A 72,089-nucleotide genomic window follows, 5' to 3' on the forward strand; every position below is an offset into this window, starting at 1 on the left:
GACACTAAAGGGACTAGGCAGGAATCTGCACTCTAAAACCCCTTAAATTACTCTAGATGCTGGGGAATGCAATGAGAAATTAACTGCAGACACAACCAGAACAGGCAGGATGTCTCTTCCTACCCATCTTCTCCTTTTACCATTGCCAGAAGCATTGAGAATGCAGGGCTCCCTGATGGTCCAGCCTGGTGGAGCACTTAACTTCTTCCAGACATAAAACCTGAGTCACAGAAACTGCTCTGATAATTTTACTCCTGGTGGGCAGATACTTAGAAGGGATGAATAAAATTTCCTCTAAGTCCCAGAAAGAAGCATAACTCAATATAGAGACCAGTCCATTTATGAGTAGCTCTAAGATGGACAGCAGGAGCAGCTTGAGATAACTGAGCCTCAGGACACAAAGCACCAGAAGAAATTAATTTAGTTCTGCTTGACAACAGTGCTGATTAAATTTCCAGGGAGACTCTCAGCACCTCAAAGAATCATGTTAATCACTTTAGTAACTAGCCTGGATAAAGCATTCCACAATTTTCTGTGATGCAATGCTGGTTTTATTAAATTTTATGATGCCACTCTGGAAAGGAGGATGTGAGAAATCTGGACTTACAAAGACATGGCCTTCAACCCTGTGGGACTTTTCTGTGTGTTTTGAAGAGGCTTGTGCTCCACAGCTGGCAAATAAGACCTTACACCCTCATTTGAAACTCTTCTCCATTATACTACACAGCTCTTAGTGTCTGCTCATTAACACAACCCTTTTCAGTTAATGGCATTTCAGCCTGAGTTGTATATTAAAAGTTATTTCTGTTTAAGACTGGTGCTGGCTAGGGTTCTCGTGTTTATATAGCAGCTGAGGTAGCTGCTTTCTGTGTTATAATGGCACAATTAGTGCCCAGCATGGCAATGACACCACTCATCACATATATTCTTCTGAAGTACTAAATATCTTTCCAGAGAATTCTTCTAAATAAGCCTTAGTAATTTGCAAAGTTATCTGAGGGAATGAATCAAAAACAGAATGACCCTGAACTTATATGTGTGTCCCTCAGGAGCATCACTGAAATGACAGCTGCAGTCATACACTAAGAAAAGTAGATGTCAAATTTTTGAAAGAGTTGTTTTGGGGGTTGGCTTCCCCCTTCCCCCAACCATCTCTTTGTAAAAATGTTGATCTCTTACAGATGAAGTACATTTTTCATCTTAACCATATTAAATCTTGAAATATATTCAGTAAAGCTAAAAGGCCAATTAATTTTATGGTAGGGTAAAAATTGATTCTGAGAAGAGTTTTAGATATATACCCTTTGAAGGTAACATTTTGAAAACAGATATACCTGCTACTCTGATAAATGATGATTAAGATTTCCAGCTGTGAACGTGCATTCTTTGCCAGACTGAATAAAAAGCTATGTTGTATTATGTTATTAGGCATACCTACTAACACTTAAGACATAAGCATCAGTCTGTAATCATTGAATATCTTTGGTTTTCTCTTAAAAAATTACATCTTTTGTACTGACCACTGCTAATGTTAAAAAGCCTTTAACATTAGGTACATGTTATTGTATATGTGTTTTAGATTAAGTCGTTAGATTTTTTAATGAAACAGGATAAGAGAGGAAGTGTAACAGTGGAAAAAGAAAAATATAAGAATTGTTCATAATTAAGTGGTGAATTCAAGTTGGCATATCTGGATTATTTCTGTGTTACCTTGCCCTTCAACTCATCTGTTGGCTCTGCATTAGCATTCAGATAGCAGCATTGCCATTTCTGGTGACTCACTGAGATATTACGAATATGCAAAATATCAGAAGTTTTTTACGTCTATGGTTTGTCTTTCTTAGATGTTTGAAGGAATAATTGAAGCCAATTAGTTCCTGATAACTTGCATATGGATAAATTCCGTTACAGAAGAAAAAAAGGGATTTAATAATTCTTCTCATAACACACTGAGACATTGATTTCTATCTGTTTTCTTAAAACAGTACCTCTGGTTTATTTTTCCCCATAATAACACTGACTGATTTACAGGTTAGTATGTCATAATAATTTTGTTTCTCAACTTATTATTAGGCATCATATTAAAGGACAATGTATTCAGTGAAGTATTTGATAAGTTGATAGTTTCTCCTTCTTCTTTTTAATGATTTCCGACCTTCTGAATAAAACACAAATACAAATTTATAAGCAATTCTCAGCAAGTCTTGTTTTATTTATGCATTCAAATAAACCCACCAGAATCAGGTGAGAATTACATATCTGACCTAAGATCAATCTCTTTTCTTTTTTCTTTTCTTTTCTTTTCTTTTCTTTTCTTTTCTTTTCTTTTCTTTTCTTTTCTTTTCTTTTCTTTTCTTTTCTTTTCTTTTCTTTCTTTTCTTTTCTTTTCTTTTCTTTTCTCTTCTTTTCTCTTCTTTTCTTTTCTTTTCTTTTCTTTTCTTTTCTTTTCTTTTCTTTTCTTTTCTTTTCTTTTCTTTTCTTTTCTTTTCTTTTCTTTTCTTTTCTCTTTTCTTTTCTCTTTTCTTTTCTTTTCTTTTCTTTTCTTTTCTTTTCTTTTCTTTTCTTTTCTTTTCTTTTCTTTTCTTTTCTTTTCTTTTCTTTTCTTTTCTTTTCTTTTCTTTTCTTTTCTTTTCTTTTCTTTTCTTTTCTTTTCTTTTCTTTTCTTTTCTTTTCTTTTCTTTTCTTTTCTTTTCTTTTCTTTTCTTTTCTTTCTTTTCTTTTCTTTTCTTTTCTTTTCTTTTCTTTTCTTTTCTTTTCTTTTCTTTTCTTTTCTTTTCTTTTCTTTTCTTTTCTTTTCTTTTCTTTTCTTTCTTTTCTTTTCCTTTCTTTTCCTTTCTTTTCCTTTCTTTTCCTTTCTTTTCCTTTCTTTTCCTTTCTTTTCCTTTCTTTTCCTTTCTTTTCTTGCAATACTATGATCCTTTAATATTTAACAAAGTGGAATTATATAGCTTAAAAACTTAGAGGTTTTCAGAGTAATATTTTAGGTTTTATTGTTAATTCATAAAAAATATTTATTAACAAGGAAGAAACTGATGATAGATAAAAAAATCTTTGAAAGGAAGATTCTAGACTTTCCAACAGCAGGATCAGGTAATTATAATTAATGATATAGCTATTTTAATTGTATATATGTATAACACGGTCAAGACTGTTAAAACTTGATACCTAATAATTTTAGCATATTATGTCTTGCTTTTTGATTTACAGATTTAAGTTAAAAATTTTAATTTGCTTCTCAAACTGTGTTAAAAACTCTGATAGCTGCAAGAAAAGAGGACATGAAGTATATCATCTTGTTTGACAGAAATCTGACTCATCAATATCAGTTCCCCTAATGATGGCTTAATGCTCATTCACTTGCAGAAGAAAAGGCAAATTTGTACAAAACCTCTGCACAGTGTTCAGTGAATGAAAACAATGTTAGCTTACATGACTGGCTACTGTAGGTCTAACAAAAAGATTGTGAACCAAAGTTTCTTTGAAAACAAGCCAGCAAATAATAAAAAGTTTTGTTCATCTGCAAACACTGAGTTTCCTTCTAAGATTAATTAAATATTGCAAGCAGTTATCAGTGTTTGAAGAGTGATGTCTTTGGTATGTGAGACGTCTCTTGGTTTTCATTGTGTAGTTGGTGTGAAGGCTACACAAAACAGCCACCCTTTTTAATACCCCTGGGAAGTAACAGCAACTCAGAACTAAGGTGTGCAAGCAAGGGACAACAGCCACTCATTCACTGAAGCAGAAATGATTTACGATGGACAAGGTACGGAATATTGCCTAAAGAACAAAACAAGGACACTACTTTTTTTTTTCCTGTACCTCTTTCCTGTCTTCAAGGATCCTCTTTGCAGCTTCAATTTTTGACTTTTTGCTTTGTTTCTATTCTAAGGTAATGTTTTGTTATGTATCTTGCACTGATGTTCAGGTATGTACCTACTCGTGAGGACATGACAATGATGCTCTTTATCTCTGGCCAGGAGCAGTACTGGGCTGTAGGACTACTTGGACCAGGGATGGAATGAGACTGGAAACAGATTGAAAGTGTGACCCATAAGTATGGTTTCTATGACTGTAGCAAAACTTTAATATCAAAATGCTCTGGGAGAAAATTAATTTTGCATGCTCACCCTTGTTGCCTAAGACAGAAGTAATATCCACCCCCCTCAACTGGCTGTAGAGGGGCAATATGTGCAACTGTTTAGTCAATGTGCATGTTGAGCTGCTGGCCTGAGACTGTACACCAGGATAATGCCTGAAGATTGCTCACTTCCAGCATTATGTTATCACCTGGGGTCTTAATCCTGTATGACTTTCTTTTAAGCTGTTTGAGTTCCACGTAATGAGGTCAGCTCTCCTCACACAGGGTTTTGTAAACTGCTACAGCTCTGTGTGAAGTTGTTGAGACAAGTTTGTATTTTCATATGAGAAATCTACCTGACTGCATCAAAATATCTGGGAAGAGACCGGTTAATTAACTGATAAAAATGGAAGTAAGGAAGGGAGAGGAGGAGAGAAACGGAGAGAGAGAGAAAGAGAGAGAAAGAAAGAAGGAAAGAAAGAAGGGAAGAAAGAAAGAAAGAGGAAAAGAAAGAAAGAAAGAAAGAAAGAAAGAAAGAAAAGAAGAACAAGAAAAGAAAGAAAGAAAGAAAAGAAAGAAAGAAAGAAAGAAAGACAGAAAGAAAGAGAAAGAAAGAAAGAAAGAAAGAAAGAAAGAAAGAAAGAAAGAAAGAAAGAAAGAAAGAAAGAAAGACATCTCCTGTACTTTTTTCTTTGTAGCTTTTGGAAATAGGAATAAAGTGGAGGAGTTAATAATAGCAGTTATAAATGAAAGACAGACAGAGGAGAGTGTTGCATCCCCCTGAATACAGATGAATCCAAAAATATCTTAATACCCATTAGTTTAGATGCACTAGAAATAATGTCATTTCAGGTTCTCTGATGTACTTCAGCAGGAGGAAATAATTTCTAGATGTGTGAAGGATTCTTAATTAGTATTAAATACCATTATTAATTACAAAAAACTCTACGCAACAAGCTAGTCATAATCAGGTCCAACTATACCATATATCCATGACTTTTTGCAAATTTTTACTCATATTTTCATTTCTTTGCATTGTGAGCAGACCCTTCACAAGGGAACTTTTTACCCAACAAACAACTAAACCTAGCTGTCTGCTACATTTAGGTGATGAATGTTTCTCTGCAAGCAAATTGTATCCAACACATCAAAGTTATCAGAGTTGAGTATATAAGTATTGAAACTTAGTTTCTGGGAGTGGTGCTATAGTGCTTAGGAAGGAATACGGTAATATCATATTTTAAAGATGCTCAGTTTCTACCCAACTTTCTCTATGGAGGCATGGACATAACATGAGGAGGAGTTATATAGCTCAAACACTGAAATAGAGTCATAGGATCTTAGAATGGCTTGGGTTGGAAGGGATCTTAAGTATCATCTAGTTCCAACCATGGGCAGGGACACCTTCCACTAGATCAGGTTGCTCAGAGCTCCATCTAACAAGGCTTTGAATATTTCCAGGGATGAGGCATCCACAATTTTTTTGGATAACCTATTCCAGTGCCTCACCACCCTCACAGTATTGAATTTCTTAAAAATATCTAATCTAAACCTACTTTCTTTCACTATGAAACCATTACCCCTTGCCCTGTCACTTCAGGCTCTGGTAAGTCTTGCCCCATCTTTCTTGTAGGCTCCCTTCAGGCACTGGAAGACCACTATTAGGTCACTTCTAAGCCTTTTCTTCTCCAGATTCAACAGTCACAACCCTTTTACTCTTTCCTCATTGGAGTCGTGCTCTGTCCCTCTAATCATCCTGGTGGCCCTCCTCTGAACTTGCTCCAACAGGTGCTGCTTACACTACTTTGTATGCAGCCCAGGACACATTTGGCTTTCTGGGCTGTGAGTGCATGTGGCCAGCTCGTGGCCAGCCTCTCACCCACCAGCATCCCCCTAGTCCTTCTCAGCAGGGCTGCTCCTGATCTGTTCATGCCCCAGTCTCTGTTGATGCCAGGGGTTGCCCTGACACAAGTGCAGCACCTTACTGTTGGTCTTGTTAAACCTCATGAGATTCCCATAGGCCCACTTCTCGGGCTTGTCCAGGTCCCTCTGGATGGCACCTCATTCTTCAGGAGTGGCAACCAGAGCACTCAGGTTGGTGTCATCTGCAAACTTACTGAGAGTGCACTTGATTGTTTTATCTATGTCATTAATGAAGATATTAAATGACAATGGTCCCTGTATGGACCCCATGAGGAACACCACTTGTCACTGATGTCCATCAGGAGTCTGAGCCATTCATCACAACCAATTTTTCATCCATCTAACATCCATTTATTGAATCCATCTCTCTCCTATTTAGAGAGAAGGATATTGTGAGAGGCCGTGTCAAAGGCTTTAAAGAAATCCAGATAAATGACATCTGTCCCCCTTCCCTTGTCCACTAACATAGGCACTACAGAAGGCCCTTATTTTTGCTTTATTTTTCCTGTCTCCTCAGGAAACAGTATGTGTCTAACAAGAGTGTTTTGTTACTACTGGTCAAATGCCTGTTCATCTGAAATGCTAGAAAAAATTTATATAAAATTATATTTTAAAAAAACAAACAGAACAAACAATCCAAGACAAAACCCTCCAAAGACATTCACTTCCAGCAAGAGAAGACAGATTGATTGGCATGCCACTATACTGAATACCAAACTATTTCCATAATAATCTCATGTGTTTTATGCTCCCTCATTAAAATCCATTTATCTCATCAGAATAAAGAAAACTATTTCTGGTGGTTAGAGTTTCCTTACCATTAATCCTGACAGACAAGTACTGATGTTGATTGCAACATCAAGATTGGACATCAGCATCTTGATTGGACATCAAGAAATGAGGCATTGGAATAGCCCAGGCCCACCATTTGACCTCCAGGCAATATTAAAGATAAGATCACAGCCTCTCCACATTGTGGGAAGTATTAGGTGCCTCAAAAAAATGACAGGAAAAAAAATAATCACCAAATCCAGCCAGTAGGAAGCCTTTAATACTTAACTTATCTTTATACAAATTTCTCCTTCCTCTGTAGCATAGACCCCCACAATAGAATTGCTAAACAATTGTGTTAGAGACCAGAATAAGAAGCAGCAAGCAACAGTGACATCTACATCCACCTGCTTAGTAAGACCTAGCAGGTGGTAAATCTGAAACTCCTCCGAAATGGATGTATATAGAAAGTCTACTATAAAAAAATAGCATCTGCCTATGGTGTAATTTGTCCCAGAAAAGTCTATCCTTGTCTCTCTAGACTGCAAAGGAGCCTAGAGCTACTAACCTCTTAATTAAGATGCTTTGGTTAGGGCACTAGAATTAGGGGTGCAGAATGAAGTCTGTTGCCCAGTGTGCTGGAAGCATTTAGATGTCATTTGCATTAGCTTTAGTTTTGAATAATAATGTCACATTGAGACAACTGAAATCTGTTTAAGTCTTGTTTAAGGCAAGCTGCAAGCTTGCAACATTATTAGTGAAAATTGATATTTTTTTGATTTTATTTTTATGTGCTTCTATTTTTTTCTGTAATGGAACACTCTTAACAGTTTCTCTGCATGCCTAATGTAAAGGCTGGATTTAGATTCATCTTACTTTGTTGTTTTCATCTTTTCTAAATTTTTCTCCAGTAAAAAATTTTTAATAATTTTTTTTTAAGGAAAATGTGTATAAAATTACTTTTACTGAAAATAGTTAAAATTATAATCTGATTTTTAAAATTAAAAGAAGTTCTCTTTGTCTGACAAATTGCCTAAGCTGTAATGGAAGAAAAGCTGAAAACAAAGAAACCAAGCAGCTAACTGAGAACCACTTTTCTCCTGATTTCTCTCAAACAGAAAAAGTGAAGTTCTTCTACCAGGAACTTGTCTGTGTAATTTAACAATAACTTTGTCCATGGTAGGGCTTTTCATCCCTTCCCCTTCAAAAAAAAAAAAAAAAGACAATTACATTTAAAGGGACAATGAAATATTACCGGATCAGTTCAAGAACTAGTATTTTTCACTGATGCAGAAATAGTATCTTTAGATATATTTGCCTAAAACCATGCTGGGTGTGTGCACTAGCTGACCTGTAGATGCATTGTGAATAACATGCTCTAAAAACCCAACAAACAGCAAGACTACTGCTCTGATGTCTTGTTAACAGCACAGGTATTTTTGAGGATCTGTGTTCTTAGCAACATTATCTTTGCTGTCCCTATTCAAATCAACCTGTTTTCTTATTTGGTATTTATGTGTATACTTTCCCTGCAAATATAAGTTTCAAATTCAGATACAGGAACCTAAGTAACCTCAAGAATACTTAAAGGGAAATAAAATGCTTAAGTTGGATAAATCCAGTCCCTATAGAAAACTCAGAGGAACAGCTATGCAGCAAGAGTGACAGATGTCAGTTCAAAAGACTACTATTAGTTATTATTACCATTCTGTTAGAATTTTATGGTTACACTAGGAAGACGAGAAAAAGAATCAATCCTCTAAGAGCTAAAAGTGACATGAGTGTGTTTTTGGTGGGAAAATGCAACATGCTCTATGCTTAATGGTAGTTCCACCTTCAACCACCTGATTGCAGTAATATAATTCATATTTTCTCAATCAAAAGTGTACAAGAAAGAGAAAAATGGATTCATATGCTTCTAAGAAGCTCATGTTTTATACTGATTAAGTATATATGAGTAGTGTTCTCATCTTTCAATGTTTTGTTTGTAAAAATATCTTTTCATTTTATGACAGGTGACGAAATACATATCACCATTTTGTGGGTTTGGTTAGTTTGGGGATTTATTTAACCTGCTTCCTTCTTTTCTCAAAATGTTCTTAATGTGCCTCATAACATCTGCTGTAAGTGCTGAAGCAAAATATTTTAACTTGATTTTTCTTAAGAACAGACTTAAAGAAATGATACTGATTGATGTTTCTGATATTTTCTAAATCCTTGCAGTGTTTTTCAGTCCTGTGATTAATGTACACTGCTTCTTGCATTGCATATGTCAGTGAAATGATCTAGCCCTGCGAAATGTTGCCTACAATTTTTTTTATTTGAAGAATATAAATGTATTAACATTTTCACATTTATAAGCACATGATGTATAAATCCCACTTTTCCGTAAATACTTAGATTGCAAGTTGACAAAAAATGCAATATGAAAATCCTTTTCCCTGTAACTATATTCCTGAAATACTGCAACGTCAAAGATAACACTTTCAAGCAAAAGATTTTTTTTTTCTTTTATGGTAGAATGAATTTATTCATCATTTGCAGAGTAGTTCTCTGGGAGCCAACCTGTGCTGTCATAATTCAGTGACAAAATTCCTTGATTTTCTGTATTAGATAGCAAAAAATTAATGTAGACACGTGTCACATAGAAAGTAATAAAACAAGGCCTTAGTGACAATCAAATTCTTCCTCTAAGTTTGGACCTATAGAGCTTGTCCTTAAGAAGACACTGTTTCAGCACATAGAAGTATCACGTCTTTATGTTTGACTGGGAAGATCCTTTGCCCCCTGTCACTGTTCATCATGTCTTGTGAGCTCTGCTGTTGTCAGGGAACAGAGTACTTGTGACAGATTAGGCAAAGTTTGGCCCTCGGATTGCAAAACACTCTTTGAAGTCAGGATCAATGTCTTATTTGGGATTTCACATCTAAAGCAGACGGAGAAAGTATTACAGGTTTGACCTCTGAAGTTATTAAAGTTCCCTGTTGCAGTGAGGGACATTGCTGTGGTATGGAGCCATTCTTACCAGCCTGGGAAAGTTCTGCAGGAAGGGGCTCAGCAAAGCTATAACAGGCAGGTCTGAAGGCACAATTTGGTTCTGTCACAGAATCATCTGAAAAGTTATTTTACAAGAGACAGTGTAATTATTAAAACACAGACAGATTGTGCTTTGATATACGAAACATACTGTCTGAACTTTCTCTGAGGCACTAGACAAGTAAATGAGAAATAAAAATAGATTCCTTGAAGGGGAAGAAAAAAAGACTCAAACTCTGCAGCCTTCATTCATGGCCTGATTGCTCCCACCAACTTCCCTGCCCTATTTGTGCCCCAGACTCCACAGAAAACCAGCTCCACAGCAAACCAGCAAACAGCAGGAAGAGAAGCATTATTTAGCACAGCAGCACTGTCAGCCAAATCTTTGCATTTTAAGTAAGCAACAGTGTCATTTTCTATTATATACCTTATATTCTAAAGTGCTTTATTTAGCCTGCACAAATATGAATTACTTCAATTGACTTACGTTATCTTAGGTTCTAATTTATTCTAAGGTTCCTCCCATTCCTGATTTCTTGGAGGGTTTATATTCTTCATGCAATGACTTAATACTGGTACTCAATAGGAATAGAAACAAACAATTGCATTTCCCTTCAGGTAGCAGTTTCTTCTCAATGCTAGATATATTGCTGGAGAACTCAGAGAGTAGCCCATGTTACTAAATATCATCTTACACATCATTAATAAAGAGTGTGATCAATCCTTGTCCCTTGCATTTTGTGCCATGTAGCTCTACTATCTTAATACATTTTTTTCTTTTTATTATTTAAGAGTAGTAGGTTTTCCTTCACCTTTCAATCTTTGCAGGATTACTTGTGCGTATGTGAATCTCGATTAGTTTTAAACCAGTGTTCAAAGGAATATTGTATGAAAAAATTCAAAAGTACAGATACATAAAATATAATCGAATTTAAAAAGAACTGTGAAGGAACTGGGAACTGGTCTTACCAAAGCTCTTCAAAGAGAACAACATTGTTCCCTTCAAATAAGGAAGTCACAATTAGTCCCATAATAATTACTAAGACATCCTAAACATGGTAATCATCTTCCAAAATTTATGAATAAAGGAAATTAGCATAACCTTTTGGTTATTCACATGTATCTATAGGAAAGCCTAAAACATTTTATGTTTCAGATAGTTTTCAGACATTTTTATCTTATTTGTTTTCAACTGTTGTTCTTTTTTCCCGAACATCTACAGTCCCAAATCAAGCATTTTCTTTCTCCTGCTAATACTGCCCTTCCTAATACAAGCAGTCATTCTTAAACCTAACATAGGAATGAATTTCTGAATGTGCTGTTCACATACTCACAAAGTTGGCAAATGTGCTTGTCTTCAAACTGACATCTTCTGTGTAGAAATCACAGAATCACAGATTATGTTGAGTTGAAAGGGACCCAAAAGACTCATTGAGTCCAACCTCCTGCCCCTGACCATTTCCAAGAGTCATACCATGTGCATGAGAGCGTCGTCCAAATGCTTCTTAAACTCTGGCAGGTTTGGTGCTGTGACCACTTCCCTGGGGAGCATGTTCCAGTGCCCAACCACCCTCTGGGTGAAGAACCTTCTTCTAATATCCAACCTAAACCTCCCCTGACACAACTTCAGGCCATTCCCTCAGGCCCTGTAACTGGTCACCACAGAGAAGGGATCAGTTCCTGCCCCTATGCTTCTTCTCTTGAGGAAGTTGTAGGCTGTGATGGAGTCTCCCCTCAGCCTCCTCTTCTCCAGGCTGAACAGACCAAGTGCCCTCAACCGTTCCTCATACGGCTTCCCCTCCAGGCCCTTCACCATCTTCATTGCCCTCCTTTGGACACTCTCCAATGGCTCAATGTCTTTCCTATATTGCAGTGCCCAAAACTGCCACAATGTTCAAGGTGAGGCCCCACCAGCGCAGAGCAGAGCAGGACAATCCCCTCCCTTGACTGGCCAGTGATGCTTTGCCTGATGCCCCCCAGGACATGGTTGGCCCTCCTGGCTACCAGGGCACTGCTGACTCATATTCAACTTGCCATCGACCAGGGCCCTCAGTTCCCTTTCCATGGCACTGCTTTCCAGAATCTCATTCCCCAGTCTGTCTGTACATCCAGAGTTGCCCCATCCCAGGCGCAGACTCTGGCAGTTTCCCCTGTCGAACTTCATATTGTTGGTGATTGCCCAGTCCTCTAATCTGTCGAGGTCTCTCTAGAGGGTCTCCCTTTCTCCAAGAAAGTCAACAGCTCCTCTGAGTTTTTGTTCATCCGCAAACTTGCTTAGTATCCCTTCTAGTCCTGCATCCAAGTCATTTATGAAGATGTTGAAGAGCATGGGACCTAAAAACCCCACTAATGACAGATCACCAGTCTGATGTTACCCCACTCACTGTTACTCTCTGTGCTTGATTCGAGAGCCAATTGCTCTTGATGAGAAAATTACTGAGAGAGTTTATTAGATTCGTGCAGTAAGTTTATCTGAAACTTCCAAAGTTGCCCAAATGATTTTAATGCAATGCAATGTGTTAAAAAATAATCTCCTAAATTCCTCAAATGTACTCTACTTTAAAAAATGAGAATCTATACCCTATTTGCTTATATCCTAAAAACAAAATAAAGCAAACATTATTTATTATTGAAAACAATATCTTTCAAAATAGATGTGTAATTTAGGGTTTAATTTAGCTTATAGAAACTCTTTCTTAATAGCAATAAAATTAGAGAGTGAAGGACTGGTGAAAAAGAAAATAGTCTGTATATTAGACTTTGTAGACTTCATAAGACTGATAATTTGGGGGGAAAAATAAAAAAAAAAAAAGAAAAAAATCTTAATTTTATATTCATAAACTATATTTTTTTATTATGATTATCTCTAATGGTGAGAAAGTTGTTCTTTTTATTATATCTTCAATGAGAATGTTATAGTAGTTCAAGCATTCAAAACAAAGAGGAAAAAGAAAAAGAATAATTCATTTGGAATTCCTGAAACTTTCTTGACAAGTCTTATCACGAGAAATCATGAGAAAGAGCACCAAGACAAGGAATATCTAAATTGCAGCAGTGAAGTAGGGAAATATTTAATTTTGAAATATAGAAATTTTAGTTATTATGTTGGTATTTGGGTTTTATTTTGCTAGTCCAACTTAATAAGCACCACAGTAAACTTTATAACAAATTAAGAGAAAAAAGTCAATATTTCTAGAATGTTATATAGTTAAATTGGCTGTTGAGATTTACTACGGAAAAATAAAAAATATTTTCCCCTAATTTGTTGATATGGAAATTAAAAGCCTTCTGGATAAGTCTAACTTTGGGCCAGCAAAAGTGTTGAGAAAGTGTTGCTACTGGCTTACATGACTTCCTTCTGGCATAAGACTTTGTGAGGAATCTAAGCTGGATTTTACAAAGAAGTTTAAAGACTTTGAGAAATATCTGTGCATATTCCTTTGCAATTTTAAAGACTACCTTAAAACAGTATCATTCTGCCTATATCAGAAAATATATTAGTATAAAAATATTACTTGAAGGATGTTATTTGGCAATGCTACTTCATATTTTAAAGGCTGAAGTTCATATTTTATTCCCGCTACTCAGCCTATGCAAGGTGACTTTCATAGATCTGACTTGTCTAAAATGTTGTTTATGTTCCATAAGGCACCACAAAATTATAAGAGTTGCTTCCTTTTTGATTTAATGTCCTCTTCTGATGCTTGTGTCAGTTGCTCAGAGTTAATTAACAACAGATTGGATTGGGGCAATTTATGTAAGTTTTTGTGCTAAAGGGTTAGCAAACGCAGTGGAGACCTCCTAAATTGCACAGTATTAGTGTACAGTAAATATATTTTTCCATCAGGTTTTCATAGTAAAAACATTCATTATGTAGAGCATTGATTATCTCTATGTTCAGCTGATAAAGAGAAAAATTATTTTGGTGTATTACTTAGATGTGATCTATAGTGGTTTTGTAATATATATTTAAGACTCTTAAACTGTAATCTGTGGTGTCAGTTTCAGGCAAATTTTGTGGAAGGCTTCTTCTGTTCACAGTGGCTGAAAACGTAAAAGGAAAACTTCCCTGGTGCAGGAATTGTCTTAGGTAGAGTGTTACTACTCTGAGTGTGACTCATTTTCTGAGTGAGCCCTCTCAGCTAGTGTCCTGTCCTGTAAAACTGAATAACCATTTATAGGGGTTGAATTTGGTTCTGTTATCAGACACTAAAGAATTTCTAAAGGTTTCATTCTATTAATTTAAAAGTATTACTTATGAATCTTTGGCTAATTCTAATATTCATAAGATAAATGTCAGATTTAAAACTCCTATAAAATCTTCTCATATTGCTCTAGGAATTACAGAGAAGGATTGAAATTCCAAGATGACTAATTTCTCAGGTTGACTATTGTAACACTAATCTTCCCTTCTTGTTTTGTCTTCTTTTTCTGTGATCATCTTTCTATTACAGTAAGGCTATTTTATAAATTCCTATAATTGTGCATTATATAATTTGGTTTTATTGGATTCCTAGGTCACCTACTCTGTATAAATATTTTCAATCTAAGAAATATATTTTGAAATCACTATGATAAAAAGAGAAGGACAGGGAAAAGATGAAAATATCATCCAGAAGACAAAGTAGGAGGAAAGGATCTGGACTACAGTTCACAAATTCTATATTCCATAGGTAATTTATCATCCAGTAATGAGTCCTTGTTCCTTTTGAAAGCTTTGAATAAGATGGAAGCTCTTAAATAACCAGTAATTAGAACTGTGAGAAAATTACACTGCTAGTTTATGGTATCCTTGCTTTCACCTTTTTTCCCCCCTACAAAATAAGTATTTAGAAATACAACTGAAATGCACTGATTTGGGAGAGTATCACTTAAAAACTACATGTGCAATGCCTGGTGTTGCAGTACAAAGGCTATTTAATTCATTCTGGGCTTAATCTTGCTCCCAGACTTTTATTCAAGAAAACACTCCCTGGCGAATCTGAATAGTAATATGCTTTCCTCCTTCTGTGTAAGACCTAAACAATCTGGGGCTGGGCCAGACCAGATTGACCTTGATCTGTGCTGTCCCTGTCAGTGGTCCAATGTAGATGTTTAGGGAATAGCATAGGTACAGGGGAAGAACAGGCATTGTAACAAACCATTTCAATTGTATTTCTAAATGCTTATATTCCTCTTTCTTTTATTTTCTTTTTCTTTCTTTCTTTCTTTCTTTTCTTTCTTTCTTTTTTCTTTCTTTCTTTCTCTTCTTTCTTTTTTCTTTCTTTCTTTCTTTCTCTTTCTCTCTTTCTTTCTCTCTTTCTTTCTCTCTCTTTCTTTATTTCTCTCTTTATTTCTCTCTTTCTCTCTTTCTGTCTTTCTTTCTTTCTCATCCTGATCTGTCGATTCTATTCAGTTTCTGTCACAATTCATACTGTAAAAAAGCATTGCATAAATGCTTAGAAGTCATGGTTGACAGAAATATATTATGAAGGCTTATATAACTAATATAATTGTACATATGAATTCATATTCTGACTTACATGGGATGCAGACTTGGAAATTACACCTATGTCTAAAGTTCTGTAACACTTTCAATATTAAACTTTATGTTTGCCACAAACTCACCAAAATTTAACCACATTAACCTGAGCTGTTCCATATTCAGTTATTTGAAATGCATCCATCAAAATCTGTGCATTTTGTCTCAGAAAAAGGCTGAAGGATTGATATATTGTTTACAAAGTATTGCTGCTTAGCTGAGAAATTCTAATTTTTCTGCTTTGTGGCAGTGACTTTGAATTTCATTGGATGTCTGGAAGCAGTCTGAGCCTGAAAGAAGTGGAGCTGTGTAAGGTGGCTGGCTGCAACTGTGTCTTGATACATGAGACTACTCAGCGTGTGTGTTTGCACTAATGCTAATTTGGGAACACCTTCCATCATCCGGCAGATTATGTCTTTTGCTATCTTCTTTTTTTTTTTTCCGATTTTCTCACTTCCTAAAATTGCTTTATGTGTATTTCAAAAAAATCTAGAGGTCTGTTAAAGTTTGCCAATGAAATGCGCTGAAAATGGTATCTGCTTTACATTGAGGAATTTGGCCAAGGACTTTACTTCCAAATATGAATCTGGCTTTCAGATGCCATGACAGAAGATAACATTTGTCAAGACAAGCAGCAGAGCTACTGTGCTGTCAGTTGTGAGTGTGTCTGTGCAACAGGGAAGAAGAGAGAGGTAAACAAAGAAGAGGTGTGCACCCTGGAAAGGAAGAAAAGACCAGGTTGTCACTCGAGGAGTAATGAATGGAGAAGGAGTAGCACAAGAGTGTCCCATGGTTAAGGAGGGAGATAAGAAAATCTGAGCAGAAGGGAGTAAGTATGGGAAAGAATCAGAGCAAAAAGGTTGGGAAGAGACAAACAGCGGGGCAGAGATGGCTGGGGAGGACAAGAGGTTAAGGGGCAAAATGAGAAGGATGCATCCTGAAAAGTTTATAAAAGTATTGTTGTGAAGACAAATTGATTAATGTTTGATAAGTACTAGCTATTCTGGTAATGAAATCCATAAAAACACCAAGAAAGATGTCAGTAATCATTTTTCAGTGCAGAGTTCATGTAGAATGCAGTAAATAAACTCCCAGGCCACATATTGAGTGATGATAAGAGAAAAGAGAAATATTGAAAAATTGTCTAAGATATAGGCATGTGCCCCGAGTGAAGCAGGTGTCCTGTGGAAGACCTAAAGATTGTAAAAAAAAAAATTTAAAGATTGTATCATACTGTATGCTCACAGGAGGTAGAAAATAACATTTGCATGGACAATCTTATTTCTGACATTCTCTAAATCTGAGTGTTTGATTTTGCAATCTTAATGTTCTTACTGGCAGTAAAATTAGAAAACAGTTGAGATGGGTTAACATAAAATCAATGAAATCTTAGCTGCAAGTGCTTCTGCTTCCCAGATGGTTTAAAGTTATTGGTATACCTAGCTCAAGCAAACAAACAAACAAACATTACTTTATTCCTTAGATGTAAAGCACTGATTCTTTAAAAATAAGCATAGTATCAGATGTTCTACTGAAGATCTAGTTAGTCTCTGAAGTTTTAAATGTCTTGCAGTGCTTCACATTTCTGTGCAGTACCTCAAGAAATAACAGCATTGCAGTCAGTTTGCTTCACTGCCTTTAGAAATCTGTATTTCACACTGCAGAGTTAAACTGTCATTAATTTGATTCACATCATGTAACTATACTTCAGGAAGAAAAATACTAACTTGATCTGACATTCTTATTTGTTTTTCCAGCACCTTCCTTTTTTAATAGTTTTTATAGTCCTCTGGGCTCCTGTTCCACAGGATGCTCCTGGTTATACCAGTTTATCTCTTCTAGCTTTCAACCCTCTTCCTTAAGTCATTTAAATAATGGGTCTACAGGGGAAGTTAGATAACTCTTCATCTCTTTCTCAGGTTCTGATTTTACCTCATTTTCATTCTTTCTTGAAGAATGAATAGTGATGAAAAATGGAGTTTCAAAGGCAATTACAATAACCTCCTTGACATTATGTAAGTTTATCGAATCACAGAATCTTATAGTGAGTTTGAATGGGTCCACAAGGAACATGGAGTCCAATGCTTAAGTGAATGGCAGTGGCCCACAAGGGGAGTGAACCTACAACCTTTGCATTATTTGCATCAGGCTCTACACACCTTTCTGTTGCAACTACAGAGGAAACTCAGAATTTTTGACTGCTACAGAAGGATAGTGCAAAAGACAGAAAAAGTTCCATGAATAATATGATTCTGGTGCTTTGAAACCTTAAACTAAGGAAAGCAACTAGATGGATTTAGAGATGGAGAACTTGTCACATTATTTCTTAAATCTCAGAGAAGTTTCCAAGTTACTCCCTAAATAAGCCCATAAAATAACTTGTAAACAACATATTCCTGAAACATATTTTCTTGTCTATCTTTTACAGTAGTACATTTTCCAGTATACATTATTTAATGTAGTATGAATATTTTACCATATTTTCAAACACATCACTAGAAAATGACTGCTATCTCTCAATAAGTAACAGAACTTGTAATTTCAATTCTTAAATGCCAAAAGGCCCTTTTATCTTAGTTTAAGTGAATTATGTATTTGAAAATACAACTCTTCAGTCCAACTGTTCATTTGTATTGCCTCCAAGAAATCTGTTTCTCTAACTCCAGCAGTCTACTTAATTTTAATTCTCTGTCTGCAGAAGGAGACATGACTAAAAGAGATAGGAATTGGAAATATTTTTTTCATAATCAACTAGTCATTACATTTCTATGGCCTAGGAAACATTTTGAGTGAAATGTTTAAAAGGAAATCCCCCTAGGTTTTGGAAAGAAAAAAAGCCCTGGAGTGTGAGGCAAATGATGCTACTTTTAGTGATAAACTGTTATATATCATAGCACTAAATAAAGAGCTAAATGAAGAGGCTTATTAAGGCTGTTTTAAAGTAAAATGTATAAGCAATAAGCACAGGAAAATAATATGATAAAACAACAACTAATACAAACTTTGGGAAAAGTAAGAATGGGTTCAAAAACACTACTGAGGTAGTGAAGCAGTTTTCATTGAAATATTGATGTCTGATATGACAGATGATAACTTGATAACTGCAATAATTTCATGTTTCACACTCTTCTGTACTATATATTGGTGAACATCTCATCAGTGAAAATTGCTGTGTTAGTAGGGACCAACAAAATGAAATTAAGATAGAAAAGAAACGAAAATTAAAATCAGTATTTGTATAATGAAAGTCAACAACACTAAGTGGGATACAATACACTTAAATTAGCATTAGGCAAAACCTAATAGATGTGACATCTTGTAGAAATGAAAATTTCAACTGGATATATCCATTAAACAGGCAGAAAAAAATATTGAAAAGTCGAAACACACTCAAAAGCAGGTGTTGATTTTGTGTGGGCTTTTTATAGCCAATAAATACATCCTGAAATCCCATAGACTTTTGTACTTTTTACTGTGAAAAAAAAAAGGTAAAAATAAAGAATAGGTTGTCCCTTTTTCGAACAGGAGATAATGAAACTGAATATCCAAAAACTGAAAATGGTTACATAAGAAAGACAGAAAGCAAGTTTATTACAAGGATTATCTGGCTACATGGCTACCTGGTTATCTGTGCTGAGAGGCTCCGGGTTCTAAGAGATCTCTTTCAGTGGAATTGTGTTACACTGTCAAATAAGTATTTGGCAGAGTTAGTAAAGTTCTACTATAAAAGCAATAATAACAGTATTGAACTGTATAATCAAAAAAGAAATGCTTCTATCACATCCTTGATATAGGTCAAGCTCCTACAGTCAAATAGAATTAGCCTTGTTGCATAAATGGCTGTGGTAGTTCAAGTGAAACTGCAGATATGAGAAACCAAGAGATATGAAGGAAAAGTGGAGAGGAATGGGCAAGGTGGTGCTAAAAGGGGAAAGAAACAGAAAGAAGACCACAATAAATAATAAAATAGCAAGGAAAAAAAAACAGGAAAATCAAAACAGCAAAGTAGAGTAAATTTTTGTCTTGTATAAAAGAAGAAAATCTTTATAGAGAGTAGCATAGCAAAAACAAAGTCTGTTAGCAAACCTAGTAACCAATCAGAATTCAAGATGTTTTGTTTGGGACTTCTGGGGAGGAGGGGAGAGAGGTGTGTATGATACAATCCCATATGCAAGAGATGTACAGGTTTTATTTATTGGCAGTTACTCAATTCAAAATTCAGAAGCAATATTCAGACTGCCTTGCAAAGTCAGCTACATAAAGTACTAATGGTTACATGCATTGGAAGAGATTAAGATGTCTAAATATTATCTACTGAATTCTTTAGGTACAGCATGTAATCAGCATTATTAATCTAATTGTAGTGCTCTTGAACTGATTTTACTCTCCAGATTGAATACTGCATATTGTGTCAGCCCCTTAGGGCTATCATAGTATTATTTGTTCGTGTCACTGAACAAGAACAAAACAAGAGCAAGAGAAACAAAGACAGGCATCCTTTTTAAAATCCTATGGTCCCTGGTAGAGTAAAGAAAGGTGAAAGGAAATAAACTGCATTTTCAAAGATATACACATTACTGACAAAAAGATGCACATGATTATTCAATTCAAAAGTGTCCAAGCAGATGAGTACAAAACTATTAGCAAGTAACACCCAAAAGGACATATCATGGTGATAAAAAGGAAGCTATTTGTTGACAGAACTACTATAAAAACTTTGTCATAGAGTCTTGCCAAGGATATAGAAAAACACCAGTGACATTTTCAGTAACCTAAAAGGTAACTAAAATCACAGCTAGTACTTATTGCATTATAAGCAATACACAGTCAAATACCTCCAAGAGATGTTTTGAAGGACAAGTGATGAAATTTCATGTTTCGTAATGAAGGCCTTTTAGCCTTCAATCTGTTCCATGACAGAGCATTATTGGTGTTTTCAAAGCTAGCAAGTTCAGTGCTGTGAGAACTTATAAAAGAGATTTGAGTATAGAAATTAGGGTTTTCTACAGTTAGAATTGTACCATAGCTCTTTATCGGGGCTATGGCCGTATTCACAGCCAGTTCAGCGAGTTATTAGTTCCCTACATAGTCCAGGAGCATCCCAGGTACTCTGTTCCCAGATGTGACAATGGACTGGATTGAAATAGCAGACAGATCTGAAATGAGGTCATTGACCAAACTCCAAGACACATACAACATTAAGTGTTTGACTGATTATTTCAAGAAGCATTCCAGATGAGAATTTTGAAGGGTCTAGAGGATCTTCCAAGGCCATTGATTACCACTCTGGGTGGAGAATCTGGTCATTCCATCTGGATACTCTCCTAGTCATTTCCTCCTGTAAAATTGATCAAATTGTATATAAATAAGACTCAGGTAATGATCAAATAAAATCTTGTGGTGGATTGATTGTGGCTGAATGCCAGGTGCCCACCAAAGCTGCTCTGTCATTCCTGTCCTCAGCTGGACAGCAGAGGAAAAAATAAAGTAAAAGGCTTATGGGTCATGATCAGGACAGGGAGAGATCACTCACCGGTTATCGACAGAGGCAAAATGAACCTGACTTGGGGAAATTAGTTGAATTTATTACCAATCAAGTCAGAGTAGTACAACGAGAAATAAACCCAAATTTAAAAACACCTTCTCCCCATCCTTCCTTTTTTTCTGGACTTAACTTCACTCCCCATTTCCCTACCTCCTCCCCCACATTAGTGCAGGGGGTTAGAGAATGAGATCTGTGGTCAGTTTATCATATGTTTTCACTATTCCTCCACTGAGGAGAGGACTCCTTACATTCTTCCCCTGCTCCCTTCCACAGGAGACAGTCCTCCACAAACCACTCCAACACGAATCTTTCACATGGGCTGCAGTTCCCCATTAACAGCTCTGGTGTGGGTCCCTCCCATGGGGTGCAGTCCTTCAGAAACAGACTATTCCAATGTTGTTCCCTGGTGGGGTCACAAGTGATGTCAGCAAACGAGTTCCAGTGTGAGTTCCTCTCTCCATGTTAAAGAAAACTGATTTAACAACTGCTATTTGTGAATATCTGTGCAACATCAGTGTGAAACGTGCAGAATGGTGAAAAATATGGTACTATCACAGCTTACACAGTTATTTGAATTATGCAAGTTCTTGAAGGGTCATTCTCTTCATTGTCATATTGGAGCGCCTTCCAATCATAGGTAATGAGCATTCCCCTGAGCCTTGTTGTTTCAGGGCTTTTTAATCCCAGCAACTGATTTATCACTGCTGCATAAAAAGGATCTAGAATTAATATTGCTTACAGACATCTCTACTTTGATGAGGAAATGTTGCAGCAATTTCAGGTGGATTGTGTCAGCATAAGACAAGAGAATACTGTATCTTAACTACTCTTTGTACTAAAGCCAGACCCTAGACCTACATCTAAGTATTAGATATGGAACATATCTAGTAATCAGTCCTAGCTCTCTTTTTCACTGTTGCATACTCAACTTCAATATTTTGGTGATTACTCCCCTAATGGCCAGGAGATGAGAAAATCTGTGTTTGCCTTCCTACTTGACCTCATTTAGACAAGGTAGACAAGAAGATTTGTATACTGTAATATTGTTCTTTTCTCTGCTGAAAAACATTTTTTTTCCTGTATTTCCTATGAAATAGTTTTAATGACGTCAACAATAACGATGCTTGTTTGGGAGATAAAACAGGTTACTGTATATATAATTATTTAGAAATGTATTATCTCTGCTTTCAACAAGTGTAATGTTTACTGGTAAACATCTCACAAGGTCTTCTGTTCTATTCTTCTTTGCAGACAGTATTAACTGCACCGAAAGAGATTCTGACAAAAGTTTATCAGACTAAAAACTCTCCTGTGGTGGACATGCACAGCATCCTGAGCAATCTATTCCAACATATAACTTCTTTATATCTCTAATGTTTTTTTTCCCTAATGCCAAGCCTACATTTCCCTTACTAGAGTTTATATTTGTTGTTTTATGTCTTACCCAGAAGTGGAAAAGAGGTTTTTTCAGTCAGTGATTGTTTCATATATGTTTAATGAAGCATATAGGATGAAAGGTGACATATCATAATAATATGTGACCTTTATAAATATTTCCTGCTAATGAAGACATGCTTGACATTGTATTAATTTATTTCACTCGTCTAATTTCAGTGATATGTAGTTGACTTCAGGGAAGGAATGTAACTGAAAAACTGGACAACAAACTTGCATGAGGTGTATCATTTGCATCCAACACTTTAGCAGCTGTCTCAATCATTCTCAATCAGATTTGTAAATTAGATGTTTTTCTGTTCTGGATAGCTCAGTAGACGATATATGGACACATCTATTCAGGACAAAAACTTTCAGTCAGGAATAGAAAAGTCAGAGAACATAATCTATGTTGTTCAGAGGCAAGGTTAATTCCAGGTGACCAAGGGAATATTTTAAGCACTAAGTTATTGTTCTTCCCTTTCTCTGTCTTACTGGGTCAGTTACATATTGAAATTAAACAGCTCCCACTGGAGGGTTTGAGGAAAACACGAAGCAAGCTTTACAACCCAGTGGGATCAGGCTACTAAAGGTAGAAAGATGGGTTAAAATCCTGTATCTAGAGCTGGTAGGAGATTCATGAACCTAGATATTTCCTTCAAAAAATTAGTGTTGTAATTAGAAGGCAAAGTGAAAGGCACAGTTGTCCCATTTCTCTGTGGGAAAAGGCAAAAGGCTGTCATGTTCAACTCTCAAAAAGCTTTGCAAGGATTTTCCAAGTTCTTTAAAATTTATATAAAAATTATGGAAAAAGTCAAAAAAATTATAAATAGATAAACTAGACATTAGCCATTTCTTTGATATTAACCAAAAGCTATCTTAAAGCTGAATTATGACTGTGAATGGTAAACGTGAAGTAGATAGGAAATCAGAGGTCAAGGAAACTGATAAAAAATGGAACATTTCTGTCATCATACTTGTCATAGTGTGTGTTTTATATTAATCCTAGGCAACTGGGCATCTTGAAAGAGTGAAGTGATATCCTTTTGCCTGAGACTCCAGGTTCAACCATGTCACCAGTGTTACCTGGCTCCTCTTCTTGTTGAAGGAAAATTGATGTCTGGTGCTTGTTTGAAGGCAAGTCACCGAATAAACCTTCCTTGGTCAGGGGTTCAAGAGATGTTAACTGGGCTAACTTGGTGGAACCTAGGTCACCCATTTACCTATAGTGTGTTTTTTATACACAGAACTGTGTGCAGAAATTCATATAATTTTTCACTAAACTTAAGTAAGACTTAGTGACTTACAGTGCCAAGGGCAGAACAGTAATAGATACTGATACTTAAAATGGAATCTTTATCTCCCGTTTAAGAAACTCATATAGGGGAAGTAGAGCATGAATGTCAGTACTTCAGGGACAGATGGGTAAATTCAAGCAGATATTATTTTAGTCAGGACAATCAGGCATATTTAATAAATAAATGGGGTCAGGATACATCAGCTCTGGGAACACAGAAAGTGAAGAATGGAGAGACAAATCAATAAAGAAACATCAAGAACTCTGGGATTTCTTATCACTTATTTAATTTTATTTCAGTTCTTGCTGGGCACAATATGAATGCAGACATAATTTCAGAAAAACACTGAAGTACTACTGGACCATGCATTTGTGAGGAAACAGATGTTCATGGCTCTTAAACTGCAAACATTCCAGGCCACTAACATGAATGCTGTGAGCTTATACCTCTCTTGGCTTTATTGATATCAGTCCAGTCTAGCCATACTCAGCCAGCAACAGTTCACAGAATCAGAGAATATGCTGAGTCGGAAGGGACCCAAAAGGATCACTGAGTCCAACCCCTGCTCCTGCATAGGACTGGGCCCAAGAGTCGTACCATGTGCATGAGAGTATCATCTGGATGTTTCTTGAATTTTAGCAGGCTTGGTGCTGTGACCACTTCCCTGGGGAGTCTGTTCCAGTGCCCAACCACCCTCTGGGTGAAGAATCTTCTTCTAATATCCAACCTAAACCTTTCCTGACACAACTTCAGGCCATTCCCTTGGGCCTTCTAACTGGTCACCACAGAGAAGAGATCTGTTCCTGCCCTTTCTCTTCTCCTCCTGAGAAAGTTTTAACTGCAGTGAGGTCTCTCCTCAGTCTCCTCTTCTCCAGACAGAAGAGATCAAGTGACCTCAGCTGCTCCTCATATGGCTTCCCCTCCAGGCCCTTCACTGTCCTCCTTTTGACACTCTCTAATGGTTTAATGTCTTTCCTATATTATGGTACCCAAATCTGCACACAATATTTAAAATGAGGCCACCTCAGTGCAGAGCAGAGCAGGACAATCCCCTCCCTTGACCAGCTGGGGATGCTTTGCCTGATGTCCCCCAGGACACAACTGGCCCTCCTGGTTGCCAGGGCACTGCTGACTCACATTCAGCTTACCATTGACCAGGACCCCCAGATGCCTTTCTCTGGCACAGCTTTCCAGCAGTTGTCCCACCCCAGGCGCAGAATCCAGCATTTTCTCTTGTTGAACTTTATATGATTGGTGATTGTCCAGTCCACTAATTTGTCAAAATCTCTCTGCAGGGCCTCCCTGCATTTGAGGGAGTCAACAGCTCCTCATGGTTTTGTGCCATCTGCAAACTTAATTAGTATCCCTTCCAGTCCTGCATCCCAGTCATATATGAATATGTTGAAGAGCACAGGGTCTAAGACGGAGACCTGCAGAACCCCACAGGTCACCAGTCTGATGTTGCTATCACCCTCTGTGCTCGACCCATGAGCCAATTGCTCACCCACCACATGATGTGTTTATCTAGCTGTGTGCTGGACTTCTGTGAGATAATTACAGTGTACTGTTTGGGGTCTACTTTTTTTCCTTGGCAACTATTCCTGTCTTCTTCAGCCTAAATCTTTTAGTGGGTGTAGGTATCTCTGTTGTTACAGAAACTAAATGATACTATTTATGTCTCCCTAGCACAGAATTCCTTGTATGGATGCTAGCTGGGATGAAATATGTGTAAATGACAACATCTTTCGAGAGCTTGATGAATTAACTGAAAGCTGAAAAATACATGGGTTTGAAAATATGACTTTTACCTCCATACATAAATATATTTAGTATATTTCCACAACACAGCTGAGGTAGACAAAATAACATAACTTATGAAATTTTTTATTGCAATTTATTTTTCAACAATCAAATGTTATTTTCATGGTCTCATATAAATTCAGTCAACATTCTTCTTTTTTCTACTATATTCCTCAGCATAATGCAGCCTTCTGGAGGTATGTTATTAAATGTAAACTTTTTTTTCAAAACTCAAATATCTGCTGATTTTTTTTTAGAAAACAGTTGTTTTAACATGTGTGAAAATAATTCTTCATTCTCAAAAAGGGCTGAACCACTTCTCTAACACCTGTGAGAAAATTGCCTTTCAAACAGAGCAGAAGTTTGCTGTATTCTAAAAGGAAAGGTAACAGTTGCATAAGACTAGAAGCCACTGAAAAGTGATTAAGGGAATCAGAAAGTTTGCAGTCTTAACTACAGATGTTATTACTGATCCTGCATAGGAAATCACATGGAATTGATAAATTAGTAAAAAAATAACCTGCTCCTTATCAATGAAAACAGATTACAAAATTTGCAATTGCATTTCTCTTTAAGTTTGTACATATTTTGCAGTAGAAAAGTTCTTGGAGTAGGAAAAGTAGCAGCACTGAACATCTTTCAGTGAGCACAAACATATGCAACATGTGAAACTGTAAATCTTTACCTGAATTCTACCCAGCATGGGCATGCACAGTGTGTGTAAATGTAAAAAAGGAGGAATATTCTAAACACATGTGTCTTTTCAATATCAGCAAACAGTACTAAATGCTTTGGACCATCTCTTTATGTAGTTGTCTATAAGAAAGAACACTATAAAACTTCCTAATCTGTATTTTTCCTCTTCCTATTCAAGACTGATGGTCACTGCTAAAGGGTTGAACTTGGCAGGCAAAAGACAAAAATTATATGCTTTGAAATTTTTTCTAGCAGCAGCATCTGGTTCTTGTGTTGACTTTCTGCCTGATTCCACTTTCAACTGTTATGACATTGTCATGGTTTGAGAGCCCCGAAATCCAATTCCCTAGTCCAAGCTTCCTCCCACATCTCAGTCCAGTGTGAGATGGTTTTCCAGACACCACACAAGACTCAAAATGGGGGAAGGGAATATATATTACAATGACTGTACAAAATAAACACTACAATACATTATATACAATCTTAGCTATCTCTACCATGACATAAAAGTATTTACAATGGATCAAATCTCTTCTCCCTTCCAAATAAAAGTCCAGGAGGGAAGAAGGAAAGATCCTTTCCACTTTCAGAGCAGCATTCTCTTCAGAGTAGCAGTCTATCTCTCTCTCTTCCATGAAGCAGCTGTAGCTGGATCTCTGCCAGTACATATGAGGGGGTATCCAAGCCCTCTCAGCCACTCATCTCTAAGCAAGGGTCTTCTCTTCCATGGGCTACGTTCACCCGTACAAGGTCGTCTCACCACGGTCATATCAACGAAGCTCAGGGATCTTCGTGACAGTCTGTACCTTCAGGGGATTCAAGCCCCTTTGCAGAGCTCTGTGCTCTGTCTCAAGCAGCAGGGGGGCCAAGGTCACCCACTCTGCATTCCTTCTCTGAGCTTTTCAGCTCTTTTCTGCAGTGCTGTTGCAGTTTTAGGACTTCTATTCAGTAGGAATCCATTCTCTCCACTTAGGAAAGGTCACAAAAGGAGTTTGGGGTTTTTTAATTCAGTTCTTACCCCAGAACTCTGTCTATGTCTGTAGAGCTTAGTCTTGTTCTCTCTCTGCTGCTGCCTCTCTTTCTCTCTCAAACAACTCTGTGTCTTCCTTGGCTGCATGCTGTTTGCTGCTCCTTATCTCTTCTGGCTCTCTGCCACCGCTCTTTGGACGCTGCTCATGCTGCTTCTTACAGTGGAGAAAACTTCTTTAGCTTTCTAGCTACAGGTACTTAGCCAAGTTTTACACTGTTCCAAGTCCCTGTAGCCCCCCTGCCAGGGGCTGGGGGACCGTGGTCCCCCAGAGGGGCTCCTGCCCCTTCTCCTCCTGGCCTCAGAACATGGCCACCTCTCCGACAACAACCACAACGACCTTCTCTTCCATTCTGCCTGGGATATGTTTATATTTTGCAGAAGTGCTCATTGGTTCAAACTTCAAGGGAAGGGTCACCACCCCCTGGGGTTTTACTATTTTATAACTTCAGGGGGGAAAACTGTTTCCCCCCACCACAGACATAGATATAGTTAAGAATTGCTGAGAGTTTATATCATTTGAAGAACAGTTTTTCAGGTCTCACTCTCTATATTTTTCAGTAATATGTTCACATAAGGGTTTTGCTGTAGATATTCTAGAATAATCACATCAGACAGCTGGTTTCCATTTCCTCTTTTAACTGTGACTCTGTTACTGTTTTCTGCAAGATTATTCATGCTGATTTTACTCAGTTATTTTTCTAGTAATATTTTTTATTTCCTCTAAATTTCTTCTTGAATTAAAAGTCTGGTCACCAATATAATTTGGCTTGTACTTACATGTAGTTTGCATTGTGGTTGTTTGGTTTGTATTTTGGTTTGGTTTTATTTTACCTGCGTGTGTATAACCATTTTTTAAAAATTATTTTAAAATAAATGTAAATGAAAATTACTTATAGTTTAAAATGTCCTTCTCAAAATGTGTATATATTTCTTCTACTGGATCAAAATAATTTTAATAGACAGCTGAAAATGAATTCTACTAATACATGAATTCCACATACCTAACGCAGTTGTTAGTTGGTTCCCACTACTAGTAATGTTGTTAGTCACATCCTACTATTAACATCATAGAATCATTGAATGTGTTGGGTTGGAAGGGACCTTAAAGTCATCTATTCAAATCCCACCTAGTAGTGCCTGCACGCAGAACATCAAGGCCGTCTGATACAACAAATAACTATTGTCAAGGCCTCTATATGTATTTCATTCAGCTTCATACTTACTGCTACAAAAAATTTTACTTCTGAAGTGTCACTTTTTCTATGCCTCTGTCCAGGATTTGAAAATCTGAAGTGTACCTAATAGGCTGAGTTAAAACTGACAACTGGAACCAAAACTATTTAAGCCAAAATAGGCTGCTAGATCATCAATGATTAATTACAGGAGAGACTTAAGCCCTAAGGGTTACATAATTTTTAAGGAAAAAGGATTACTATAAGGAAATTTTACCATCATTGACACATTGACACAGCATGGCAAAACTTATGACCTGATCAAGAACCGCAGGAAGCTGTCATTTTCCCATCCACTCGCTGATGATTCTGGAGTTGCCAAAGCTCAGGCTTTGCACCAGCTGGTCTTCTCCTCTGTAGTGGGTTGGCCCCAAATGGCAGCCAAACTCCCACCTAGCTACTCTCTATCTGACCTCAGAAGGGTTTGGGTACAAAGTAGAAAGAGCAGAAAAAAGAAAGTCCAAGTATAAAGAAGTGAAATAGGACATCAATTACCCAATTTTTGGAAATTAATCAAATTTACTGGAAAAAAAAATACAAACAATAAAATGTAGGCGACACCTTTTGTCCCCCTTTCCCATGCTCAACTTCCGGCCAGAATCTTCTCCTTTCCCCTTGCTATTGTAGCAGGCTACACTCAGTCCTTTCAGTGAGGCAAGGAACTGCGTGGGACAGGAGGACGTTTTGATCAGAGCATAATGGTTTCTCTCTTCCACTCCTCACACTTTTTTTCTACTCTGGCTTTCCATGGGTGGCAGTTTCTTCAGGAATATCCATCTACCCTGATGCTAGTCCTCCATGGGTTGCAAGGAACACATGCTCCATCATGGAGAACCTCCTTCTCCTCCTCCTCTGACCTTTGTGTTCCCTCTGCTGGTTTTTTTTCACTTTTTTTTGTGGTATTTTTGGTTTGGTTTCATTTGGTTGGTTGGTTGTTTTTTTTTGTTTTTGTTTTGGTTTTGGTTTTGTTTTTTTATTCTCTTCTCTCACTGTGGTACTTTTACCCTTAAATATGTTTTCTCAGTTGGCACCAGCTTGGCTGATGGACTCAGCTGTGTCCTGTGGTGGGTTCATTTCGAAGCCAGCTGGAACCATCTGTGTCCAGCGAAGGGCAGTTCATGGCCTCTTCTCTCAGAGGCCACCCCTACAGCCCTGTGTTACTCACACCTTGTTTGATGCACCCAATACAAGATCCAAACCCCTCTTTTAATTCAAATACCCTCAGAAGAAGCAGAACTGTTGGTGATACTGAAAGTTTGATTGTAGTTGAAGTGGTGGAACATACATACAGCTTTAAAAAGCAGATTCCCTTATTGAACTGTTTAAGTCTGATATTCATAACCTACTTTTGAAAACCTTGGGAATCTGATAGTATTAAAGGTAACAGCAGAACAGTATGCCTCAAATGTATTTGTTTGACTATAGAAGTATTTGTGAATATCGTCCTGGATAAATACCTCATTAACATTAGATCTGTCTTTGTTTAGCTCATTACTAAAAATTCCAGATTAATTTTATTAATTTTAAGTAACACAGAATTCAATAATATTCTTACTTGCTATAATAATTTTAAAATTTCCTGGAAATATTAGGTAATTTTATAGGATATTACTTTAAATGTATATACATATAAATTGTTCCTTCCAGGCAGCTTATTTAATTGTTCCTTTTTTAATTGAGTTTAATTTTTGCAAGTAAATATGTTGAAATTGATCATTTGTAATAAGGCAATGATTATGCTATAAAATGTGCTACTTCTACTGCCCTGGCACTGCCCTTTATATTGCCCCAGTTCTCTCCTAGCTGGGACAGGGCTTACAGGAAGTAACTCCAGAAATTTATTTTGTCATGCATTTTTAAATGTTGCACCCATTGTCTCTAAATAGAAGACAATATATGTCAAAGTATGTAACGTGAGGTAATGCATTGAATTATACTGCTATGCCACCTACAGCCACATGTATGCATTTCTGTCAGAAAACCTCTTTCCTTATGGAAAAATAATTACACTCTAATCTAAAAATGCAGCGTCTTCTATGTGTGTTCCCTGTCTTCCATGCAAACATAGCACTGGTGAAAACATACTGAGCTCTCAATGGTTTATAAAGGGAAATGTATTGATTGGTCTTATTATATTTTAAATCAGAAAAGCCTGAAAGAAAAAAAAAGAACCAAAAAACAAACTAAATATATTGCATACTGCTTCTACATTGTTTTTATGCAATGAATAAAGTTTTAGGGCTTTAATGTTTCTGTTCTAAAATTGGTTATCTTTCCAGTCCTCATTTACCCTGTACATAAGATTGATAGAAATAGTTTTTTAGGAATTAGAAAGGTTTATATACTCTGTGCCATGCACACTCTAAATGAAAGTATGATGTCTAAATAAATATGTGGAATAATTGATATATCAGGGTTTTCTTCATGTTTACCATTCTTTCCTTGTTGAATATAATATTGGATTTTATGTAGAAGATTTACCATAGCAATTCTGTAACCAATTAAATTTAAGACATTTTTCTCCTCTTAAAATATAATTGCCTGAAGAAAAATGCAGCCTGGAATAACACAGACTAAAAGCAGTGTTCCTTATAATTTCACAAAGATGGTCAGTCTCTACTTAGCAACAAGACAGAGCTTTAGCTATCCTTGCATTACTGCCTGTTGTGATTCTCATGAGCTGCTGCTAGTGCTGCAATTTCTCTTCCTTAAATGCCCTGAAAAACACTCTCAGGCTTCAAAGTACAGTTCCTTAAAAATATATTTGTTTCCCTTAACAAAAAAATGTGTCTCTGAATGCGAAATGTTAGAAATTTTGCAAGTAGTGGAATTTACAAAGGAATATTTTTTTTCAGCTGGAATAGGCTTAGTCTGCAGCACTGCAAAGACACAAACCTCAACCAAAGTGGGATTTGGTGTTTCTGATTTCCATCTTATTAAAATTGCCAGGATGTATTTTTATAGCATGCTGTAAAAGTATAAAATTCATTATTTCCTTCTCTCCCTTCCATCCTCCCTTCTTTCTACCTTTTTAGTTCAGTGGTGTGGAGCATGAGAGCACCTTTAATACTGTCTGCTTACAATAAAGAATTAGAATTGCTGTGTAAGGAAATCCTGAATCTCCATATCAAAGAGGGAAGGCTGATAGCTTTAAGGAAATGTCAGTGTATCAGTGATGTACTTAAAAGAAGATTCAGTAGCACACCCATGTCTAAGGTCCCAGTGGGCCTCGTAAATGGCTGGAAAGTGTCACTCAAGCTGAGAGTTGAAGCCAGATGAGTCAAATGTCAGCGCTGTTAGTACTGTGCTGGAGCACAGCATTCAGGGGAGCAGTGTTAAAGCATTGCTTAAGGCCATTTTGTACTAGGTATGGAAACTGTGTGGGGAGTTACTTTCACATCACTGAAAATTATTCCTGTTGAATAAAAAATTGTGGGGACTTCTACAAGCTTAAAGACATTCATAGAATTTGGCTTGAACTGAAATAGAAAAAAATTTTGCATCAGATAAGGTTGAAGAGTAGCGAAAGAGTGAAGTAATCATGCCCCTATAAGACCCAGTTATTTTTTTCAGCCACAGATACTTGAAAGCTTGTTGCTGGCACTGCATGTTTGGGAAGTTGTTCGAAGGACACAGAAAGTGTAGTCTTCCAAAAGACATGCTATGGGAATAGAAGGGACGACAAAAAACTGCAAAGGAAAGACAATAGATTCATTGGTGTGTCTATAACGAAAGGGAACTGGAGCAAAACATAGGTGAAGACAAAAGAAAGGGCCAACAGGTGTAATGCAGAATCACAGAACAGTTGGAGTTGGGATTTCTGGAGGTCATCTAGTTCAATCCCCAGTTTAAGCAGTTTCACCTGGAGCAGCTTGCAAAGGGATGCATCCAGGTGGGCTTTGAAGAGCTCCAGAGAAGAAGATTCCACAGTCCATCTGGGCAACCTAATCCAGTGCTCTGTCACCCTCAAAGAAAAGAATTTTTACACCATATTCACCTCATATTCAAATGGAACTTCCTGTGTTTGTTTCTGTCCACCACCCCTTGCCCTGTCACTGGACACCACTGAAAAGAGTCTGACACAATCCTTTTGACACCCACCATTTAAATATTTGCGTGCCTAATGCTCTTGAACAACTTAATTTAAATCAAAAAAGGCATAAATGCTCGTTGGTGGAGGAAACCGAATGATCAAGCTTAGAGGGTAGCAGTTAATGGGACACACTTTGTCCCATAGCAAGTGGAGTACTACCATGCTCTGTCCTGGGGCCTGTCCTGTTTCAAACATTTTTAACAAAGACATGGCAGCAATGAGACCTTATTCATCAGTTTTACAGAAAACTTCAAGTTGAAAGGAAGTCTGCCATTAAGGGAGACCTAGACAGGACATGGGGATGGGCCAAAAGGAACCATAAGCAACTCAGCAAGGACAATTCAGAGATTGCCTGACAGTGCTGCAGGTTGGGCACTGAGGGACTGGGAAGATGATCTGCAGAAAAGGCCCTGGACCAGCAGGTTAAGATGACCAACAGCAGTAACAGCAGTGCAGCCAGCAGATCAAACAAATTGATTGTACCCACTGCTCAGCAATCTTGAGACCACATTTGGGTACCGCACCTGTTTTTAGTTCCCTGGATACAAGAAAGGCATTGAAACCAGGGTGAGTTCTTAGGAGATCACAAAGGCTGATTGTCATGAGTTTACTCATCTCTTCCCCCTGGGGCTGAAGTGGTTAACTCCAGGGTGGACTTCCGATGCAGACAGCCAATTGAAAGCTGTAGTAACGCTTCTGTGAATTACATATTTAAGTAGCCAGAAGTGAAGGCTTGTGGTGCAGAAGAAATTAGAGCCACAAGGGTGGCAGAGGGGCCGCTGGGCTCTGCAGGGCCAGGCCCCTGCTCCCCCTCTCCCCCTTTCCAGCCCGGGGGGCAGGCGTGGCACTGAGGCCGAGCCGGGCCCCTGGCCAAGGAGTGCAGCAGAGCAGAGAAGAAATTCCAGAGAGCAAGAGAAGAACTGCCTGGGAGAGACCCCTACAAAGGGGCAGCTGCCGTGACCCTGGGTCAGCGGCAGCTGCCGGCCCGGAACAGAGAGGCCTCTGTGAAGTGGCAGCAGCACGTGGCACGGAGCGTGCCTGGGAGCAGAGCAGAGCAGAGAAGAACAGCCAGCACGGCTACCAATGCCGCTTGAATTTGCAACAGAGAGAGGGAGAGAAGCCACACGTTGAGCGGGTTTATTCTGGGTGGAACTCTGGTGAAAATTATTGGGGTATAAAAAGACTGAGCTGAACTCCAGAAACCTGTGACCTGGGGGAGGTTGTGGACCCAACTTGGAGGGGTTCCCCGAGAGCTTACTCCCCTGGGAGGGACCCCCATGGAACAGGGAAAAGACTCAGAGCTTTAACTCCCTGTGACATGTGGTGATGATCATGGTGACGTGAGTTGTCCCCTCGCAGCCCATGAAACGACCTCGGGAGGGTGCAGAAACCCCCTGCACCCCAATTGGAAGAGAGACTTTAGCTATTGCCCTGAGAGTTTCTCCTCCTGCATTGGCCAGGGGGCTGAGGGGTGGTAAAAGTGTGTTTAATACTGTGTATTTTATTACTTTTTAGTTTCTATTCTGTTAGCAATAAATTTTAATATTATTCCTCATGTCGAGCCTCTCTTGCCTGTTGTGAAACCTTTCTCAACTTGTAGCAATTTTGTGGGGGTTTGAAAAATTGGGCCAGAGTAAACTCATGACACTGATGGAGTTGGAGCACTTGTAGGTCATTTATACCTTGGTGACTTAACAAAAATACTCAGGGATGTATTGCATGACCAGGTATTCAGCAGTCATAGTCATAGTAGAGCTTGGCAAGGAAGTGAGAAGCACCAGTAAAGCTATTTTCAGACTCTCAGATTTTAAGATAATGAAAAACCTGGAAGATGAAGACATACAGATATACCACCTCATTTTACAAACAAAAGTTCACGGATTCCTCTTTTAAGTTGAATAAACATTCAGCTTTTGAGAGCATTTTTTGGACATGTAGTTTTAGTTTGAGAATTCAAACTCACAGAAATAAAATATCTTTTACTCCAAGCAATAAATTTTTTGAGATTCGGAATTTATAAACTGCTCTAGTCGCTTTATAAAAAGATTCTCCTGCAGAGGACATGAAAATTTTCAGCAAATGATAGAGTGTGGAGTGTATCTATGGAATAGCACTCATAGTGAGCTAAGGTTAGGAACAGGAGGAAAAATGTGTAGAAATTTATTACAGTGGAAATAGATTATATACAATGGTATTATTTTTTTCTCATCATGTTTCCTTATTTCTTTGACTCAAATCATACTTTCTGGCTGCCTGTGGGTAAATTTGAAAACTCGTAAGCTCTTTTTTTCTCTCATGTCAGGGAAAAGAATTTCATAGGCTAACCTATCCTATTACAAAACCTGTGTCTGTCTTCAACGTCTTTCATAACTTTCTCTTGGGCAAAGTTCAGAATCAATATTCTACCCTTGAATTTCTTTGTCTTATTGGATGACCTTGAGTGCACAAGCTAACATTTTATTGTTAATTTTGTCTATCACTTAGGTTCCATGTTTTTGTCCTGTCCTAATTCTGCTACCATTTCAAATGCCTCTTCTAATTCTACTCAAGGAACCCTCAAAATTTCTGCAGTAGATCACCAAGATTTTCTGCTGGAATCCTGGATTTCTTTCCATCCTCATTTTCACTTGAACAAATTCATCCAGTTCCTCTCCTTCTCTGGGTCTGACTTCCTGTGTCTGAGCTAAAATTCATATGTAGTTCACGTCAAAATTCCTAAATTTCTTTTGAAGATATCTCTTCTCCCTCATTTCACATATACTGTGAACACCATCAACGTCTCGTCAATCCAAAATTACTGCTTAGATGTTATGCATGATTTCTTCAGAGAATGCACTTTTTCTGCATATGTTTAATAAAATGTGCATTTTCATTGTCATCTCTCTCATCATCTCAGGCATTTATTATCTCACATTTCAATTTCTACTCTCTCTGCTGTTGCCCGAAAGGTTTAACTGTGTCTAGAGCAACAGATCAATTATCAGCAGTCAATCAATGTCCAGCTATTTTTTTGCCTTTCAGATGTTTAAACAAATATATTAGTGAGATTTCACTTTTAAATACTCAGAGAATCACTTCACTGACTTATATTTTGTCTCAGTTCTGTCTCTTGCTATATCTACATAGCCTGTTCCACGCTTACAATCACAGAGACAGAGAGGATAATAAGATCCTTCTCTGTCAATTTAATTTACTATACTTTTCTATATTTTTATTTCTGTGCCATAGCCAACTGTTGCCCTTCCCTTCATACTGAAATTGTAAATTAATCCTTATGCTCCTGATTTTTTGGAAAATATCTGCACTACTATTCCTAATGCAGTCAACATTTTTGCAGGATAAATAACAAGTAACAGTACTATTGCTATTACTATAATGACACTATTAGGGTCTATGGTAAAGATTTACAGAAGTGGAGACAAATAATTTTCAGAACAGATTACTACATTGTTGCTTTGTTTAAAAAGAGATTACAGTGTGTTCTTTTTCTATGCTGTCATAGAGCAGAGAAGAATTAGCTACATTTATCATGAGCTCCTATCCATAAGCAAGAGAAGGTGGAGAAAAAATAAAGGAGTAGATGGGGAACAGCAAAAGGAAAGAGCTGGGAGATAAAAGGAGAGAGAGGATCAGAATGTATTTTGACAAGTTTTTCTGAGGTATTCAAGTCATTGCTAACTGCAGACGCCATTTGATCCTTAACTTTGATTACATTATTAATTCTGAGAAGACATATGTGAACTCAAAAGCAGAAAACCAGAAGTACTATCTTGAGTAATTTTTTCCTGAAGTTCATTTCGTTCTAGCAAACATATTTTTTTTTAATTTATGTTCTGCTTCTCCAGTTCATAAAAAAAAACCAAAATAACAATCTTCATTGAGAATTAATAACTAATTATCTTGAATTAAATCCATAAATTTCTACCCTCTGAATGCAGCACAAATTCCAATGTGTTTTCTAGATCAGTCAGAGTATGTATTCATAGATCATCCACAGCAGGCTTTCCAATGATAAATACTGGGGAGGATTTTTTTCTCTCTTTCAGGGCTTTGGTGAAGATCCTCACTTTCTTATCTGTCTGCTATCATTCCAGCATGAATATCCTATGTCAGGATGGCAACTGTCAAAATGTTTCCTGGTTGGCTCAGCCTGGAGTGTATTTTAATAAAAGTAAAATCATACATTGCAACATTCTTCATTGTGTTCGCTGTAATTTAATGTGTAGATTCTCTTATGTTATTGGGTTTTTTTTCCTGTGATTAAGTAGTTTGATAAAGATTAAAGCTTTGTTGTTTAACTGTGGCATGTAAGCAATGTCAAGGGAATTAAACTGAAAAAGAAGTATTCAGTTACAAAGACACTGCTGAAACTAAAATGCCCTTTTGTCAGGGGACATATTAGTAAATCAGTATATCTACTGCATGTCTTTCAGGGACAGAACAAGACATTTATGCTCTCCTAGGGATTATATGAATTTACTAAATAGTCTACCACTATGTATGTAAATATGATTAAAATGAGGGGACAAAAATAAATTAAAACACAGGAAAAAAATCACTGCAACCATAGCAATATAATAAGATTTTCTTTAACAGATCATATTACAAATATGTGCCAAAAAACCCCCAAGCCCTATTGCGAATGTGAAAAACACACTTGAAAATGTTAAAAATAAAGGGAATATAAACCCGACCTTTCTGACTGCTTGCCCTAAGAGGATGATCTGTTTGTTTTGGTCCGTGAACACCAGTTTCCCTGTGTGTTGAAACACAAGGCTGAGCTCCAGTGATGAAGTGAATGACTCTTCTTCACAACCTGCCACTAGCAGTTACAGAATGATAGTATCAAACTGTGGAGAAAATTGAACAGCACCTTATTTCCAAAGGAGGCACAACAGCTGCACCGAGAGAGCCTCAGGTGTTCTTGGATGAAGCAGGTAAAACAAGGACATGATCTGGATTACCTAAAAGGCCTCAGAGGGATAACAGTAATTCCAGTGAAGCAGAAGGGTAGGGGATGCTCTTGGGAAGTCCTGGTGTATTTTTGAGCCCTTTGCATTGGTCTCTCTGAGTGACAAATACAGATGGATTTACATTGCTTGTCTGACTGTACAGTGGAAGTTTTGAAACACTACAGTCAGAGAATGAGGACAAGCAGGGCTTTACCTCTGGTGTTGATGCACTTGTGGCCGGGTGGCAGAAAGCTGACAGTGAGATGTGAATCAGGGCTGGTGATTTTACTGCACACCTGCAGCACATTCAGCTTTTTAGGAGAGGTGTCTAATCACACCATTGATAGGGAGAAAACAGATCTCTTCTGTAAGAACATGAAACGATTATTTTATTGTCTGTCCTTGATTTCAGGGGTTACTTTATTTTCAAAGTCAAGTTGTTTGCATGTGATTTCATGCAGTTATACCGGTTACTTATTTGTATTTTGGAGGAATTTAATTAAAAAAAAAAATCAGTTACAGAGCCTTCAACATGTGTACAGGACTTTCTGTGTCACAGGGGAGGTTTATGCTTTTGAAATTTGAAAATGGAAAATTAAATCCACTTACCCTTTGCAAAGGGAAGCTACTATGGGAGATATTTAAGATGGCTTAAATCATCTGGCTTTTTCAGTGGCTGTCATCAACAAAGGCATTTAAGACTTCATTTGCAAGCTTTATCTTTAATGTAAAATGGCAGCAATTGATATTTAAAGCTGTCTGGTACAATACCCTGTATGATACAAGCAAAAGCCACAAGAATCTCTTAGGTGGAATGAAAACTTATTTCTTTCAGCTGTCCAGAACTAAAAAGGTTTGGTATAAGAAATGTATGCATTCTCTCAGCTTGAATTAAAAAAACAGAATTGCTAAAAGGTTAGATATTTTATATTTTTTGATTGTGTTTTTGAGAGAAAAGGGAGTTGATCACAGGGTAAGAGTAATTATTATTCAATACAGAGTTTTTTAACAGTGTAGAAAACTTGTAGTGAAAGGTTTTAAAATTACTCACAGATAAATGATTTTATTTTATTTTACTTTATATAATTAGATTTAAATCATTACTGTTTCCAGCATGAGCTGTCAGTTGGGCCAAAGAAAAATCTAGGCAAATGAGTTTTGTGTTTGCTTTATTGTAAGCTTAATCTCATAATGATCATGGTTTTGGTTAATACTTAACAAGTACAGGTAAGAAAATACTCATCAGTAATCACACTTCTCATTAAATAAGGTAGTGATAGTTAAGCTATTGTGCAATTTTTTTCTCCTTATGTTAAAGAGAAAAATGTAGCTGTAAATGCTCATTTTTTTTCCTTTTCTATTTGACTTACGCATTCCTCTACCTATTACCTGCTTCATCTTGATGTTTCATGAGTGTGTGTGTGTGCATGTGTGCGTGTGTCTGTGTGAACTACATTTATTTACCTTCCATTTCTTTGGAACGTATAAATGATAACAGCAGCTGCTGAAGGGGAGCATTCCACTGCATCAATTAATGTTCCATGCTAAATAAGAAATTTACATTCTCCACACCAGTCTTGTTATAAAATAATTAATTTGATTCAAATGCTATATTAAGTATGGCAAGGAGGATTTTGGAATAAAGTTAAGGAGGAAATAGACTGCAGCCTTGGGAAGCCTAGAGCATGTTTTGTACTGCACCTTGAAACAAACAGCTCTGACTAAAGAGTAAGTTAGTCTTTGATGGCTGTATTACCAAGTCAAAGTCTTCAGGGCCTCGTGAGGGTTCAATGACAGAGAATATTGTAGTAGCTAGATGTAGGACACATAGAATTTAGGCTTTTTGATCAAGTTGTAATAAACAGCTTTAATTAACTGGGCTTCCCAGAGGGGATTAAAGAGCAGTGAAGAATTCTTTGTTTTATTATTTAAGATTCAAACTCCTGCTTCCATTAGGCATATTCAGAGTTTATAGTTATGATCCATTATAGGTTCATTGCAGCAGAGATTGCATATGCAGTATACCTGATATGTTTTCCTTCTTTGGCTTGGTAAAAAGAAAAAACCTTCAGGACCCATCTGTGTTTCAGAACAGCTATTAAGTAGTCATACTCTTCTTTCCCTTCAAACACATCTGTTGACTCACAAGTAAAGACAAGATAAAAAGAAAGAGAAATAACAAATTTATACTGGTGATGTGCTATATTACCATTCTGAAATCTATTTTAATTTGAATCTCTCTTCTATTGGGTAACCAACCATAAATGGCCATTTTTTTTGTGTATGGAAGATCACCATTGGAGGAGTTCTGATAATTATTTAAGATCTTAGAGGCGTTGCATTCCTCCCCACAATTTTTGGCAGGGATGGTTTGTATCCTACACTCCATTTCAACATGCATTGTTACTAGGTTACCTCACACTTGTTAAAGACACCACAGGAGTCTGATTAGATATCGCCCCATGAGTTATTAGAGCAAACAAAATCCATAATTCTCCCAATGACTGTGTAAAAAGGAATGCAATGGTGTCTCCTTAGCTAATCAATGTTTTGGAACAGCATTACATAGATTATTCTGAGGGGCTTAGCTTCCTGACTCGTAACCTCACTTTGCAAGTACACAGGTACTTAATTTTACATGCATACTGACAATTAAACAACTTGAACTATTGTCCTGATAACAGCAATAGCTCTTAAAAATTAACAGCTGACCTCTGTACTGAAAAGCAAAAAAAACCCCAAACTTTTAACTATTTTCATAAATAAATACTTGATTGAGCTGTTTAAAAACTGTTTTCTTCACATTGTATACTGAAACTTGAAATTTACCAGTAAGTATGAACAAATACAGACTGAAACAGGGGATTCCAAGGTAGTTTGTCAGCTGTCAATTGACTAGTATTGCTAGACACCCTTAAATACTCCATCAAATTATTTTCAAATGTGAAATATGTTGCAGGGACTTCTAGCTCTTTAAAGAGAGTTTTGTGAAGTTTTAGCAGAGAGTTGAAGTCCTCAGAAGTAAAATAAATAAATAAAACAAAAGGAATAGACTTACGAACATATTCCAGGTCACCTTTCTTTAAAGACTTAAATTCAGTGTGAAACTTCAAAATAATGGAGCTCTATTACTCTTACAGGAAAGTTTCCAAATGCTAATAAGGAATACTCTCCCAGCAGAATTAGACTGCTCAAACACAACAATCGAAAGGTGAGGTAGAGAGGGGAGGGAAAAACTTTAAACTAAGGAGAAAAAAATTGCAAAGTTTTATTTTATAGTAACTCAGAGAATTTGAAAAAAAATCCACACCAATATTCATCCCTTGATATACCACAGTGCAACTGCTTTATGAGCAAGATTCTTGCAGTACAAGATTTGATTTTTTCAACCTGTATGGAATTGTTTCTGTTTTGATTGTGAAACAACTCAATGGGACTAAACCTGGTTAACATATAAATAGATATAAAAAGAAAAAACAGGTCACAATAAAATATGCATATTAAAAAAAAGATGAAGTTAAGGTAACATTTTCCCTCTTAATATTGTATTTTGTCTTTTGAACTGTGATTAACAGGGATAGGTACTCATTCAAATCCGTTCTCATTGAAGCTAATAGCAAATATCTTTCTGGCTCCAGGAGCACAAAGCAAGATGATAAGAAACCAAAGACTCACTAAAGGAATGTGACACTTTGTCATTTCATTCTGAATAGTGTTGTTGGTTTTTTTGATACTGGAATTGCAGCATCAGAAAATCCACTTGCAATTTGCATCTTTACATCACACTCTATAACAAACAAATACCTTTCCTGAAGGAAATACAGCTGAGAAATAAGATCAAAGTGGGACCAGGAAAAAGAGATAAAGTGACTTGCTTGAAGTCTTGAAGTAAGGCAGTGGAAGAGCTGAGAAAGATCCTCCTGAACAAGGATACCTGCTGGACAACACAGCCTCCTTGTACCAGCGGTCACAGGCTACAGCTGTATTATTAAATTCGAAAAGTGGGGTGCTAAAAACATAGACTGAGACAAATAGTAATCCTGAAGAGGAAGCTGGCATGATGAAATATCAGTCATAAAAGAACTAGTGATTATGCCGATAAAGAAATTTGTAGTGGTGATGTTAGACAAGCTTGCTAAAGCAAGCAATAAGAAGCCTATTGTGCCCGAATTATTTAATATTAAGAAGAATATTCAGAGGTCTTTTTCAGTGAAATTCTCCTGAATTTACTGGGCATTAACAAAATAGTTTCATAGAATTTTTCTTTTTTTTTTTTTTATTTTTTTTTTTAAGGTTACAATATGTCTATATATACTTCTTGAAGACATCCTTCTAGGAATCTATGAACTTATAANTATTCAGAGGTCTTTTTCAGTGAAATTCTCCTGAATTTACTGGGCATTAACAAAATAGTTTCATAGAATTTTTCTTTTTTTTTTTTTTATTTTTATTTTTAAGGTTACAATACGTCTATATATACTTCTTGAAGACATCCTTCTAGGAATCTATGAGCTTATGAAGAAATTGGTATATGATACATTAAGAAATGCAATATTTTTAAAAGATATACTCCTGTTCCAATTTGAATAGAGAGAAGAATTTATTAAATGGGTTTTATTGTACAATAGAAAAGATAGATACAGATAAAAAGTGAGTGGAGGACACTGCTTACAAAAAATAAGAAAAAAATGTAATTTGTTGCACTTGCACATTTTACAACATCTCTCATTTAAAAGAAAAAAAAAAAACCAAAACTAAGAACAAACAAAAAAGACCCCCACAAAACAACATTTAGTATTTCCTGGGTTTGTTTTGAAAAAGGCCCAAGATTTTCCTGACACTGCAGTCCAACAATATATCTGTGACTAATTTTGTCACTTTTTTTGTCAGACAACTTTCTGTCAGACACTTTCTTGCAGAATGGTGGAAGAAAAGGAGGAGGATAACTTCCTGAAGGCTGTAAGCCCTGTGAGACATGTTCCTCAGGAACATGAATACTCTTCTGACTCTCCTGGTTCCCCGGCCACAAGCTGTCACATCCCTGTTCCCCTCATCCCTGGGGGTCTGAGTCTCTGAGCCCAAGGCCTGATTTCCATGAAGCATATCTGTGCAGCTAGGGTTTAAATTTCTGAGAAGGCTGATAAGTTTTGATAAAACACTGCAAGAAAGTCTGCAGAATGGAGCAAGGAAGGTTTAAAAAAAGACAGTGAGAGTGGCAGACTGGTCTGAATATTGAAAAAGGGACAGTTCTCAAGCCAAGGATTCAACAGGAAAAATGCTATCAGAAAATATTCGTAACACTAAAGAAATAAAACAGGGATCTCAAAACTGCAACTCAGCAACACTGAGGACGTGTTGATGCTGACCTATCCCTACCTGAGAGACAACTTCCTAGAGAGAAAATACGTTTTGTGTGCTCTAATGGATTTAGGGAGACATGCTATTGTTCAGCCTGGTAGCTCATTCTCCTTAACATTTATCACCTGCATCACCCATTAAATAATTCTTCATACTTTGAAGCTCAGTGACTTGCTTTCGAACTGTCTGCAAGTAGTAAAAGATGTCTGAATGAACTGCCCCAAACAGAAAGGGGCAGAAGAAAGACTTCTTCTCATCTATTCCACTGATGTGTGAGGAGACCTTACTATTAGTATTATAATTTGTCTGTTAGTCCCCTGTGTCTGCCCTGGTAGGAAATTTTTCCCACTACAGAGCAGCTGCAGTGCTGCACTGGGAATGGAAATTGTATCTAGAAAGAGGCCAACGGGAATAGTTAAATTTCACTTTCTCCTTCATCCTCCTCCCTGCAGATCCATGTATAGGGTAGCTTTTGGCACAAAACTGGAAAGAGGTCAGGGTCACTATGGAGTGCAACACCTGTGGAATCCCACTGATGGTTAGAAAATGAAATACCACTGATGATCAGTGAAACATCTGGAGGTTTGTTAGAAGAACTTCAGGAAACCATATCCCATGTGTTGCACAGGACTGATGTTTGCTGTTCTCTTAGATGATAATTGTCATTTATAGTGAGTTTAGTCAGCAATCAGAAACAGGGCCACTGCTTGGACTGAGGTTTCTGCATTCTAATACTGAACACATGATATAGGTGTGGTCTGATGTTTTGGAAAGTTTTTGTGAACACAGTGGATGCAAGCGTCAGTCAGGTCACCAGGACTCACTAAATTAAATTGTTTGACATTGGGATTTAAATGAGTATTGCACAAATGATTCCGTGGCAGGTTATATCCTGGCATATCAAAAATAAAGGATTTAAATAATTATTTACTTTAAGGGGAATGCTGTTAAGGCAGACCTTATCTTCCAAATATAGCTTGAGAATTATGAAGTAATAAAAAATATTAATCCACAGATTGGGTTTGTATAATTTAAAAGCTTCATTTAAATGTTTTAGGTACATTTTCTTGAGGTTTTTGCTGAGGCTTCACCGTTGTTAGTGAGAATATTTTAATGGTACTTGAACAAGTATTAAGAATCTACATGGAAAGTAAAGACTTTTGTCACATTTCTGATTCATCTCAGTGGAAAACTTGCATTTACATATTGTATTAAGGACAGTAATTAGGGAATATGCTTCTCTGATTGTTGTCTCTATTATCACCTGAATTCAACTGACAAAAGCATTGTTATGGTTTTTATAAATTGTATTATTATTTAAAAATAAAATAAGAAATCACTAATATTTTCAGAGAAGGAGAAAGAAGTCTTTCTATAGTCATGTAATGGTAAAGTCGATACCAGGATTAAACAAACACTAATATTGATAATATATAAGTATCATAATGTGAAATAAAAAATTACTTCCCACACACCTCTTTCTATCTACTTGCTTTCCTTCAGCAACAGAAACATATAATTTCTGTAGCACATTATACAGAATGTGCATAGCAAGATAGAATAAATATCTGTCAATAACAGGAAGATGAAAATTCTTTTAAAACAGTATTAAAAGGTATTTAAAGTATTTACCACTTCATCATCCCACTTCTAATATAATTGAGAGCTAGGATAGTACAGCATATACTAAACAGTTATTTCAGGCAAAATAATACCTAGCAATTAAGCAATTTCTTAAAAAATCTTTTCATAAAAATGTTTTTCCCAAGGTATTAATGGCTGTTTAAAAAAACTGTTGAATGTGCATATAAATTAAAAATTCAAAGTGTTTTGAGATGAATAATACATTGATATCCCTAAAGGAATTAGCTTACTTTGAATGTATAACTGATTTTTGTCCAAACTGGTGAAATAATTAATTATTTCACACTAAGTTCATTACAATTTTAACAATTATGAGATATGACAGATAGTTTGACACTTAAGTTTACTGACCTCTAGTTTCTTGTAAAATGTTTTGAATTACCTCTAGTAAAATAAAATAAAATCGATATATAGTGGAATAATGTTGTTGTTTTTCATATAATGTACAAAAATTTCCAGGCACAATATTCAGTGGAATGTTTTGCACATATAAGCTGAATTTGAGACTTTGGAAGTAATGTGAAACATACAGATGTGAAACACAAACAGCAGCACTGAGGACTATATAACATTTTGCATTAAATTTTGATTGCAATAAAGTCTAGTGCTATAGAAGAGAATGAAAGTAAGAGTACACGTAAGTGTGTTGTTTTGTTCTAAATGTGGAATAGAAGAAGCAAGTGTTTGGTTGTCTGTTTTGTTGGGTGTTTTTTGTTTTATTTTGCTTTGTTTCATTTTTTGTTAGTAGATAATGCAATATAAATTTATGGAAGTAGGAGTAATTTATCAAAAAAGTAATAGATTCATAGAATATCCTGACTTGGAAGGGACCCACAAGGATCACCAAGTCCAACTTTTAGCCCTGCACAGAACTGTTAAAGACAGGCAAAGAATACATTAAACACTGCCTTGTCTCTGTCCCTGTTTGTGAGGTGACCACATTCATCCTGTTATTTCTACAGGATGATGTCATTTCTACATCTGATGTTATTTCTACACTGTCTTTTGCTGTCAATATATTTTAAAAACCTCTTTTTATTGTCCCTCACATTTCTGGCCATCTTCAACTCCAGCTGAGCTTTGGCCATACAAATTTTCTCCCTGCAGTGGAAAGCAGCATCTCTCAGTTCTTCCCATGTCACCTGACCTCGCTTCCACTGGGCATACACCTTCCTTGTTTGCTTTATCTCCAAGAGAAGATCTCCTGCTTGACTTCCCACATTTGCAAATTACCTACTCCTATGCCCTTAGGAGGTGATGTTTGAAAAGTGACCAGCACTGATGGACAACAGCACCTGCAAAAACATTTTCCCAGGGCACCTTACCAGTTCCCTGAGCAGCCTGAAGTCTGCTCTCCTCATGTCCAGAGTTGAGTTTTTTGGTCCCAGTTGATTTTTAACAAATTCAATTCTCCCATGGACAAGGACAGTTGACTTGGAAGTGTCCCTTAGTTCCTCAGAGTCTAGACTATTTAGAAATTATTTATTTTAAAATTATTTGTTAACAAATCAACAACTATGAATAGACTTTTTTTTTTTTTGTGAACCTGGAATACTATATAATTTAATTTAACTGAGAAATTTCTAGGAAAAGTATATCACTTTATGGAGAATAACCATTTTTATTAAACTAGTCCAATCTATTTAATAAAGCTGATCAATCTGTATTTGGAAATTGGTTATATCTGATAATAGTACCTAATAAGAGACCACAACCTAAACTGTGTGATATTTCAAAATTAAGTGCTTTTATAAGTTTGAAAATTACATAAACGCAAAACTAAAAGCTCTTTGCCAATACGGACTTATATATGTTCATGAAGAAGAAAATAAAACTCACTTTTATTTTAGGTAATCTACTGCCTGGAAAAAGTGACATGATGAGTGAAGAGTTACAAGCACCTACCAAACTGATAAGCAGCTGTATCTGAGCCTCTCTGTCTGCATGCCTGGTAGGTTCCCAGATGGCACTTTCATTCCTTTGCTCCAGATCCAGAGCTCAGCAGTCATCTTGAGAAGGTTCATTGAGAGCAAGAAGGAACCCTTCTATATAGAAGGGTTTCTCTGTCAGAAAGGTGACTGTAAGGGATATTTACTTGTATGACTTGTCAGAACACTCACTTGCTGGATCTAAATGTGGTCTAGGAAGGATTTAGCAAAGACATTAATGGGCAGAAAGTTAGACATCTAGTGGACCTTCAGGTAACAAAAGATGAGACCTTAGTTTCTAAATATAGGGGACTAGTAAGCATGGACTTTGTTACTGAAGCCCACTAAAATCCTACTTGAAAAGAGTTTTCTTCATTATTTTAATCTTCTTTGAGAGCTTTTTCTACCCTTTAATGAAGCTATTCCTGCTTTGAAACAATTTTAAAGACTTGTGCTTCAATAGTAGACTTTTACACACACACATTTGCTACGTTTGGTATGGGAAAAGAACAAGGGACAGAAGTATCAGCCCCAAGGATAATCTACAATATCTCCAATGTTATGGCAAATGAAAACAGGTCATTGCATTTCAGATGACTTCCATTGACAGGTGACAGTGAATGTTTGGTTATAACTTTACACACAAAGGAGTTCTACTTTGGAACAACAAATTAATAAATGTTTATCTATTACAATGGGGGGGGGGTTGCTGATGCTTTTTCATTCTATATTTCTGATTCAAATAGCCTTAATCTACTAAATTGCCTTCTAATAAATCTTGTAGATTACCAAATGGGCTCAAGGGATAATTATCCCTTATTCGTGCCATAACCCTAACAGATGCCATCCTCTTCATTCTTCAGTAAGTCTTTGACGAGATCATCAAACCAACATGTTTAATAAAATTGAATTCTACTAAAAGACTCTGAAAAGATTTAGTAGAACGTCATGTTTCAGTAATTATTTTATAATGAGGCAAACAGTACACAAACTGTGCTTTACCACTTTAAAGTATCTACTGTGTATATTAGAATATGTGTTTGTTTAAATGGTCGATAACACCACAGTTTTATCTGTTAACTGAAAATTAGCCTTATGGTTAATATGTATTGTTTTGATCTGATGTCCTGTGGAGAAGAATTGTAGATTTTTTCATCTACAAGATTCAGAAATGAAATGTTAAAGACTTTATTTTGCCTTTGATGGAAAAAAGCACTGCAATTTGAAAGCAAATTATTCTCATTATTTAAGTCCAATATGCATTTGTAGGTTGTTATATAATCCATTTCTTTCAATCAGCTTGCTATTTAATCCATCTGTTCTCTCTTTCTGATGAATTATGTTAGTTGAATAATTATAGAGAAAGGGAGTTCAGAAAAAGAATCTCGAAGAAAATCCTACATTTATAAGTGATGAACATAATGCTCTGTCATCAGAATGTATATCAGGTTTCTAAAGGGGAATGGAAATACCTCTATGAGAAAAAAAAAAAAAAGAGAGATTTTATTTTTAGTCTATTCTTGCTGTTTCTCTGGTTTATGCTTTTAGATTGTGAAGAAAAAGAAGGAAAAGAATATTTCTGTAAGAGTGTCTTGAAGGATTTTAAGATACTTTGCAGAATACATAAATGAACTTTTTTGGTTTTGGTTTTGGTTTTGGTTTTTTTTGTGTTTTTTTTTGTTTTGTTTTGTTTTTGTTTGTTTGTTTGTTTGTTTTTGTTTTTTGGTTTTTTTAATTTTTAAACAACTTTAAGCCTATTCTTTAAAGAGGAATAAACCTTCACCTATGTGCAGTGTCTGAGATGTGCAGGACCTGCATCATTAGAAATAAGAACAGCTCTAGATCATGTTCTTGTTGAATTTTTAAAGACTGTCCAGGTAAGTGTGCTGACTATGTGGGAGCTGGATTTTTCCTGAATATGAACAAGCAGAGTAAGTCTATATTTTTCCAAAACAACAGAACTTTAAGACTTTGAGGACAAGGGAATGTTGGAGAGAGCTGAGCAGGGTAGAAAAATGATGCTTCATTCTTTCATTATTATATTAGGAGTCTGGAGAACCACAGAAGATGGAAATTAATTAGAAAGAGGAGAGAGTCCTTGTGATGTAATAGGGGTCTCAAATATTTCTCAAAAGAGGGAGATAAAGCAGGACACGGATACAAATAAAAATACTTGTTTTATTCTGTTCTATTTCTTTTATCATCTTCAGGAACTCATGTTAGCAACTTTGGAAAGTAAATATATCCAGGTTTTTTCAGCTGTCATATATCCTTAGAAGAAAAACTGTAAATTCAGATTTGTCATTAGGAAGGTTCTATAAAAAGTTTCACTGCTGTTCACAGTGTGTGTGTATGTGTGTCTATGTGTCTGTATGTGTGTTGATATGTGCGACCTGTGCCTTTAAACGGAGCAATAAAGCCCATTTCCATGATGATAAGTCCAAGAGTAAATGAAAAAGTACTGTGGCTTTATTCAGTCCTTGAAAAGCCCTTGGAAACATGGTTATGAGGAAATCTATATACAGCAGTGTAGTGATGTTGTATTAAGGACCTCTACCCAGACTGTGACCCCAGGCTCTCCAACTGTGCCTACAAATAATGCTGAACAAGTTACACTTGCAACCATGTTGTGTTTTCCAGACATTATCAAGAAAACAACTGCTGTTTCAAATACGGGAAGAATTCTCCAATTCAGCTCTTTCCAGTGGCAGATACTTAAAAAATGAAACCTGTAATATCAAAAAATGAAGACATTTCTAATACAGAAAGCCAGAATTTTAATGGAATTTAAGTAGCAAACAACTGTCTCTAAGATGATAATTTTACCTTAATATTAAAAAATAAATAACACATTAAAAATCTGATGAATTTGAAGGTGTTTTCACAGAAAACACTAGGGAAGTGAATATATAACTGCATAACATAGTAAAAACAGTTCTTTTTTCATATCATTGCTGCATTAAGACATTCCATTCTTTCTTATACTATAAGACAAACAATGGTGCAGGAAAACAGGTAATTCCAGCCTGGATCTATGACACAAAGCAAATATTTTGCTCTCTGGGAATCCTTATGCAAGCTGTATAACTTTATTCTGTTTGCAGTCAACAATTAGTAAGAACATTACAACCAGGACTTGAAGAGCACTGAAAGCCACAATTGAGGTAATTAGCAAAATGATAGTGAATTACAATATCTTTGTAATGAAGGCATCTTTTCCATATATCACATATCACTCACTTAATTGTAAATTGAGGAAATCAGAGCAATCTGGATGAAGCTTTGTCTCTAAACTGCTTCTTATGATAAATGTCATCTCTAATAATCACCTACTGTTTCTCTTCTCCCCGCAACTACTGGATATTCTCCCTCCCCCTGCTCCCTATTTTTTTCCTTGCTTCAAAACATTGCTGTAGCACAGCAAGTAGGTATGAAGGCTGACTGAAAGAGAAGAGGCACCCTGCCCAGCCACTTCCACCCTGACTGTGCATTCAGAGCCCTTTCACATCCTGTAGCAGTGTCATTGCCTGCCTGTACTTGCAGCAGAGACATCACTGTGTGATTAAAGATGGGTTGCCTTTGTCAATACCACAGCAAGTTCTTTTTCAGAACTAATTCCCCAGTCAAGTTGTTTTCTCAGCTGATGGCCACATCCTCATAATTTTCTCCTTTTGTTGCCGTGTTTCTGCATTTGCTGTTTGAGTACAAAATTGTGCTTAATGAATGTGGCAGCAGTGTGTTCACCTCACATTTCTGGATTGCAATATTTTTTTTGGCACAGCTGCTCTTAATGTACCTCAAGAGCCTGGTGAGAAGCAATATAAGACTAGCTGTTGTTACAGTCATTATAATTATTAAGGGTTTCATTTGCAGTTCCTTGTTTTAAGGAAACCAAACCAAAAAAACCCTACAACATAGAAAGCAAATGTGCAGGAAGCAAATTCTGAAATATTTAAAATTAAGACTATTTCTGCTTGTTTCATAAACTCAAATATGCTGTGTATCTTGAGAAGATTAAAAAAAAATGACACGTGCAGCTTAATTTCTACATAGTGTACCAAAACTATTTCTACCACTATTCATAAGTGAATCACAGGAACTCAGTTTAACGTATTTATTGTTTCACCCCATAGATCTGTTCTAGAAACACTACTGAGCTGAAATTCAGGAAGAAAAGAAGATAAAGCCTCGTACATCCAGGACTCTGGACCAAGAAACATTTCACTTCTTGTGAACACCAAAGTATACCCCAGGTTTGCATTGTTACACTCCTGTCCTACAATAATCTCCAAAGGGTAGTAAGTTGTCTACTCCTTTTCCATGCTGGTTTTTCCCCTCTTATGCCCCCACTCCCTCTTGATGCCGAAAAACCTTGGAATGAAAGAACTGCTCAGAGACTTTGCATCTTTAAGCAGCAAGGTATTTGTTTATTCAACATTGGGAGCAAGCCAGCTCGTGCTGGGCAAACTTGCTCCACTCGAAAGTGCAAAAGCAAGCCATTTTATACACTTTAGATACATGGTTACACCCTGGCTCTGGGCCCCTATATGTAATTCAAACATCTAGTTTACCTGATTTATTACCTTGTGGTCTATTGTATACTATTCCCTAGCATTCTTTCTATAATGAAACTTTGGTCCAGTGAGCAGAACAGAACGATATTAACCAGTGCTCCTAAAATGTTCTTCTAGCAACATAGGCAGAGCAAACATTAGGCAATTACCTTCTCCTGGTTCAACAGGGCAAGGTATACCGATTGAGCCATCATTAACTCTTTTTGTGCCTTTCTGTCATCACCCTCTCACCTACCCTTACATATGTTCTTGAAAGGTTTAAGTAAATAGGGTATAGTAATATTTTTACATGATAATGATGGCCTGAAATCTTTTGTGAGATGAATTCCATAGCAGAAAAAGCAGTTAATTCAGAGGAGAATTGACCCACCTGACATCAGAAATTCTTTTTGATTTGGGAGCAGATTGGAGCATAAAAATAAATCTTAGAAAGAAGTTGGTTTCTTTTATTTTCCTTTCTTCTTAGAACCACTTTCTGAGTATTTCCATGTAAATGCAAGAAAAAAATATTTCCAGTTTAGCTGTATTTAAAATATCTATTGTTATTGTTATTCAAGACTTTTTCATGGTATAATGAACAATATTTCAGTGATTAAAAGGAATAATGAACAATTACCAAGAACTGAAAATCATATCTTTAGCTGAAAGTATTTTCTGAAAGTACAAATTATCATGTTTGTTAAAAGGTGTGCTAATTCCCAATAGCTAAAGGAATAACATTGTTGAGATAGTGTTCAGATACATTGTTGAGATTACAATGTTAGCTCTGTCAAGATAAAGGTAACACTTCTGATTTGGTTAAGCTTAGATCATGTGCATTTGAAAATAAGGCTAACTTATTTAGATTAAGATTTTATTTAGATTTGACCAAGTACATGAAGGAAATCTGGGAAACAGTGGGAGAAATTTATTTCATGTTAAGAAGCAGCCAGGTAACAGTGAACTTTGCCTAAATGTAATATTTTTTTACTCTTACTCTGATCAGTATAAATGTGTAGTACTGGCTTCACTTTGAAATGCCAAGTCATGGTCTGAAAAAGGAGATGTATCCTACACGAATCATCTCCATATGGGCCTGTGCAAAATGGACAGATGCCAATGGCAAACTTTTAGTAGGACTTCCAAATTACCTGGCATTTCCATAAAGGCAGGAGAACTTAAGAAAAATCCTGTTGTTAAATTTTGTTTAGCATATTATTCAACATATCACTAGATCAAACCCAACACGCACTAATAAAAACAATCCACTCTCCAAAAGCGCATCTAATAAGAGTAGGTATGTGAAAAGCATAAGAATGTGAAGTCCCATTGGAAAACATGGTTTCTTAGGTAGGACCTGACTTATTTAAAAGCATCTGTCTCCCCAAAACTCCTTTGGAAATCCAATCTCCAAAGAAACTTCTATGGGAGTGATAAAACAACCTTAACTCCTACGTGTCTGAAATGGCATAGTTAACTGCTTATTTAAACACTTGGATGATGTTCCATTCCCAAGAAAATGAAGTTCAGCTGTCCACTTGAGACCACGCTGTGTGATTGTTGCCTCTGGATCCTTTGCTGTATAGCTCCAGGTGAAAAACGATGCCAAACCTGAATAAAGAGTCATCAGAAGAGTCTGTACCCAGAGGTATCTGTATTTTTTGCTAGAACATCACATGGAATGTTTTACTTTGTTTAAAGATTTTCCTCTTATCCTTTGTCATGTTTACCTAATGATCAGTCTGATATGAATTGCATTTATAGCTTGTAGAATAAAATTGTATCGAAATATCTTAAGTCATTGTTTCTGTATGTCTTTAGAGTGCAACTAGATGCATTTTCAGTGCATCTATCAGAAAAGCATCCCCATCCCACTCTACATCCCTGTATTTTCTATCTGTGTACTATACAGATTATTCCTTACTCTTTGAACTAACTCTTCCTCCAAAATTGTCTATGTTGACATAAACATTTACTTCTGTTAGGACAATGACAAAATGGAATATCAGTAATCTCTCTGGTTTTTTCTTTATTATATATTTCCTAACCGTGTGAAACAGTGTGATTATTGTTGTTGAAAAAAGAAGTTGTAATTAAGGAAAGAAGAAGAGTTAAGGTTTTTCAATCTTTTTGGAGTATATGAGGTTTTCTGAAGGCCTGATAGTGATTTATGGCTAATACATTTAGGGCAAGATAAATTTATTGTAGTTCAACTCCTTTGTGCTCTCACAATATGAAATATACTACAGCAGATTAGTTTCCCTGGCTTTCTTTTTGTTCCTATTTTCCTGTTAGAGGATGATGCATGTGGAGAGAACAACCAGTATCTGAATAAAATCCAACACCAAACATAACATGGCATTACCAAGCACTTAAAAAATATTCCAAAATATTCCTGATCAGTATAGAGAGAAGAGACACGATTCCCACACCCTGTCCCTGATAGCTAACCTTCTGCCTAAGGTTGTGCCAGGCAGGGTATACCCACTCTCGTCTGATGGTGAAAATTAACATTTTGTTAGATGGCTGGCTGACCAGCTGAGAATACTGAATGCCATCTATGCTGAAGGTACAGTCAGATGTGTTAGGATGCCTGTACCTGATCTGGCTTAAGTGTTGTTCCTTCCCATAGTATGTGTTCCTTATGCCAGCATTAAGGAAAGCAATACAGCGCTTAATGATGACAGGAAAATGAATAAGAGAAAAAAGGAAAATAAATCATATTTTGCCAGAGGTTAATGGAATTAAATATAATCCAGAAATATTTCTTTAAACCTGCGCAGTGTGTTACCAGAAAAATCATTAAAAGTATCTTTTTATACGTATTTGGAGTGATAACACTAATTGTTCTCCTTAACACTAAATGGAATATTAACTTATTCTATTTTAAATTCAACTAGTTGATGCATAAAGCTAAAGAAGATCTAATTTCACATGCTAACCTCCCTATGTAGAAGAGAAAATTAGAGGAATAGAGAAATTGAGTTGTAATCAAAGTCTTCTGTGTATATTTTCTCTATCTCTTTTTGAAACCATTTGTTAATAACAGAGATAAAAGAAGAAAGCATGCTGTGCAATTTTTATTTCCTATCAGAAATTATTAATTGTTTTTGGCAGTACAGAATTCGACACAAAGAAATGACTTTGCCTTCTTCACTCAAAGGAGGTATGTAACAAGGAGAAAACTGACGTGCAAAAGCTTTTTAACCAAGTCCCCTGAACTTGTCTCTCCTATATAATTTCCACAAAGTAAGCATCAATTGAAGTATTTCTGACCTCCTTCATGGGATATGACTCATGCTTCATCAAGACCCAAATTCATCCTTTGAAACTACTGAAGCTGCTTATTAGATTTGGAATTAGTCTTCCTCAGTACAAAGGGTGGAGAAAGACATCCTCTCCCAGCTGCAGCTGTGCTGACTGATGCTTAGAGGAGAGATGTCACCTCACACCCATCTGATCTTTCCCGCCTCCCTGCTGGAAGTAACCAGCCCTTCCCTTGCCATCAGCCAGATGAGCTTTTCCAATCATTCCCTTCTCCATTTCCACCAAAACTGGCTGGGAAGGGTGTTTAAATACTTCACAGAATCACAGAATATACCAAGTTGGAAGGAACCTACAAGGATCATCAAGTCCAGCTCCTGGCCTTGTAAAGAACCATTCCCAAGAGTCACACCATGTGCCTGAGAATGTTGTCCAAATGCTTCTTGAACTCTGTCAGGCGTGATGTGGTGATCACTTCCCTGGGGAGCCTGTTCCAGTGCCCAACCATGCTCTGGGTGAAGAACTTTTTTCTAAAATCCAACCTAAACCTTCCCTGACACAATTTCAGGCCATTCCCTTGGGTTCTGTCACTGGTCACCACAGAGAAAAGATCAGTGTCTACCCTTCCTCTTCCTCTTTAATCATCTTCATCACAGCTGAAGCAAACTCTCCAGAGGAGAGTGTCAGACCTGAAGGGTGTCAGACAGCAACTCTTCAGCCCCCATACTGCAGATTCAGGGAGATATCTCTCTGCTGCAGGGCTGTGACTGTAGCAGGATGTCTTCCTGGGGTATATGGGAAGTGGCAGAAGTAAAAGGTACCCTTTTTTACCCATGTACTCTGTAACCTTCCGCTCTGATGCACTTGACTTAGGAAGATCCCCACCCCAGCAGAGACTCCTCACCTTGCAGTGCCCCACATTACTCCACTGCTGTGTAGGTGCAATGGTTTGTGGACTGAATGGAAAACCACCTTTTTAGGATGATGTGAGTATAGTCTTCTCTGGCTTACACTGCTCTTGAATTTGCTGCCAGCTCTGACCAAAAGCAGTGGACCTTCCCCTTTTAGTCACTGACTCTACAGCACCTATATGAGTTATCAGCAAGAGATCAGATAAGTTAATATCACAGACTGCAAATTCAAAAGTAAATTTTTTTTGTTTTTGTTACAAAGCTATTTCATAGAACTGATCCTACATCTTGAATCTTGCTTTGGAGAACAGAGATTAAAAACGTGACAGGGATGAAAGGATAGAAGTGTCCCTTTCAGTCACAGGCTGGTCTTGGATCTGCTTGTACTAGCAGTGTTACTGCATTCCTACTTAGCATTTCAAGGGTTATGATTAGTGCACTTCATTCAATGTGGGAATAAATGTTTGAGATGCTTGCTCTCTGAGTCACTCCTGCAAAAGCAGTCACCATTAAGATTTTAAAAAGGTTCGCTGGAAGCTTTCTTGCCTGTAATAATAAAAATATTTGAAAAGTACCAAGCACAGAAACAAAAGTTTCAGTAGAGAACTGCTGTGAGAATTAATCAGAGTGTGAAGTGAAACATCCTCAAACCTTTAGCAGATATGTGATAAGTCAGTAAAGCAGAGAACCCTAATGTGAAAAGCAGAAGTTGTTTCCGTGACAAAGAATGGGCTCTAAGCTGTAAGCAACAGCAACTGTTGGCTTATAACAGCAGTGATCATCCATACTCTAAGGGTCTGACTACATGTAAGGTAAGTGACATCAAAAATAATTTTCATTTGTATCAAAATCAATGGTAATTCTTGTTCAGAAGCATCTTAACTGACTGCAAATATATGTGAGCTGTCAAAGCACACTGATTGGTAGTACTGATTAGTAGTACTACATGTCTTTATCTAATCCAGCCAGCAGGTCTGATTATTAATCAGCTTCTGATCATTCAGTTCTGAGTTACATTAAATTATGCTTGTAAAATTCTGATGAGAGTCCAGATTCCTGGTCAAAAGTCATATTTCTAGAACATTTTTTTATATACTGGAGAGTATAAAGGCATCAGGGACACTGAAAGATTGAGAGCAGAAGGAACAATGTTCTTTACAGAGAGTTTTGTGTCTGAATCAGAATTTATTCATGTATCTAAAAATTAAAGTTTGAAAAAATCCACAGTCAAAAGCAGAACAGTAAACTCTCAGATGACCGGGACTGTGAGTTTCCAGTATTTTCTCTCAATGATTCAAATAACTGTGCAAGTTTGAAAATAGATATGATGTATTGCTGAGATGGGACTGGTGTGAAAACATTTAAATAATGGGAATATTTTGGAAAAAAATACACTAAGACACTTTGAGTGTGTCTTATCTCTTATATTGTATGCAATTTTATTATTTTTAGCTGCAAATCTAATATTCATACTCATGCTTTACAGAAGGTAATTTATGACCTCTCCTGTACATTTTTTAAGAAACCTTGCAAAAATCATAGGTAATAATTTTCTCTATTTGCTTAATTCATATAATCCATACAAATTAATTTCATATATATTAATGTAATTTAACTGTGTATACATTTGGACGATAGTTTATTACTAATAAAACGTAACTTTATGTTTTACAGGAAAAAGAGATAGATGACGTGGCTCTCTAATACTGTTGTAGGAGAGAATTACTTTAAAATTGTAACCTTGGTAATCATGTTGTACAAAGTAATTATAATGGAGTTTCATCTTTTGTGTTTCTATCTGCTTCTCTGTTTGTTCCTGTACTTATTGTCAGAATTGAGCAGGAAAATGCAGTTACTAAGTCCAAGCCTGACCTGGAAATCAGGTCACATGAGTTATGGAGTAATCCAAGAGGGAGCATCTCAGATTAGGTAAAAGGGGATTTTTTTCTATAATTTTTCCTTTTACCTTGATTCTCTGTCACTCAACCCTGTGTTCAAGGTAACTATCTAAGATCCTGGGTGTTAAACTTCAGTGCTGCCACAACTTCTTCACAGCTTTTCACAAGTCACTCCATAGAACAGATTTGCTTGCTCAGAATGATTCAGCACCATCCTTTTTTTTTTCTTTTTTGTAAAAACTTGGAAGGAATAACAAAACCTGATACTTGCTGGAAGCAATGATGAACAAGGTGATGGGTCATCTTCTGGGTAAGACTAAACTGTGGGTAAAAGCAGCAACATTTATTTATTATTAATCTGATCAGATTTCAGCCTTGCTTTCATTCATTCTACTTTCAACAGAGTAAAAAAAATACAATAGAGGATGGGGACTCCAGGGCAAACCAAAAGGTTTGCTTCAGTGACATTCTTCAGGAGCAACAATACAAAGGAGAATTTGAAACACAGAAACCACCCTTACAAGTTATCATAGGTGAAGGGAATTTTATAGGCTGCAAGTCAATTTTCTAGGCAAGCCTTGTTGGTTCACCTGATCAGAGGGATAATCAGAATGTTTTATTAACCTAAAATATATCAGCACAGTCTAATAATAAATTCTGAATTGAATGGCAACAATAGTTAAATTTTAAAATTCATGTATTCAATGAATTTAAGAATTCAAATATCTTCAAATCAGCTCATGTAATATATCTAAATCCAAGATGTGTGAAATTATTTGAGCATATGCATATACACCAAAAAAAAAAGAATGTTCTACTGAAATGCCGTGACCAAAAGAATGGATGAGAAAATGGATACTCAAAGTATCAGTATCTCCTCACAGCACTTTTTCTATATACCAGGCCTTGGAAGTATGCAAGGTGTGGATTTTTATTATAAATGTGGGCAATTGCATGAGTTTGTACCATCAAATGGTTTCGACATTAACTTATGTAAGATGAGCATCAGACTTATTTTAAAAATAAATTAATTAAGCAATAAGGCCTTGAATAATTTCAAGAGCTTCAAAAATTGGTAATATCTTATGTGTTCATGAAATCCACAGGAGTTAGTGAGATCATGTACTTTCCTCTTTCAGCAATTTTCCTGTGCGCCCCTAGCTGTACAACTGTGCTGTATGTGTCTCTGGTACGTAAAAGAAGTGGACAGAATGGCAACTCCACCTTCATCACCTTCTATTCTGTCTATGCAACTGATTTGAAGAAATCCACTTTGTTTTTTTTTAAATTATTTTAAAAGCTGAAATAATAGCTTCATTTAAATCAATCTATATTTTGCTAGTGATTTCAATGAGTCAGAATTCCACCAATACCAACATACATTCAAATATGTGAATGATGCATTTATGTTAAATCCTTCATTCAAAACGGAAGAACTGAGACTCCATATGCAACCCTGTGCCCCCAGTTATAAAAATGTACAACGAAGACTTTAAAATAGCACAGTTAGGCAAATTCACTGGTACTGAACTCTGCCTATTATTAAGATAGGCAGAGTTATTAAGATTTTAATTATTAAGATTTATGGATAAAGAAATAATTCTTTCTTTGCACAAAACTATTTAATTTTAAAATGTGTGGGAATATGTTGTCTTCTTTTGTTGATTACACTGGGGAAATTATATATTAATTGAGATTATCATAATGAGTGATGAAGTAATAGTCAGAGAATTGTCTTAACCAATAAGCATTTGGAAATACTGTGAACACTGTGTATTTCAAATCAGAAAGAATTACTTTTTTAAAAAATTTATTTGGAAAATAAAAGTTTATTGTAAACGAGGAATTTAAAACCAAGATAATTTTTTCTCAGGTCATAAGGACTGTGTTGGCATGAAATTAATGACAAATCTGGAATTTTACTTCCTTATTTACAATAAAATAGCTGTTTCAGACTTATATGAAATATACGTTATAGACAAAAAACTCTAGTGAAAAAGGACAAATTTTCATTGACTTCAGATAGAAGACTTGTCAAAGCATTGCTTTTAAATTGTCTATGCCCCTCCTGCACTTCCAAAATTGCTATGAACACCCACTGCAAATGTTATTTTCTATGTATGCACCTTCCCAAATGTTTATACAGTAATTTTGTTTTTATACTACCACATTATATTTTAATGAAAGTTTACTTTTCAAATTATTTCATAATCAGAGTGCCAAAGCTTACAGTGAAAGATGCTGCATCAGCTCTTTTGATGCTTGATACACATCTTTATAAATGCAGCTGTCAGCTTTCAGGTGATAGCTTTTTGAAGTTTAATGTCACCATTGAATTATTAAAAAAAAAAAGGAATGCAGATAAGCTTAGACGGTTTGGAACCATTATTTGCTCAGCAAGTTTGCATCAAACACAGAATAAGACTATCATAAAACCAAAGCTGTATCTCTTTGGTAATGAGACCTTGCATTTTACCTGAGTTCCACCTGTCACAAAAAGCTGTGCACAGAATGCTAATAAAGGGAATACGAGACTCATTTTTCTACTGAGTTGAAGCCTCAGTGAAGTGGAGGTTTCACTGTAAATACCTGGTCTGTACTCACAACTGGTGAACCTTCTATAAATTAAGCAAGGAAACAAAGGCTGACACCACTTAATTTCCATGTCACTGCTACTACCATTAGTACAGAAGAAGATAAGCAAGGGAATCTACTGTAAGCAAAGTGAATACTTCAATTTTAAATATTCCTTTTTTTATTATTTTTTTATTGAGTATTTCAGCTTCAGGATGGTTCAGTTTCCTAAAGCCTCAGCTGCTGCTATCATTAATTGCCTTAAAACTCTCCCTCAGGTTTTGTCCTTTATGTTTCAAGTATACCTGAGGGTAAGACTGGTAAAAGGTGGAAAACAAAGAGGAAAATATACAGAGGAAATATATGAGGTAAATATACAAGAGGAAAGTAACAGAATTTTTTTTTTTTTAAAGACTTGCACCATTACAGAGAAAGTATAGACAAGAAGTGAGAAATGAACCGGGGAAAGCAAAATTTATATTTCCATTCATTTTAATTTGATAGTTGACAATGACAGACTATAAATAGGAATACATAGGATTTTTCTTTTTAAAGAAACAAGTGATGGATCCTCTATGAATTCTGCCCTGCTTAAATATCATCCTGCCCCATGGTGGTTTTTGTTTGTTGTTTTAAACATTTAGGTCTATTCACAACAGGATATATCTTTCCCTGAGAATATTTCGAGCCTGTCTGTTTTTTCCTGCCTCTGATGCGCATAAGGACTTTTCCTTCTATTCTTTTGATTGTAATAGATTGAATTAGAAGAACCAGTATATAAGGAGCTTCTTACTGTAGTATGCAGGATGCGAAGCACTTATTTGCTGACTTAACAGCAAACCAACAGCTTAGTCTGGACATAGACGATTACAAGATTGTGACCAAATGGGGATGGATTTGAAAATGCCAGCAATTGCACAAGAGCTGCATCCAACAGACTCATGGGAGTCTCATGGGAGGAGGAATTTACAATGCAGACATTGGTGCCTTTACCATTGGAACTGACATAATTCAGTGTATTCCAAAGGAGAATATAAGCTCCTATTTACGTGTAATGTTACTTGTAAGCAACAAGAACTGAGCCTCTTGTTGCTACAAATGCATTCCAAGTTCTGCCATACACTTTAATTACTAAAGAAAGAGAAGCAGTACTGCTCAACATCTTCTCCTGAAAAACAGCTATGGGTTATAAGGGGTTTTTTCCTACGTCCATCTTTTAAAATTTAAATTATTATTACTGAAGTGTTAGAATGGCATAACTCAGTGGATTTTGAACAAAATTTTCAAAAATATTTCAACTCAAAAATCTATCCAAATCCAAAATTGGTTTTCCATGAGCAATATCCATGCTGTTTTTCAGACCACCAAAGGAAAACATCTTGCCTCCCTCCGTCTCTTTCCTTCTTCCTTCCTTCTTTCTCTGCTTCCTCCTTCTGCTTTTCCCTTCTTCTTTCCCTTTCCTTCCCTCTGAACACCTGTGGCATCCAAAACAGAAGAAATACCATAAAACTTTCTCCTGCACTGCTCATTGCTTTGTTCTCCCTTCCAGGAACATAAATACAACCAAGCTACTGCAAATGCCTTCAAGATAGGAATTGGATTGTCCTCAAAGTGTGCCACATATAAAGTGTGTTGAAAGCATACTAAATATAGACACAGTACAGGAATGAAAGTTACTTACATACTCTCTTCCGAGGCTCAGGAAAGCAGGGAAGAGTGGAGAATAAAAAAGACAGCAATAGAAAGATTATTTTGGTATAGACACAAATCTTGGAAAATTGGAATGTTGGAGATTGGTGTCCACCTTGCAGATAGCAATGGCTGGTGCAACTAATTAATCTGTTAATTAATTGATCTAAAATTACGTGACAAATTTTAAAACCAAAATGTATGAATGTCTGTCATGGTTTAAGCCCAGATGGCAACTAAGCATCATGAAGCTACTCACTCACTCCCCCACCAGTGGGATGGGGGAGACAACTGGGAGGGGAACAGTCAGAAAACTCGTGGGGTGAGATAAAGTTTAATAGGTAAAGCAAAAGCTGCATGCACAGGCAAAACAAAACAACAAATTCATTAATCATTTCCCATGGGCAGGCAGGTGTTCAGATATCTCCAAGAAAGCAGGACCCCATGAAGCTCAGTGGTGATTTGGGGTGACAAACGCCATAACTCTGAACACTCCCCAGCTCCTCCTTCTTCCCCTCTCTTCATATACTGAGCATGATAGGGTTGTGGAATATCCCTCGTGTCACTTGGGGTCAGCTGTCCTGGTTGTGTCTCCTCCCACCTTCCCATGTACCCACAGCCAGCTTTCTGTTGCCAACACTGTTTCCAGCACAAATCCAAAACATAGCTCAATACTAACCACTTTGAAGAACATTTACTCTACTCCAACCCAAACCAGCAAAACTTCTTGCCTATCTTGTACAAGGTAATGATAAATCAGTTACAACTCAGCAATATTTTTGGCTGCATACGTAATTCTACAAATTTTTCTGGAAAATTCATTCAAATATGCAATATTTTAAAAACAGCAAACCTTGTTACATCAATCTATGTAATTTAATCTGGAAAGAAAAAAACACCTCTGTGTGAAATCCTAATCTCACTATAGCCAGTATACTCACTAAGTTTGTCTGGAAAATACTCTTCTAAGGGTTTTTTTGTGTGATTGAATGGTCAGATAAGAGATCACTTATCAGAAACAGACTACAGGGAAAAAAACCCACTACCAGCGTATTCTCATCAAGGATTTATAATTAGCGGCAATTCTGACTGTTTTTTTCTGTCAGAATTTTGTCTGGGTTTTTTTTGGTTGTAGCAAAAAACATCACTTTTATTTCTGTAATAAAATTTAATGAAACTATAAGAAGAATATGTTTGGTGGGCTTTTTTTCCTGGTTGGATGTTTGGAGGAAAAAGAAGGCAGGATACAGGATACTTTGTGACACAGGAGCATACTTTTTACAGCACCTATGGTGAGAAAACATAATATTTCTGTTTGAATCTCTGCCAACACCAAATAAATAAATAATTTAATGGTTTAAAGAAATAAAATACTAAGATGTAGAGTTATTTTAATTTGAGACTCTAGTAAAAATAAAACTTTATGGTTAGAGATATCCAAGCAAATATCTTTCTTTGATGATAAGGAAATGGTAGATCATATTAATGGAATACCAATCTGGTGCTGAATACTCATCTAGTCATTCTCACCTCCTACGTTCTGTCATCCTCCTTTAATGGCATATTCAAGGAAAGCATTATATAAAAGAAGTTTATTATAAAATAGGATAGAATGAGTCACCAAAGGATACTTAAAATCAGCCTGTCCAAGAGGGTGGTAATATTGTCCTACTTAATTTGTTTGCTTATGAATTATATGTCTACTATACTAAAAGGACATGTATAATAGGGTTCCAGCTTTATGTTGGTAAGTCAGTCTACATTTACTCCACACCCAAATGTACAGGTAACGTTGGATATTCATTGTGCCTTAAAGGACTAAGGTCTTAAAAACAGTGGATCTGAATCAACACTGCACTTTAGCAAAACTGAACTTTGCCAGTGGAAATGACTCATATAAGTCAAGTTAGGAACATACTAAGCATTATTCTTAGATCAAGGTCTTTGTCAAGGAGTAGGTCTCTGCTTCAATCAGAATTTGATGAAATTAATTTTCTTTTTTTGTTTATGGATTTTGTCTTCCATAGAAGAAAACTATGTACAATAAAATAAAAGTAAAATATGATTCTTGCTTCATTCATTTGGAAAATTAAATTTATACAAGTAAGAAAGGGATGTCAGCTAGGAATCAAATAATGACCTTTTTTTAAGAGATCAGATTTTCTGAAATAAAAGATTTAATGTGCTGCCTACAATCAAGGCAAATACTCTTCATTGGTAAGGAATTCAAACACTGTTGACATGTAATTAAAATTTTATAAGCACTAAAATATACTTGAAATAAGTTAGAGGAACAGCAGATTTTTTTCTACTAATTTTTTGTGACACTCTGTTTTTGCTAAATACAATTCTTTTAGGAAAAAAGAATCACCCTGGCACTATGATAGCTTAGGTGTTTATTTTAGAAGGGTTAAATTGTTATTCCATTGTGATTGATAGTTACAAATAAAGTTATATATATCTTGATATGTATACCTTGTTAAAGGTACAGCTTACTATTTTTTTTGGCCTGAATATCCTTGAGAGGCCTTGCTTTTTCTATCCACACCCGTCTCTACTCAAGTAAGAAAGCATTCTAAAGCAAGTTATACTTATATTTTTATAGCACATGGCTTTCCTGCAATGAATGCCTTATGTAAGAATTCAGAGTGGATGGAGAACATTTAAGTAGAGATACACCTGGTTAAAGGGATTGTGCTCCTTTGGAAGGGTGCATGTCTCAAATATGGCAGTTATTAAAACTTGTTCAGAAAACATTCAGCCAAAGAAAATTGATATAATGCAATGCCATTTATGTAGGCTGGCATTTCTGAACAAGAAAATGTATCTGTATGTATGATAGTCACACATATTTTTAACTGTGGTCCAATGTATAATATTATTCTAAGCTATTTTCTTTCTCTGCAGCAGCTCTTAAAAATATCTTCTGTTCTCAGATCCCATGAAAGGAAACAGGCTCCAAAATAGCAAAGGCCAATTCTGAACAGGTTTGGGTAGCTGTTTTTCTTTTTTTTTCTTTTTTTTCTTTAGATAACTTGCAGATACAAGAATAAAGCTATGCCAGGTTGGCATTCTTTGATATAAATTTCAACGTAAAAAAGTCTATCAGGAACAGAAACACTTCCATGTTTTCTTTTCTTCTTTGTTTTATTTTGGTCAAACACAATATCAAAATTCAAATATGCACGTTCTAAGAAAAAAGACCACTGCTAAATCTGAAAGAGGATTTATGCCCCCTCATTTTGCCTAGCTTCCCATATATTGGGATGTTCAAAACCATGATCCATCTGGTGTTTCAGGAAACTAAAGTATGTAGGCAATTGACTTTTCACTCATAAATGTTTCTTCAGCACCTGAAAATATTTACTTTTACATGATTACAGCTCTCTATAGGCTGAATATTTAGCACGATTTCCTTAAGATCCTTCAGCAAGACATCTCCCAAATCTCCTCCAATATCAGACCGGCAGGCATTTTTACCATATGAATCACAAAATTAGTCTTGAGAGTTAAAAAAAAAAAAAAGACAACTACACTGTCAGATAAAACTGTAGGTCTTCTTCTTAATAAGGATTTTAGTGCCCCAGCTAGGACGTAGGAGATAAGGTTACAGTCTCTCCAGTGATGGAGGGAATTTAAACTCTTATTGCCTAACAGACAAATGCTTGGTAGTATATTTCCTGTGACAGGACTCAGTTTTTTCCACTGTAGTTGTCCCACGTTTTATACAACAAAATGAACACTGTTTGGCAGAGATAGAAGTCACACATAAAAATTATTTGTTTTCATCTGTCTCTGGTGTAGTTGATGAAAAATGCTGATTGAAGTATTTGATACAGAAGGAAGCATAAAATGATTAATAGGTCTTAATTGTACCTGTAAATAGAACAGAATAGCACTACTTAACTAAAGAATAAAGGTCTTGCAGACTGGAAGAAGTCAAAAGGAATTTGAAAAATACCGTTCAAAGATATTTCAGTGCAAGGAATCTAAATGAGGTAAATAATATGCGTTTAGGGCAACTCAGTTTTTCAATAATGAAACATATCATCATAGTAAACTCATGCATTTCATTAAATGCTGTTTAAGGCAATTATCTAAATGGCAAAAAATCCTCATCAACCAGAATAACACTCCTAAATTCTAGAGAGAAAAGAACAGTTTTCTACTGGTCTCTTCATTCTATCTAGGCTATTTTAGCATCATAATATGTTTTTGAAAGAATCTAGGATATAACTTCTACTCATTCATGCATTGCATAGCTTCCTTTGATGACTAGAATTTTGATTTGGGAATTTGTTAGATGGAAAACTATCTACAAGTTGATATTACAATATTCAGTATTTGCTAAAGTGCTTAAATCAGTTTACTGTTTTAGAAAAAAGAAGGTGAAAATTTACATTTTAAATAAAGGCATAAAACCATTATATATTAAAGAAAAATATTAAAATTGTTTAAGGTTATAAACCCTCAGAGAAATAAAATATCTTTATGCAGATTTTAGATGATGGTTTGTTTGTCTGTGAAAATATTTATGAAACAGAATACAATCCTTTTATGAAACAAAGACAATCCTTATTCCCATAATTGGCAAGTGTGCTTAAGCTATTCCTTCTACATTATTATTCTTTAAAAAAGATCCCAAAGTTGGACTAAGAATAATTGTAATATCTTTCAAATCAGATAGTGTAACTTTACTCCTATATGCAGATGATTATCTAGTATATGTAATACATATGACTAATACAATATGATGAATCTTCTACTAGGGAATTTCACGACTGTTTTTTATAGTCCACTGTTTATAAACGAAGACTTTCCAAATTTAAAATAGGCAGACCCAAACTGAAATATGAGACACTATGGTAACAGTGTTCGTCAAATTCTAAACGTGTCTCACTAATGGTAATTAAACAGCTCATGTAGGGTGCTATAAGACTGAATCTTACTGGCAGACTACTTAAAATAGGAGAGTGCAAAATATACACAGGAAAAAATAAAATAGCTTTCTGTCACAAATCAAAGTGCAAATCAATTCTGCTAAAATACTTTAGCAAAATGTGATAGGAGGAAAATTTATACACGGAAAAATCAAAGATGATCTGGAAAACACACATTACTTTGTGTAATCCTAGAAACAATTGCAGCTTGTGTAAGGACCCTAAGACTATGATTTAGATAAATTATAGTTAAATACTGAGAGGAAAAAAAATAGGGAGAAAAGAAGACAATAAAAGTAGCTGAACTCTCCTCCAAATTCCTATAGATTCCTTTCCAGCAGACACATCTGCAAAATGAACATGTATGAAAAATAATTTGAAAGTAGGAATTAGAGGGGTATCAGTTTCAAATTTATCTCAACCATGACATTTATGAGGACTAGAGTTTGGAAACCTACCAGATTTTTTGTACATGTTCAAGATAAAAGAAATAGAAAAGTTGACATATACTTCATTTGTCCACTCTGTCTTGAGTACCTGACATGACAAGTGTATTTAGGAATAGGAGATTTAAAAAGGCAAAAATGAGGAATATGTCAATCATCTGGGATGGAAATTTACTGAAACCATAGTTACAAAATATTGATGTTTTTAGGGTACTTTTATGATTCAGTGTGAAAACTGAAAGCTTACCCCAAAACCCAAGAATACACATCACCTGTATCTCTGAAAGGCCATGATTATTTATATGCCTTTGTTATACCATTTTCACTTCAGGTAGCTTAAAAGATTTTGTCCTGAAGATCTTTCATAGAAACAAACAAATAAATCCCACAGCACTAAAAATAAACATAAATTACCAAGATCCATTTTATGATGATTCTTTAAAAAAATATTAAAAAAATCAAACAAATGCACGCTTCCATAGCTTATCTCAGTGAATGTATCACAAAGATGCGAAAACATTTTTATAAGAGAGCCTTTGAAGTTTATGTCTTCATTATCTCTCTTCTCAAGGCTTATAGATGTGTCATCAGTAAGCAGTTGTTTTCAGAATGATAATGTGGATATGATAGTCTGATCTATTCTGTTCTCAAGAAATGTTCTTCACTAAGAGAAAAGTTATTACCATTTTGATGGTCTTGGAAGCTGCTAATAATCATATCCATGAAGCAGGATATGTTCTTTGGGAACTGCGTTTAGGAGAGGCAATTTGGAGAAGCATAGTTTCTTTTCAGTTATTGACAGCACTCTTTCTGTTTTACTTAATTTGTGTGTGTGTGTGCATGTAGGTGTCTATAAAAATAATATTTATTACTGGGGTTATTACAATACACCATGAAGGAACACACTGGTAGTCCCATGAAGGTTTCAAAGAGCCCAATGTTAGTCTGATTCCTTTTGCCATTGGTGAGATACACACCTTATCACATGGAGAGAATACTTCTTATAACAAAATGCTAACAGAAATACATTGCCACTAGCAACATCACTATAACCTTTGGTGAACTACATACAATTATCTGCTTGAAAAAATACTCATTTTGTTTTTTTTCTTATGATATAATAAGATATTGTCTCCTTATTCCCACTGCAAGATGAACATAATTCTAGAAATAGTTTCCTTGGTTTAACCATAGATATGGCAGCATAAATACTCAACATTTCATGAATCATGAGTATGCCTCATTAAATGTTTTAGTAGCATAATTTAATGTAATTTAATTTTTCCTGCCAACGTCCTTCCAGAACATTCCCTTCTGGCTTCCCAGAAGAGAAACCATGATTGCTACATTGATTTGAAACGATCAAATTTACCCAGTATATATTCTGAAATTTTTCATTAAATGAAAAATTGTCCGTTTGTCCCCTGTCCAACTGGCATGATGATCAGTTGAAATTATGTCTTTACTGAAGTGATAGACACAAACATATTTTGTTGAGATTTTGATTTCAACTATTTAGTGTTGTCTCAAAGCTGGAGATCAGAAACCAGAGTACCATGGTAATGCCACCAACTGAGTCAAAGTCTCTGGAAAGGAAGAAATCATGGTCATTGCCACCTCTTCTTTATTTTTTTGTTAGCCGCAGAGTTATAAATGTTGTTTTAAAATCCAAAGCTCTTCTAAGTATGTAGATATTGCCTAATATCACAGAAAACAAAAAAAAAATAAAACAGAAAATAGCTTAGACTTTAACCACATCATTGTTAGGTCTGTTTTTCCTGGTTATCCTTATACAACTAAAGCATCACAAGAAAATCTGGTGAACTGTAGCTGGCAAAAGAAGAACCTGTTCGAGTGTCCACTTGTGCAGAAGAAAAATAAATTTTACATAGATAGATACAACATATCCTTACATTTTTATGTAGTAGAATTGAGTTATGTTGAAGAAAGGTCTGAAGAAAGAGTTATGTTATGAGTAATGCCTGAAAATCTAACCTTTAGAGATTTTAGGCTGAAGATAAAAAGTGGGTAATTTTAAGCCTGGGTTCACATTTGCAAGAGCAAAGTTTTGAGGTTATCTTCTGATCTCCACAGGTTCATGTTTTTGTGTTTTCTTTAAAGGTGATGCTATTGGGAGACATAAAACACACTGTATTTGAATATAGATTAAATTATAAACAACACAAATCTTTAGACACCTGCTTTTCTCTTCAGATAGTTTTCTGTGCCTTAGCATGCACCAAAAGTGTATACGTGCAGAAAGTGCACAAAGCACTTTGTGCATTGTAAGTTAATATTCCTCATGTCCTTATAAAGTCTCTTGTAAACCAACCCTAATGCAGAGAACATCCATTTTTTCCCCCATGCTCTTGACTTGATTCATTCAGCCTCTTTAATAAGAATCCTTGCAGGTTGTCCCTGTTTCTACAATTTGTATTTAAACTATAGAGATAAAACAAGAACAGCCAATGGAAAGCTTATGTTTTAAGGACTGCAATAACTGTAAGGCCAACAAAGACTGTTGAGTGTTCCTGCTATTAGACATGTCAAGTTCAGTAAATTTCACCTATTTGCATAGGCTCTGAAGTTCTATTTGTATTCAATTGCTGTCATAGACATTTTTCACTACAGGTTGGATCTCTCTGATGAGAAATGTTCAATACACCCTTCGCCCAGAGATCTGAGGAAGTCAGATAATACATTAGCAGCAGAACTGAACAAGTTTTTTAAGCTGTCATTTACAATAATCAATGAAACGATTGTTTTGTGGGCTGTATTCGGGAGTATATTATATTGCACTGTCCTCCTGGATAATGGATGTTCTTTCCACTCTCGTGTAAGTGTACAGGACACTTAACCTCTGATTCTCTTATTATTAGGTTTACAGTGAAACAGTGAAAGGAGTTTTAGTAGTTATGGATGGCTTGTGAAATTTGTAAGTGAAACTACTTAATGGACTGATGAAAGCCAGAGAAATTTACTGTCGAATCTTATTTTTTGCAGTGGACAACAATAGGACTAGCAAATTTCTTTGGAGAGATGAACTGAGGAAATTGGGTTACAGGACTTCAGCAAAATAAAACAGATGCATTCATTTCCCAGTAGTACCTTGCAGAAGGTGAGGACAGTTTACTGATGGAGCCACAGCTAGTACTTATTTGCATGAGTTTTTAAAAATTTAATCAGAGAATCACAGAGGCAAGAAGGTAATTTGTATCTATTTTTTTTCTACAGGAATTGCTCACTGTCTTTCTTAAAATAATTCTTGGGTGCATTACACTGAGGGGACAATGTGATTGACCATCCTTGCATCCAAGTACCATGCAGAGTATATACAACTACGAATGTGTAGCTACAAAAGTAGCTCTTTACTTTTAGGTATTTTGTTCAGGCTATATACCTTCTCTGTATCATCAGAAAAGGCCTGAAAGATACAGAATAATCAGCATGTACTTTTAACCTTACAGACCATGGCTACTTAAGTGATTTCTAGGTGGAAGAGGAGCAGTATAATTGGACTGAGTTTTCACATAAATCCTTTCCAACAGGAAATGTAGCTCTTTTATTGATAATATACATAAAGCTTATTACTGAAAAATGCTGGTTAAAGAAATTAATGATTCCCAATATGTGTAGAGAGACATATCAAATGGCATAGATTTAAGAATAATTTTATTTGCCTCCAAAGTTACTTGTTCAGTGTTAGAAGAAAATTGCTACGATCCTTCTAAAGTATCTTCATTATAATTATCATATTAAAAGGCATACTCTATCAAAAACATTATGCTGAATTTATTTTGTATTTTCTAGGGCACAATGTTAATTTATATGCACACACATACATATGTATCCACATACATTTTTTTTAGCTAATTACATTAGCCTGAAAAAAAAAAAATTAAAGTTTTGATGGTTTTGAGTTTGGTTTTTTTGTTTTGTTTTGGTTTTGGTTGTTTTTGGTTGAATAGCAAATTATATCTTTAAATAAATGGAAAAGAAGGGAAGTGTGATTAGGAAGGTAACACATATCTTGTTACAATCATCTTCATGGCCATTCACTGGTCTTGCTCCATGTCCTTGTCTGTCTTGTCCAGCACTGGAAACAGATATGGTTCACCAGGGCACAGTAGAGAGAAAGGATGATCTCTCTCAACCTGCTAGTAACCCTCTGCCTAATATGACACAGGATGCTTTTGGCCTTTGTTACTGGTTCATGGTCAATGTGGTGTCCACCACGTCTCCCAAGTCCTTCTCTGCAAAGCTGCTTTTCAGCCAGCGTGCAGTGGTACCTGGCTTTATTCCTTCCCAGGTACAGGACTTGATATATGTCTCTGCTGAAGTTCAGGATGTTCCTCCTGGCCCATCTTTCCAGACTGTCAAGGTTCCCCTGAACAGGAAGACAACCATCTGGTGCATCAACTAATCCTAATTTTGTAGCATCTGTAAATATTGAAATTTTAAAGGTAGAAACTACTAAACTTATGTTTTTATAATTTATCATACAAATCTTCATTTTGCATTCACTTTGAGTAGTATTATGCATTAAAAGACCTCCAATAAATTAGTTACATTACTTGGTGAATAAAAAAATTGGGTCTTATTCATTATGCACAAAGGTTTCAGAAGCTGACTGTATATTATTCATTCTCAAACCACTTTCACACACTGGTTGTACGATTTGTTTTCAAATCTCCTACATGGTCTATTATTTTACAAACAATAATGTGTTTTATTCTAAACTGAAATTGATATTACATGCCACAGGTAGCGAAACCTTGTGCAAATGTTCCTCTTAAAAAAATAAAAGATCCTCCATAGAGATACAACAGTTCTTGTGAATAGGAAGTTGCACAGGTATTTCTATACCTGTAAGTTAATGAGCATCGGGGAATGTTTCCAGAACTACACCTTTCTTTTTAATAACCAATTACTTCTGAAAATTTTAAGAATGATCCCCAAAATAATTTACAACAAAGACAACTATCACTGCCCCAAAAATTCCAGGGCATGATGGGGGCAGCAGCACAGGTCAGAATTGATTTCCAGTGGACAGTTTGGATGTGCATGCTGTGTTTTGGAGAAGAAGGAAGTGAATAATATAAACATGAGGCACTCCTTGACACTAAGCAACAATGCCAGGGAACAGCCCCAGGCACATTTAGTTTTGTAGCATAAATAAAACAAACTATGGACTGGGAATCCCATTATGGTGAATGCCAAAGTAGGTACAAGTTCCAGTGTCCTCATTGCCCAAGACAGAGAAGCTCTTACTTAAGACTGGATAATCTTTTTGTTTGTTTGGACAAGTCAGGTTTGAGTATCATCATATGTAAAACCTGGAGATAATGTTTAAAGGCCTGTAGAGATTTGAGAATTAGACATTACACTAAGCAGTATTTATGTATTATATAATTACATATATAGTATATAATATATATATACTTGCATATATAGATACATATACAATACATATAT

This window comes from Manacus vitellinus, unplaced genomic scaffold (genome assembly GCF_001715985.3).
Source record: "Manacus vitellinus isolate BGI_N305 unplaced genomic scaffold, ASM171598v3 scaffold_7_pilon, whole genome shotgun sequence".
In the NCBI taxonomy this organism is placed as follows: domain Eukaryota; kingdom Metazoa; phylum Chordata; class Aves; order Passeriformes; family Pipridae; genus Manacus; species Manacus vitellinus.